The following is a 72,089-nucleotide window of genomic DNA, read 5'->3' as shown; positions in this document are numbered from 1 at the left end:
ATCACAGGTGCATTTCATGTAGCATGGCTTGCGATATGTGTTTAAATAACCTTGAATTAATTCTTTAAATAATTAAAAGCGGTTTCAAAGTTAAAAATGCACATAGGCTTAAAAGCGTTTTAAAATCAGATAATTAGGCCAATAATAACAGTTGAGCGACCGTGCTAGAACCACGAAACTTGGGAATGCCTAACACCTTCTCCCGGGTTAACAAAATTCCTTACCCGAATTTCTGTGTTCGCGGACTGTAAAATAGAGTTAATCTTTCCTCGATTAGGGATTTGAAACCTGTGACTTGGGACACCATAATTCATCCCAAATGGTGACTCTGAATTTAAAATAGATAATCCCATTTCGATTGTCACTTTAATTGGAAAAACTCCCTTATACCCTTCTTTAGGGTGTGGAAAAAGGAGGTGTGACACTGACTAATTAAACAATGAATAAAACTTTCTTGATAAGCGTTCTAAACTGTCATGCAAACAAAATCGATTGAGAAGATGAGAAAAATAGAAGAGAAAACAAAAATAAAATAAAAATAGAAACAATGAGTAGAGGTCGAGGATTTACCGATTGAATTTAGCAAAACGATCAAGAAAACGGTGGAAGACTGGTCAGGCCTCAAGATGCTTCGAAAGGGCTCGAAGTTGACCCAAATGACTACTCCGGTTAAGATTAACCTATTTGGACAAACTTCCAGCCAAAACGAGCAGAAACTTCAAGAAAATCTCAAAACGCAGAAACTAGTCAAACCATAGATCCGGGATTCGACGAGTTCCAAGGATTATTTAGGGAAATTGTTGGGGGTTTTGAGTTTGGGGAGGCCTGGTGAATATAGGGTGTGAACTTGGGATCGATTGGGGTTGTGTCGCCAGCCGGTGGGGTTTTGGAATTTGGGGGCGGCTAGGTTAACTAGGGTTTGTGAGAGATACGAAATGGGGGGAGGGGATCGGTTAGGACAATCTTATATCGAATGAAAGGTTAGTTCCAAACCGGTGGATCACTAGGATCCAACGTCTGTGATCAAAGACGGGCAAAACGGGGTCGTTTGGTTTAGATGGGGGCTGGATCGGGTAATTTTATTTTGGGCTTGGATTTGGGGCGGGTTTGGGGCAGATTTGTGGCAACATTTTTGGGCTTCAACATTAATTGGCCCAGTGAAATTAAAGATCAAACTTTCTTTTCTTTTTCCTTTTTAAATCCTTTTTCTTTATGTTTTTCTTTTCTTTTTCCTTAATTAATAAAAATCCTAAATTAAATCCTAAATTAATATGACTTGTAAAATCAAACTATTTATCAAATCATAAGATTAATAAAAATTAAATGATCCTAAATTAAAAGAGAAAAATTAATAATCCCAAGTTAAAATCTAAGAATGCAAAAATGAGCCATTTTTTGTGATTTTTATTTTTAAATAAAGTAATTAATTAATTAATTCTAAAAACATGGAAATAGAATCTAAATGCAATGCATGGTATTTTTGGTACTTTTTATAATGTAATAAAAGTAAACATGCACAGAAATACAAACAATTAACAAAAAATCCTATAAAAATCCTATAAAATTGCAAACAATTGGGAAAAATACATTTCTTTAATTTGTAGGAGTATTTCACATATGGCAAAAAGTACGTGCTCACAAGACCTACATAAGGCAACAACAACATCTGTAAGACCTCAAGCAAGGCATGACCAATACTTGTACCAAGTAGACAAAACTGTAAGACCTCAAAGGCATGAAAAACTTGTAAGACTTCACTAAAGGCATAAACCTGATCTTAAAGTTTCGGCTATATATCAAACTTGTAAGACCACTAAAAAGGTATACCCTCGATATAGATGCCGAAACTACTTCACTCGGGACTTAAAGGCTCCGGCCGAACACAAATGACTCTGATCACAAGGCTGTAATAGCCAAGCTAACGTGACTCTGGGACACCCGACCGTCGTTATAAATCACAGGCCTTCAATTACTACGAATATACTTCGGAAAGAACCGGTTAAATAGGCTACCCTCGATATAGGCAAAAGAGCTTCGACCATGTCAGCTCCTAAATACTGGCTTCGAGATACTCAGCCTCCGAGCCAAACCTCCTGAGGTGCTCGATTATCGCCATATAATGACTCACAATCGAGATTTTTTGTTAAACCGTCGAAGAGTCAGGCAAACACTATTTCAAAAAATCCTTATTGAGGGAAAACTAAAGCCTACATAAAAGGTCGCATCGACCCAAGGCGTAAGAGCCACTGTCACTAGCCCGCATATATAAAAGGTCGTACCGACCCAACACGTAAGAGCCTAAGGGCCATCTTGCAATTCAAAAACTTGAGGGTCAAATGAGCTCGAGTCCGATTGTGAGACCTTCTAGGGATGATTTGAAGGGTCAAATGAACTCCGATATTTGAGTTCTTTATATGTACGGACTCGTGAGATGATGAAGAACATTTTGGTATAAAGTTTGTCCAGTTCCGGAATACGGTCCAAGGAGTCGGGTTTTGTGTTTAAAATCGATATTTTTCAATTGGAATTCATCCATTTAGCATAATTTGATGATAAAAATCTAAACTTGGTAGATTTGGAGCACTCGGAAGTTGGGTCGAGAGGCAAGCGTGTTGCAGAGTAGCTTTTCGGGCTAGTTCGAGGTAAGTAATGATTGTAAATATTGTCCTGAGGGTATGAAACCCTGGATTTCACATCGTTGTGCTACTTTAAGGTGACACACACGCTAGATGACGAGCGTGGGGTCGTGTACCGTTGGGGATTGTAACTTAGTTTGTCTCGTATGACTATTAAACCACGTATTTAATTGAAAATTGTTTGATATCATTGTATTTTGGAAAGTATTATCATGTTATTTTGGGATGAATGCCATATTTGGGCCTCCTGCCAACTGTTTTGGACCCTTAGGGGATTTTTACTACTATTCCTCACTGTTTGGCTTCATATTTATACTCAGTCATGCTGTATTCTACTATTTTCATAACTCAGCCATATTTACTCTGTTTTGATATTTTAATTGATATTTTGGGTTGAGCATCATGTTTTACTGTTGCCCGAGTGGCATGAGAGATTTATGACTGAGTAAGGTCGAGGGCCTGTGTTGTGAGGATACTATGGGATCGGGCTGCATGCCGCAGTAGTGTTATACTAATTCATGATTTTGAGGCCGAGGGACTAATTTGTTACACCACTAGGTAACTTGTTGATATGAGGCCGAGAGCCTATTTGATTATGCCACGAGATGGCTTGTTATTGCGCTTGGGCCGTAAGGGGCCCCTCTAGGAGTTTGTACACCCCTAGTGAGCGCGGGTACCCAATGTGAGTGATATGATGTAGCCCAAGGGGCTGTTGTTGTTTCATATTATTGCCCGAGGGGCTGTTCTTGATCCATGTTTTTCTTGAGGGGCAGTTCTTTATTCATGTTATGCCCGAGGGGCTGATTACGAGTGATTGTGAGGTAACCCGAGGGGCTGTTTCTGTTAATATTATGCCCGAGGGGCAGTTTATGGTACATGTTTTGCCTGAGGGGTTGTTTACATTTCTATCATTTTTACTCACTGTTTTGTCACTCGTTTGAAACTATTGAAAGTTGTTTTAAAAGGTTTTACTGAAACTGAGCTTGATTTACGAAGCTTTGGCTTCTGTACTATTTTTTGACAAATATACGGTATTTGTTATAGTGTTATGACATGAAATTATGTGTTTTCTTACTGCTCAGCTTTCATTTACTTTTATTACTTACTGAGTTGGCATACTCACATTACTCTCTACACCCTGTGTGCAGATTCAGGTATTTCTGAACCCGATAGCGGGTGTTGATTGCTTAGTGGCAGATTCATCGGAGTTAGCAAGGTAGCTTCCCGACATTCGCAGCCCTTCTCTTCTCCCTCTTGTCTTCCTTAGACTGTTTTTAGTTAATTTTCAGACTCTTCATTGTATTCAGACCTTAGTAGATGCTCATGACTTGTGACACCCCAATATCGGGTTGTCTCTATTTTCGCACTTGTTCTATTTCGCTAAATTTATACTTGTTGGGGATTTATTCTTATAAATGACTTAAATTGGTTTATTAAATTGTTAAAAATGAATTTGGGAGTTGTGTCGGCTGACCTTGTCTTCACAAGAGGCGCCATCACGACCGGGTCTGGTTTGGGGTCGTGACAAGTTAGTATCAGAGCCTAGGTTACATAGGTCTCACGAGTTATGAGCAGGTTTAGTAGAGTCTCGCGGATTGGTACAGAGACGTTTGTACTTATCCTCGGGAGGCTACAGAACCTTTAGGAAAAATTTCACATTCTTGAATTCTTATCATGCGTCCTTGATTCATCTTGAGATGTAACTCTTTAAATTCCTTCCATGCATTTGTGTGCGCACATGAGTGCTCGGTATCTACTGTGCATCGACAGCTTGTGATTCCCTGAATGAGGTGCGAGATGTGATTTCTGTGTGTGATGTTGGGCTAGTCTGGAGGACTTGAGGCCGGGTTTTGTCTGTGGCTTGAGTACTAAGATTTCGATTGTGTGAGCACGTGCATTTGGTATATGTCCGTTTGTGTCCTCATTGGTGGGATTTGTGACTGGATAACTATGGGGCGAGTATGATTTGATTGCGAGATGTATTTAGATTGTTCGAATATGACAAGAAGAGTTTTCTGGAGATGTAGTAAGGACTATTGGGTGTTTGACTTCCGTCTTGAGTTGACGTATGACCTCGAGCTATGGGTATGTTGAAGGACCTCTCGTGTAGTTTAGTTGTGGAGTGGAGTAGATCTTCATGTTGTGTTATGAGTTAGATTGACTGTTACGAGGGTGAATGCGAGATTTGCAAATGGTTTGAGGAATTAGATGGGTTGTGTTGCATGAGCTTATGAAGGATTTAGCTTAATCTCATCCAGTTGGGGCAGTTCAACCAGTTATTGCGGCACAGGCCGATGACATGACGCCTTGTCTTTTGAGGCTTTGCTGAGATTGGATAAGTTTACCTAGCTATTTCTAGTCCATTTCAGTGGTACACCTTCTAAGGACCCACAGGATTTTCTGAACCGCTGCCATGAACTATTGCAGAATATGGGAATAGTTGAAAGAAATAGGGGTTTATTTTACAAATGATGGGTTCCGCCAAGAGGTGGTGGAAAGATTAGGTATTTACTAGACCCGTTATAGTTCCGTCTGAAGATGTGGACGTATTGAGAAGATCACCCAGTGAATCATGTAGGGGTTTAACGGACCTTGACGTTTGGTTGATTTATATGAGTTAAAAGGTCAACATTGTGGATTATCGGACGTTGTGACCCATGACTTCGTGCAAAATAGGGATGTCCACTATCAATGAATAGATCGAATGGTCATGTGTTATATCAGTTTTGACCTAAAATATATATATATATATATATATATATATATATATATATATAAGGCCTGAGACATGCATGGGATAAGGTTGGGACTTGCGGTATGTATGCCTCTTTAATTATCTAATACTTCAGTATCAAAGGAGTTAGAAAAACAACTATAAATTTATAGAAGGTCTGCTTAGTGTGGAAGTTAAGGTTGCAGATTTTGGGTGCTTCAAAGGAAGTCTAGTGGTTGACGATCTTCTGGAATATATAGTTCGTGCCAAGATTTATCTTGATGGAGCTATACTTTTTTGATCGTTGTGCATAATTGGGGGAAAGAGTTACCCCAAATAAGAATCAAAGAGTTTACGAATAAATATGTTAGCTCAGTAGTGTTGAGTCAACATAGCAAAAGAAGAAATTAGCCGCTGGTGTTTGTGGCAAGCCTATGAAGAGGGCAGACTAGCCAATGCAACACCACCTACTCAGCTCAGTTCTCATAAATGTTTTTGAAGGAGTTTGTCTCCCAAATTCCTGTAATATGTGGTCTGAACAGTTATGTCAGGTCACCATGACAGTGTCAGAATATGTCATCAGGTTCAATAAGTTAGCTGTCATACTCCTACTTTAGTTCCTAAGCCAGAGAGCGAGTCCACAAACTCATTAAAGGACTCAATTATGATCTTGAAATTTAGTAAAACCCGGAAAGCTACAGGTTGATGCTTCATTTCGGCTAGTGGTAGAAATTGCCAAAATGTTAGAATGTGTTCTGGATAAAAAAAAAGAAGCTAAGAAGACCAAGAGGTCTCGAGGTTTTTAAGGATTCAACGGATTCTACTCTAAAACTACAAATCATTATGACCAGGGCTTGGGCAGCCGGGCAGCCTAATCAATATATCTGATTACTTGGGGTACTCCAGTAAGTTCTTTTAATGCACTACCGACACGAGGTTCATATAATGGTTATTCTAGGTATCTAGCATAGACTCAGTATGAGCAGTTGAACCCTCAAAGGGATTGTTATGAATGTGGTAGTATTAGGCACGTCATGGGAAAAGTGTCCTAGACTTGGGAGAAACATATTTTGTAAAAGCACTCAGGCTACGTGCCCCATTACAGTTATTACTCCACTTACATGACCAACCAGAGGTAGGGGTCAGGATGTTAGAGGTAGAGGTGAGACTCCTAGAGGTAGAGACCGAGCCGTTGATATATTTTCTATGGTATGGCTGAGGTCGCAACACTAGATGGTATCATTACAAGTACGGTCTCAAATTATTATAAAGTAACAATTTTGTTAACTTGATTCGGTTCTGAGTATCGAGGCAAGTTCTCCTATTGTGCTCCACTTATGAGTGAGCTTCGTAATTCTGAAACCTACTTATGTGAATACTCCTGTTGGGAGATTCGATGGAGATAGCTATGTCTATCATTATGTGTTGTGATTTTGTTAAACGGAACATTATTCCAAAGAAGAAAATGGAATGTTCCAATTTGGCATGATGTGCATATTACTTGTGGTACAGAGTTGAGGACGAGATACTCGTGTTTTATATAATGTGAAATATTTAAACCGGGCTACAAGCTGCGGTAGATGTTATATAAGGACGAGGTCCTTGTGGTGAAAAAAATATTATGTGTTTAAATGTCCCCTTTGTGAAATTAAAATTTGTACTATAGTACTTATAGGGAGTCATGCCTATTAGACTTATCTGCAAAAAAAATCTTGTATGAATATCATTGTGATAATGTCGTGCTTGTAATGCGGAGATTAGTGTTATTGATATATACTTTGTGGTGCTTTGCTGGGTTGTGGACATGTTGTTAGGAGTTATTTTGGTGTTACTCTGACAGGTGGATAGGCTCAATTACAAGGGAGATTCTGCAGAAATTTCTAGAAAAAAAAATTGGGAGTTAGAAAATTTGGGATATTGAGATGTGCAAAGAAAGAGATAAGTTACATTATGTGTTTGAGGACGGACTCTACTTCTCATTCGATGACGAATGACCCTAAGTGGAGGAGAATGTAATACCTCATATTTGATGGGTGCGTAGGCATGAGTTGCTATAGCTCGAGACTAATATCATGTGTTGACGTGAAAATCGAACCTTTCTGGAAATGATTTGAGTATAAGAAATTTGGTCTTCAAGTTTATAAATATGGATAAAGGAAATAATCTCAATGGAAATGGTATTGTCAGACTTATGTTGAATGCGGTAATGTGGGATCAACCGCTAATATTTGTGTAAAAGTAAAATCGTCAATTTGGCAACCTGAGAATAATTCTTAGTACGTTCGAGGACGAACGTTTGTTTTAGAGGTGGAGAATGTGATGACCCAAAACATCATCTTTAAATTAAATAATCATATCGGTATTATAAGACCTTGAAAATCGGTATCAATAATTCCTCGACTTACGTGCGCAATCCGTATAATTTTTCGGAAGGTTTTTATGTGAAAAATGGATTAAATTGTGAATTAGAGCTTTAAAACTCAACTGAGTTGACTTCGGTCAACATTTTAAGCAAACGAACCCGGATCCAAGTTTTAACCATTCTGGTAGTTCCGTATCGTGATTTGGGACTTGGTCATATGCCCGAAATCGAATTCGGAGGTCCCTAGCTCAAATTATCGCCATTTAACGGAATCTAGAAATCTAAGGCTAAAGATTTCTTAAGTTTGATCGGAGATTTGAATTTTAAGCAAACGACCTCGGAATGGAATTTTAATGATTCCAATAGTTTCGTATGGTGTTTTGAACTTAGGAGCATGTTCGAATTTGGATTTGGAAGTCCGTAGGACAATTTGACGCATTTTGGCGAAAGTTTGAAATTTGAAGGTTTTTGAGAAGTTTGATTGAGAGTTGACTTTTTGATATCGGGGTCGAATTCCGATTACGGAAGTTGTAGTAGGTCTTTAATATTGAATATGACTTGTGTGCAAAATTTGAAGTCATTCCGTAATGATTTTGGTAAGGTTTGAGACACTTAGTCTCTTTTAAGGAAGTTTAAGTTGGAAAAAGTCAACCGGATGTTGACTTATGTGTTAGAGGGCTCGGATGTGAGTTACGATGGTTCGGTTAGCTCCGGGAGGTGATTTATGACTTAGGAACGTGATCAGAAGGAGTTTTGGAGGTTCGTAGTAGATTTAGGCTTGAATTGGCGAAGTTAATATTTTTGGCGTTTTCTGGTAGATAAGTGAGATTTTGATATAGGGGTTGGAGTGGAATTCCAAGAGTTGTAGTAGTTCCGTTGTGTCATTTGGGATGTGTGTGCAAAATTTCATGTCATTTGGACGTGGTTTGGTTGGGTGTTTGATCAAAAGAGTAATTTAGAAGATTTTGAAATTCTTAGGCTTGAATCCGATGCGAATTTGGTGTTGTGATGTTGTTTTGAGCGTTCCGAAGGTTGGAACAAGTTTGAATGATGTTATGGGATATGTTGGCATGTTTGGTTGAGGTCCCAGTGGCCTCGGGTGAGTTTCGGGTGGTTAAACGGACTATTTCATCTTTGGAAAAGTTGCAGATTTTTTTGAGCTTCAGCTGTGCACCAGAAAATTTCTGGTGCGAGTAGTCCAGTTTGGAAGCTCATATCTTGCAATCTATAAAGAATCAGAAAAATTACAAAACATGAAAGTTATATCCCTTGCATTCTAGTTTCCAGAAAGTTAAACCATTCATGATTTGGATATTCTATTAGAAAGTTATGATGGATCGAAGATGGCTGGTGGAGCAGTTTCGACAGAATTTTATGATACAATTTAAAAGCTCATATCTCGGAATATATAAAGAGTTATATGATGTACAACCTATCAAATGAATGATCTTCGAGTCTAGTTTCTAAATCTTTAAATTGTTGTCATTTGGATATTTACACAAGGAATTATGGGCATTTTAATAGAAGGTGTACAACAGGGGAAAATGGTAAGAGGATGTACAACCTGCACAACGCAAGGTACAACTCGATGAAGCCTGGGCAGATTGTTTTAAACACGAGTTTTAGCCCATTTCTTTCATTCCGTTCCTTTGGCTTGGATGATTTTGGAGAGCTCAAGGAGGGATTTTCACCAAGCAACACTAGGTAAGTGATTTCTTCCTATTTTTGAGTTAAATATGTGATCTTACATGGATTTAGACATCAAAATCAGTAGAAACAGGTGGAGTTAGGGCTTGAGATTATGAAACCTTCTAGGGATGATTTGAGGGGTATAACGAACTCCGATTTTTGAGTTCTTTATATGTACATCAAGGTTCAAATCCAAAGTCTGCATGAAGAACCATTCAAGACTCAGGATCAAGCTTCAGAAGACTTATAGATAGGAATCTTGTAACTCGTAGTTGACAGGCTTAGCTAGCCTTTTTAATTTATTCTGATTTTGATGTACTAACAGGACCGCGGACCGGAACCTCGGCGGAACGGCACCTCGAATGGCTCTCCACCTCGGCATACTCTATCATCTCATTCACTTCTGAACTACACGTGGCCTGATTCCTTTATAGCCAAGGATATGTAGGCAGCTCAGATACTAGGGCTCAGTCACATTCCCTTTTCCTCGTAGTTTTAGTCTCTCTAAATAAGGGTCGGGTCAAATAACCTGTCTAGTCGTTCTTTGTCTGAAAATACTTCGTCTTTCCAATCAAAGAGGGGCAGCTGTAGACATGTGATTTTTGACCCTCCCCAAGATTTTTCATATTTTAGCACGTAAATATTTAATTTAGGCCTAATATAGCTATTTCAACTCATTTTTACTCTTTTACTTTTATTTTATTACAAGAAAACGAAAATTACAAAAAATAGGTTCATTAAATGTTTTGTAATCATTTTTAATCTTGAAAAAATACCAAAAAAATAGTTTTGTTTTAATGGTCAGTCTTATTTTAATAATTATTTTTACTTAAGTAGAGCTAATTAATATTTTTGATAATGCTTTTAATTAATTAAGCTAATTTTAAACATAGCTAATCAAAAAGGCCCAAGTTCCTAGCTCATTCCTTAAGCTCAATATCCAATACCCATTGGAACAAAAAATAAATAAAAAGACCCTAAGGACTTAACACAAAAAGACCTAGGGACTAATTGGCAAAATACACAAAAAATACATATTAGACCTAGACTCTACAATAAAGAAGGGATATGGGTAACGCCTAAAAGGGGACAGACGGATACACTCTAATGAGAGATCCGCCGCAATTCTCAAAATCCAAGAACCCCACCCTTCTGAACTTGTCTTCCTCACCTCGCCCTAAACATTCTGCTTCTTCTTGAACAAAATGAAGAAAGCCTAAAAAACTTGAAGCTATCCGCCGAAAAACACAAAATTTCGGACCCCTACCCCTAAAATCCGTCTTCTACAGAAAAGTTTCTGCTTCTTTCTCTTTGATTTTGTTTTCGACTTTTGGTTTCAAGTGCATGGAGTTCACTTGAGTTCGAAACTGTGGTGTGACCGGGTTGCGCGGAGATCGCTGGTGAGGTTCGAGTCGGCGAATCTGTGTTCGGGTTTCCCGTTGTCGTTAGTTTCTGTCCGAGGTTCTGTTTTCCGGCCATGTAGCGCATCCAAATGTTCGTAGATCTAGAGGTCGATTTCTGCTTCTCTTAGTTCTATTTGATGTTGTTCTTATATGTTGTTTGGGATCATCTGTTGTTCATCGAACTCATTTGAAGTTAATTCAACAATTTTGGTTCCATGTTTTTCTGGGAGAAGTATCTATTAAGAGCAATCTTATGTTTTATGTTTGGGTCATTAAGTAAAGATGGATGCTTTCGTTTGATGGCTTGATTATTAGAAGATCAATTTCTATGTAAATTTTTCTTCTCTTAACTGTTGTTGCCCTACGTTTGTTAATAAGGATTAGTAAGGATCCTTCTTGTTTGTTATTAGCTAATAAAAAAAACGGTGCTCAAGTATGCTGAAGAAATTAGTTCTCGAGTGAAATGTAGTTTGGGTCTTTGGTGACGTTACTAGAGTGAAATGTAATTAGATGGGTTCAAAAGTGTTAAAATGTAGGTACAACAGCAACTATTTGGTGACATTACTGGAGTGAAATTTGTTGAAATGGTCTTTAATTTGTTTTATTAAAAAGAAAACCTATTATTTGAAATGTTGTGGGGTTTGGATCAAAAGAGCAAACAATATTGGGTTACAAGATTTGGATTTAAGAAACAGATTAGAAATGTCTTTTTAGTAATTTGAGGCGAGCCATGTTAGACGAGTCATAATTTATGGCCCTCTAAAACTAAGTTAGAAATACTTTGATAGAACAATTTGAGGTGTGCCATGCCAAGTAAAATCCCAAAATGCATGGCCCTTGCTTAATTAATACTTGAATCCTTAGAAATCGAGACGCACCATTTAGTTGAGTTTTCCATGGCTCTCGCAAAGTTGAAAGTGCGTAGTTGCTTTAGGCGCGCTATTTAAAAATTACCTTCCTAAACTCGGGTGTGCATTTCATGTGACCCAAATCCAAATCTTAACAACGTTAAATAAAATGTGTCTCGGACTGCGGGTGCATTTCATGTGGCGTGGTCCAAAGACGTGTTTTAGATGACGTTGAAATCTTCCTTAAAATAATTAAAAGCGGTTTAAAGTTAAAATTGAACCATAGGTTAAAACATGTATTAAAATCAGATAATAGTCCAATTATAACAGTTGAGCGACCGTGCTAAAACCACGGAATCCGGAAATGCCTAATACCTTCTCTGGGGTTAACAAAATTCCTTACCCGAATTTCTGCGTTCGCGGACTGTAATACAAAGTCAATCTTTTCCTCGATTCGGGATCTGAACCGGTGACTTTGGACACCATAATTATCCCAAGTGGTGACTCTGATTGTTTTTTAATAAAATGATCCCGTTTCGATTTTGTCACTTTAAATTGAAAAAAAACTCCCTTATATACTCCCTTTCGGGGGTGTAGGTAAAATGGAGGTGTGACACGGACTCGTGAGATGATGAAGAACATTTTGGTATAAAGTTTGTCCAGTTCCGGAATGCAGGTCCAGGAGTCGGGTTTTGACTGATTTCGGATTTTGTTTTTAAAAGTCGATATTTTTCAATTGGAATTCATTCATTTAGCATAATTTGATGATAAAAATCTGAACTTGGTAGATTTGGAGCACTCAGAAGTTGGGTCGAGAGGCAAGCGTGTTGCAGAGTAGCTTTTCGGGCTAGTCCGAGGTAAGTAATGATTGTAAATGTTGTCCTGAGGGTATGAAACCCCGGATTTCACATCGTTGTGCTACTTTGAGGTGACACACACACTAGATGACGAGCGTGGGGTCATGCACCGTTGGGGATTGTGACTTAGTCTGTCCCGCATGACTGTTAAACCGCGTATTTGATTGAAAATTGTTTGATATCATTGTGTTTTGGAAAGTATTATCATGTTTTTTTGGCTGAATGCCATATTTGGGCCTCGTGCCAACTATTTTGGACCCTTAGGGGATTTTTACTACTATTCCTCATTGTTTGGCTTCATATTTGTACCAGCCATGTTGTATTCTACTATTTTCATAACTCAGCCATATTTACTCTATTTTGATATTTTAAATAATATTTTGGGCTGAGCATCATGTTTTACTGTTGCCCGAGTGGCATGAGAGATTTCTGACTCAGTGAGGCCGAGGGCCTGTGTTGTGAGGATACTATGGGATCGGGCTGCGCGCCGCAATAGTGTTATACTAATTCATGATTTTTAGGCCGAGGGCCTAATTTGTTACACCACGAGGTGGCTTGTTGATATGATGCCGAGAGCCTATTTGATTATGCCACGAGATGGCTTGTTATTGCGCTTGGGACGTAAGGGGCCCCTCCAGGAGTCTGTACACCCCCAGTGAGCACGGCTGCCCAGTGTGAGTGATATGATGTAGCCCAAGGGGCTGTTGTTGTTTCATATTGTTGTCTGAGGGGCTGTTCTTGATACATGTTTTGCCTGAGGGGCAGTTCTTTATTCATGTTATGCCCGAGGGGCTGATTACGAGTGATTGTGAGGTAGCCCGAAGGGCTGGTTCTGTTGATATTATGCCCGAGGGGCAGTTTATGGTACATGTTTTGCCTGAGAGGCCGTTTATATTTCTATCATTTTTACTTACTGTTTTATCACTCCTTTGAAACTATTGAAAGTTGTTTTAAAAGGTTTTACTGAAACTGAGCTTGATTTACGAAGTTTTGGTTTCTGTACTATTTTTTGAGAAATATACGGTATTTGTTGTAGTGCTATGACGTGAAATTATGTGTTTTCTTACTGCTCAGCTTTTATTTATTTTTATTACTTACTGAGTTGGCGTACTCACATTACTCCCTGCACCTTATGTGCAGATTCAGGTATTTCTGAACCCGGTAGTGGGTGTTGATTGCTCAGTGGCAGAGTCATCGGAGTTAGCAAGGTAGCTGCCCGACGTTCGCAGCCCTGCTCTTCTCCTTCTTGTCTTCCTTAGACTGTTTTTAGTTAATTTCAGACTCTTCATTGTATTCAGACCTTAGTAGATGCTCGTGACTTGTGACACCCCGATGTCGGGCTGTATCTATTTCCACATTTGTTCTATTTTGCTAAATTTATACTTGTTGGGGATTTATTCTTATAAATGACTTAATTGACTTATTAAATTGTTAAAAATGAATTTGTGAATTGTGTCAGCTGGCCTTGTCTTCACGAAAGGCGCCATCACGACCGGGTCCGGTTTGGGGTCGTGACAATTTTATAAGAGATTTTTACATTCCTATACACTATATGAAACTATATTACCCTCCCTACTCAAGTTTTACTATAATTATATTTTATATACCCAGTTACCATTTATGTACATTTTAAAGGAATTAATGATAATAATTAGTGTCCTAAAATTACTCTAACATATCTTTCACTCCCCCACGTTTCTCTCTCCACATCCCCTCCCCCTCCCCCACGTATCTTGCACCCACCCACGATTGCACCATTGACAACCATTAAAAAGCTTTGAAACTTTGAATTCGAATTTGGGTTTTCAAAAAATATTATTTGTTTGAATTGGATGTTGTTGCAAAGAATTGAGAATTCTCTCTACGTCTCTCTCTATCTCTCAATCCCTAATTTCAGTAATGTAAAGCAAAGGAAAAGAGACCATCAATTCTACCATTAACAACCATTGAAAAGCTTTAAAGCTTTGAATTCGAATTTGGGTTTTCAAAAATCATTATTTATTTGGATTGGTTATTGTTGCAAACAATTGGGAATATAGTTTGGAGTTTATATCTCAATTTTGAGGGATTTTGGTGAAGATTAGACTTGATTTTGGCTTAATTTCAGATTGAAACAAGAAGAAGAAGAAGATGTGATATACATTATATTAACGAAATTGTAGTAAAATTGTAGAAAAATTGTATTATGTTGTTTATATATTTTTCTTTTATTTATTTAACTATTGTATGAAAGTTGAACAACATTGTATTAAAATTATATTTAAGTTGTATGATATTGTAGTTATATATAACTGAGTAGAAATAATGTATGAAAATTGTAGATAAGTTGTATAATATATAATTAGTTATATGAAATTTATTTTTACGATGTATAAATCGGATACAAAATATACAAAAGACATATTGTATAAATTTTATATAAAATTTGTATTTAAGTTGTATGTTATAAATGTGTAAATGTGTAAAAGTTGTAGATAAGCTCCTACCATCAGTTGTGCAATACTCTTTTGTCAGTTTTGTATTTGGTCAAATAGACATCTTTCTAGAGTCATTTCAATCATAATCTATTTATAGCATTGATGATATAAACTTTATGATTGATGCTATTTCTGATATCCTTTCACTGAATAAATGAATTCTTATATGTTGAAATCAAATGTTAATCCAAGTTCAGAGATGTTTGCTCCACACCTCAGAGATTTTTATTTTATGTTTCTGTATCTAGATACACTTGTATCAGAGTAGTATCCCAGAATATATCATGATTTCGGATATCTGAAACAAGAGTGGAAAATTGTGTTATTTGACCATGTTAAAGCAGTTGGCAAACAAAATAGTTGGTCGGGTTACATTTTGGACTAGTTTTCGAGGTCAACTCTTTTGGATTTCGGCACACAACAATGTACATGGGTTCCACTCCCTTGGGTATTCTTTCTTGATAATGTTTTGCTTTTGTTGCAAAAGTAAAAATAACATTATATATTGCTGAAAAAGCTGGGAAAGTTTCTGCTTTTAGGAATTTTTCAATGTTATCATCCACCCTAATATAGCCTAAGAGGTTTGAGAGAACTCTTACTTTATGTCTGTCTTTGCATAATACTTATTGATGTTGTCTCTCACTAAGTTGGTAATTTGCACCTACTTTGGATAGTTAAGAAGACTAATTATGTAGATATTTTTTTTGATTAGTAAGGTAAAATCTTATAAATGTGTCAGCATGAAGAATATGCTGGTAGGAACCCAAATTGTCTAATTTGTGATACTCGAACTTACGTTAGTGTATTTAGTAGTTTTGAGCGTATGGTCCTTTCTGAATGTGCTCAATTTCTGCTAATTATTGACAAAGTTATTCTCCATTGTTCAGCAAAGATTGGTGACTGCAATTAGGAGCTGATACTGCACAAAAGCAACTATCAAAGTCTATTTTTGGTATTGTAATTGGAAGTAATGATATAATTAAATTCACTTCTATGCAAGATCTATAACTTCTGCCGAAGCTATGGGGAGAAAGAGAGAATCTTGAGAGAAGAGGGGAGAGAGGAGAGCAAAAAAGAAAAAAAAGTGTAACTAAATCCCTTGATTGAAGGCACAAATAATGGATTGGGAGTCTTTTAAGGTGGATTGTATATATTTCGTAAATAAAACTTGTTTATGCCGGATAATTAATTAAACATGGACATTAAGAATAATAAAGTTTCAAATAGTGTATAGGAATGAAAAAAATCCCTTTTATAAAATATCTATTTTTTTTCTTTCCCGAGCTTGATCAATTTTTTTCATTTTCAAAAACGTAAAAACTATATAACAAATTTTTCATTGCAAATTACAATTCAAGCTACACATCTCATGGATGTATGGATCTCAAATAGCAAGTTTTCACTAAATTAGTTATTAGCACTTAAAGTGTTATAAAATAAGAGGGTAAATTATAGTACTAAATATTCTATAATATAACTCATATGTAGATATCCCCTATATTTTAAGATTAAATATTTACACCCAAATATTATAAAAATTCTATACACATATATATAATGGTGTTATCTCTATTTTTTTTAAATCAAAATTTTAAAACCTTCGTGTCATGAAAATCTTGCATAATATAACGCTCAATCTCACTAAATGAATTTGAAAATTCGAAGCGGAATAACAAAAATTCAAACTAGAATAAAAAGATGAGAATGTCTATTATTTAAAGTTAGAGGATGAATTTGATTTTCAAAATAAAGTTTGGGGATGTAAATAATTTTCACTCTTTAGGTGGGAGAGTACCTTCTTTTTATAGCATATATATCTAATGTATGTCATGAAATTAATTCCGACTATTCAAATTTCAAATTGAACATTCGATAATCAATTAAGGTAATGAATTGTAAAACCTAAAATTTCTTAACGTCAAATACTTATGGCTATTAATAGAACTATTTTAATGCTACAAATCTGGAAAAATCAAAGTAAATTGAACCAAACGCACCTAATTACATTGACACGTTTTTCATGGAAAATGTAAACAAAGAAGACATATCGCAAACACAAGCTAACATTCAATAAGGTAATCCCCAACAATTAAATATTCATATTTTTTATTTTATTTTTAGTTTGTTTATAAAATAATAAATTTTTATATTTAAAAATAATTAAATTTAAAACTTTTCATTTTAATTTTAATAAAATATAAGTATTTATGATTTATTTTATACTATAAGTTTTATAAATCTTTATTTTTTAAAATTTATACACGTCAAATAACATCACATAAATTTATACAATGAAGTAATATTTTGCTATATTGACATGCAAAAGGTAAGATTTTCGTTTCAATATTTTACTCCACGGAGTGGACTAAAAAAAATTCCTTTTTGTTTTTTTTGTTTTCCTTAAATAATGGAATCCGTGGAGTATGATTCCATGATTCTCTCCCAAATGTATTGAACTTTTCCCTTTCTCATTTTTAGTACAAACAAACAAATCCCCTAAATATTGAAGTCAATTTATTAGTCATAATAACTAACACGGATAAGGCTGACACATTCAGCTGATGATGTCAATTACACCCCCAACAAATCCCATAATCTTTCTTCTACTCAAATGCAAAGACTGAAGTTCCGTGTTCACTTTCATAGTTTTCTTTAAGAATTTCAACAGAAAACAAATTTGCAGAGAGAAAACAAAATGGGTACTGAGGAGTCCAAGAAACGCCCTCTTGTCTTTGCTTACTATGTTACTGGTCATGGTTTTGGCCATGCCACTCGAGTTGTTGAGGTCCCTTTATCTTTTTTTATTTAGTCTAAAAATGTTATCTTTAGAATATTTTTCTGTTTGTTTTGGTGGGTGACTCTTTCTCTAATATTTGATCACTTGGGTTGTTCTTGATCTTGTTGCTTCATCTGATCAATGATTTTTCTAGAATTGGAGTTGCATGTGATTTCATTACTTTGATTATCTACTTAGTTACTGAGATAGGGAGGTGAACCAGAAAAGAACTGTTCTTGATTGGTGACTTTCATTTGACTTTTTGTTGGAAGTGTTAGCAAGAACCAAAACATATGTATATTTTAGGTTTTAATAATTTCAATTGGCTTATTAGACAAGTTTGCAAGGTATTTCCTCTGTCCCAATTTATATGTAACTAGCCACGAAGTTTAAGAAAGAAAAGATTGTGAAACTTGACATTTGTGTGTCTATAAATCTATCTCGTAAGATGGAAAGTTCAATGTTAAATTGTTTCTAAATATAGAAACATGTCATACCTTTTGTGACAAACTAAAAAGGAAAGTGTGCCACATAAAATGGGACAAATGGAGTATGGCAAAGGGAAATGGGGAATGGTGCAATTGTTTAGTTAAGAGCAAAAACAACTTTTCATAACAATAAGGGCACTGTGAAAATGCAGTAATATATTTGTCCATTCTTAGCAAAATGAATGTAAGTGCACTGCTGTCCCCATGGTTGTGCTATTTCAATAAATGTCAGGGTCCCTCGAGTGTTATGATTTCATAGTATAATTCTGCTGATGATGGTGCATCAGAAGATAGTGCAATTGCCCTGCTTGTCGGTTGTGGCTTAAATCCTTATTCATTGTCTTGCATTAAAGAAATTGATTTCTATCTCAATGGTCTTGATCTTTTTGCTGCTTAGGTGGCTAGAAATCTCATCCTAGCTGGGCATGATGTTCATGTCGTCACTGGTGCACCTGACTTTGTCTTTACATCTGAGATACAATCTCCTCTGCTTTTTCTTCGCAAGGTCTGTTGTGCTCCCTTGTTGAAGAATTCCTAATTTACTTCTTTTTACTATTTTTAAAATTATATTATATTTACAGGTATTGTTAGATTGTGGAGCAGTTCAAGCTGATGCTTTGACAGTGGATCGTCTTGCCTCACTGGAGAAGGTATACCCGCTTCCATTATAGTTTTTCTTTGTTATATTGTTAGATGAGATATTATGCTTGCCTCTCTTAATTGTTGAAATGTTTAACTTTGTTGCTTTAGTATTCTGAGACCGCTGTTGTACCACGTGCATCCATTTTGGCAACGGAAGTGGAGTGGCTGAAATCCATCAAGGCAGATTTTGTGGTAAAAGAATTGCTTCTCTTATTTCATCAAGAACAAATTAAAAGTACTTTGCTGGCCTTCTTTTACTTCAATAAGTTGCCCGACTTTTAGACTGCTGTTACTAGTTACTGGTGTTAAATAGATACGGGAATGTAAAAGTGAATAGAATAAACGACTTTGTCTTAGCATATTTTTTTGTGAAGTGGTCTTTGTTTTGTATAATAAGAATGTAGGAAAGTATCATTTCTGTCTTTTGGAATCTTCGCTTAGGAGATAAACGACCTTGTCTTAGCACTACTTTTTTGTCCGCTGATCTCTGGGTTTCCACTATAAAGCTGCTTGTTCATAGTTATACCGGCAACAAAGAAGGGAAATATTTTCTCTTATTTCAAGAAAGCGATTTTTGTCTTTTCTTGTTTATGTCTCTCTAAGGGATTTGGAGGGCACTATATGATGTTTACACTATGTATTGTGGAAACAGGTATCAGATGTTGTTCCAGTTGCTTGCAGGGCAGCAGCTGATGCTGGAATTCCATCTGTTTGTATCACCAACTTCAGGTTTTCACTTCTATTCCCTTTTTACTTCATATCTTCCTTTTCCTTTTCTTTTTCTTTTTCTTCTTTTTTTTTTTGGGTGAAAAGGAAGTGTGAATAACGATACGACAATTATTCAGGTAATAAAACTCCAGGTGAGATACGCCTAGCATGCTTCTTTAGTTTGAGATTTAGAACGGGACAGCCATATTACATCCCACATACTTTTAAGTCATGAAAACTATTTTTATTAACCTTCATAAGCTGTTGATGCTGTTATATGTGATGTGGGATTCCTTTCAATTGGTGGACTATGTCCTTTTGTTGGTTGTCATTATGTCCGTCCACAAGATCAAAGTTCAATAAATACATCTTATATATCTGCCATTATTATTTCTTGTAGCTGGGACTTCATCTATGCTGAGTATGTAATGGCAGCTGGAAATCATCATAGGTCAATAGTGTGGCAGGTGAGATCTGAGAGCTTAACCATCTCCTGCTAATGTTCATTCTTTAGCTTGATAATCTTATGATAACTCTCCCACTGTTAACTTTGTCATGGTTCCTGATTAATTATGAGATGTGAACCTTGTCCAAGTTTTACCTACAGTTTATTTCAGTTTAATCATATTCTTCCAAAATGTTAATATCTCTTCTTTTTGGTGGCGTTATGTCTAATGCAGATTGCTGAAGACTATTCTCATTGTGAATTTCTTATTCGGCTGCCAGGATACTGTCCAAGTATGTTGGTGTGCCACATACCAAAATGTTGTTTTATTGGTTTTCCTGCTCTTCATCAACTATAGCTCATTACGTAATTGCTGCAGTGCCTGCTTTTCGTGATATAATTGACGTGCCATTGGTTGTAAGGAGATTGCACAAGTCTCGCAAAGAGGTCAGGAACAGAATGTTCACTCTTTATTTGAAAGAGCTAGAATAATTGTGAAAATTTGTAGCTAAAGATGTTAGTTTATTCTCATTATCATAGGTGCGGAAAGAACTTGGAATTGGGGAGGACGTGAAGGTTGTTATTCTGAACTTTGGTGGACAGGTGAGTTGACTAGGCCATCTAGTAAATATATCAACAGTGTATAAGGTTGTCAAAGAAACTTTGGCTGCGGAACTGAATTTGGTTGCTACCTTTGCTTCCCCTTTTTCCTTGAAAATTTGCCAAGATCGCTTATCATCATGTTCTTGTTCCTTAATCCGTTTGACTCTTGTGTTTAACTTCGATTTCGATATTGACAAGTGGTTTAACCATGTTTGGTTCAGTCCATGATCTTTTTTTGAGAAAGGGGGTTCAGTCCATGATCTTGGTGCTGTAAAGTACGCGATATTGATTTGCGAATTAGAAAGTTCAGTAATATAGTTTGATAAGGCAAACAAAGAGTAGTTTTCACTATTACCATTACTTACCTGTTCCAAAAAAAAGAAGAGTAAACTTGTCAATAACAAGATGAAGCTATAACATTTTCAGGTTGACGGAAAACATGATAGTAACATGTGAATGAAACATACTCCCTCCCTCCCTTCCTCCCATTTAGTTCTCGACTAGTTTTAGATATTAGTTTGACTCGGGTATTATAGAAGTGGTGCTGGAAGAAAATATTAAAACAAACATTTAAAAGTTAATTTGATCTAGGAAATATCACATTAACATTAATTTGATCAGTTAATTGTACTTGAGTTGTTGTGGAAGTTGTATAAAATGATATAATTAGTCAATGGTGTCAGCTAACTTCGGATGTCCCAAAACAGAAATTGTGTTGTATAAATTTTGAAAGTTTATCTTTGCCATAGCTTTCCAGACTCATTACCATTTACAATACGGAAAAGGGTCAAATATACCCCTCTACTATCGGAATTGTTTGAACTTACCCTCCAATTCACTATTTGGTCAATTTAGACCTTACCGTTATACTTTGGAGCGAATTTGCCTTATTATTAACGGAGTACCACGTGGAAGCTCCTTATTAAAAAACCCACCCCAATGTTATGTACCCGACTCACAAACTCACCAACCCGTAAACCGGACCCACTACCTTACCAATTTTTAAAACCACTTAAATAATCCCAAAAAGAACTCACCTAACCTGGTTATTGGGATAAGGTGTGAGGCTTTTGCTCACCTAACCGGGTTAACCATAGTTCTAATCCAAACCAAACTCTTGCTCCAGCTGTGATTTGTGGCTAACTAAATCAGTACTCGGTTGAAGTGAAAAATAAGCTAGAATTTATTTCGAGTCGATTCACAGCTTGCTCGGAGGCTGTCAAATCCAGGGAAAATGACATTCAAGAGGAGGAACGGGGGACGTAACAAGCATGAACGCGGACATACAAAGTTCATCCAATGCTCTAAGTGCGGCAAGTGCTGCCCCAAGGACAAAGCCATCAAGAGGTTCCTTTTCAACTCCTTCACCTCAATTCCATCCAAAACCAAAAAATCAAACAAACAATATGACAAGTTGAGTAATTAGGCTCAGAAATTTCACAAATAAAGAGACCGGAAATTCCAAATCCGTAGCTATTTTTTCAATTTGTAGCACAGTTTCAGCTTCAAACAAGAGTTTCAACATTAATTCAATTTCAAAAATGAATTTTAATGTTAGATCTGACATTTTCAGTAGCAAATTGAGTCACTCGCTTCTAAGCACAAATTTTTTTATTACCAAACAAACCCACCTTTAAAGTTTCATTGTTGTTCAACAACGGAGGACTACAAATTTCACCACTAGTTTCTTTCGAAAATCAAATGGGTATTATTCTGGGTACATTTAAATTTGGAAAATTTCACGTGAAATCAAAAGTTCTTTTTTCTTTTGTTTTAATTTTTGAATTGTTTATACTGAAAACCTTATTGTTTTAACTGATTAATATGCCAATGGCAAAAGAAAGAGAAAAAATGAGCGAAAAAGGGAATGCAGGAAAAAATTTAAAGAAGATGAAGAGAGGTTTCTCAGAAGTTCAGGGAAATATCGTAGGACTTTCGTAGGATGGAAGTAGCTGTTAATAGAGTTTCTATTTTGATGGTTGATTTTTCCTTTCTCCAGTTGAGGGTCTATCGGAAACAACTTCTCTACCCTTCCAGGGTAGGGGTGAGGCTGCGTACATCTTAGCCTCCCCAGACCCCACTTGTGGGAAATCACTGGGTTTGCTGCTGTTGTTTATTTTGATGGTTGATTTTGGTTTTGATGAAGAGGAAAGAGAAGGATGAAAAGAAAAAAAAGAAACATTATATAAAAAGAGTTTGAAGGGGAATGGGTCGGGTAATTAAGGGCAGGTTTTCGGGTAAATAAAATTAAGGTGGGTCTTTTAATAAGGAGCTACCACCAGAGGCGTATGTATGTATTGGAGCATGGGCACATGCACCCATGCTTATTTCTCCATATCATATATATTTATTTTATATTTTTTAAAATATGCTTAAATATACATGTGTGCACCCAAGCTCAAAGAGTTCTATAATGCAATAAATATTCAGTGCACCTTCTTGTGTTAGATGTTGAATTCTCAGTTTGTATGCATGTCTAGTGTCCCTTGTGTTATAATTAAGTTTTTTTTTCTTCTTTTTCCTTCTTTTTTTGTTTGATTTATTCATTCAAAATTTTCAAATTTAACACATTGAAATCCTTTATTTCCTTTTTGTCATCACAAAAATTTATATAATTAAAAGTAATAGCAGTGGATGATGTAGCATGGTACCATGATCCCAATATTTTTGATACAGAATATAGATATATAAGTTACAAATCACTAAAATTATAAGAAAAAAATTTAATTTTAATCTATAATTTCTAAATGGTAATGAATTCATGGTAAAAACTTAAAAGTTAAACCCGTCAAATATAAATTCTAAATTCACCTCGTGTGATGATCACAGAGTATGTTATAAACTCTGTGATGATCATTGAATATTTGGTACTTTCCAGTTCTTATTTTTTACATGCATGTTAGTAGGTGAGGCTATTTAAAGCCTCAATAGGAATAGTAAGGTAAGGTTTAGCCCAGTTTGTGTTACCTTGGTCCTATGCCTTTGGAAATTATCCACACGGCTATGAGATTATATGCCCTCGTGAGACTTTGCCGGCAGCTACCCCATGAATCCTCTACATGAGGCTGCCATCATAAGGCAATGTGAGGCGCAGATGAGTGATTATATAGCCAAGGCATATGGGTAACAAAACCGATGCTATTGTCCCTCTTATTTGTACATTTCCTAATTGATGTATTTTTCTTTTCTTTTATTAATAAAAACTAGCCCTAGGCGCTTGCCTAGCGGATTGCCAAAAAAAACAAAAAAAAAAAAAAAAGATTCACCTCCTTGTAATTGTGCATCTATCTCTTTGGAATCCTGGATTCGCCTCTGGCTACCACGTGGCACTACGTAAAAAATAAGGGCAAATTTGTTCCAAAGTATAACAGTGAGGTTTAAAATGACCAAATAGTGAAACGGATGGTAAGTTTAAACAATTTTCGGTAGTAGAGGAGTATAAGGAGTATATTCGACCCTTTTCCATTTACAATAAAGGAGGGGAGGGGGGGGGGTGTTAATTTTGGAGTAAAAGAGATCTTATTTTGGGCATCTCAAAATTGAAAGAGTGAAAGAAACAACATCCAGGACAGATTCAATTTTGTTGTTTCAATACTGTCTTATACATCTTCTTCTCACTCATAGAATATCCGATAATTAACATATGTGCTAGAATAATACTCCTATTTTCATTTGCAGCCTGCAGGTTGGAAGTTGAAGGAGGAGTACTTACCAACTGGATGGTTATGCCTGGTATATGATCTCTTGAACTTTCAAGCCCTGTAGTATTTCCTCGCGTGATTAATTTAAATTTTTCCTTATCTAAATTCAGGTTTGTGGTGCCTCTGAGAGCCAGCAACTACCTCCAAATTTCATTAAGCTGGCAAAAAATGCATATACTCCAGATATAATGGCAGCATCAGACTGCATGCTAGGTTAGTTGCATCACTGAAATGCTGGGTAAAAAGTTAAAGTTGTTCCAATAAAGCCTTCTGAATGGTCTTCTATTCCAGGAAAAATTGGATATGGTACCGTTAGCGAGGCCCTGGCTTACAAGTTACCATTTGTATTTGTGCGTAGAGACTACTTTAATGAAGAACCATTTCTCAGAAATATGCTTGAGGTAGAGTATATTGGCATGTTACAGATGTTTCTTTCTTTAGTTCTTTTTCTTTATTACCTCAAGGTTTTGTGAAGATATACTGGAAATAAAGCCTGTAATTTTAATTTAGTACTATCAAGGTGGTGTTGAGATGATCAGAAGGGATTTACTTACTGGACATTGGAGACCTTACCTTGAACGTGCAATGACTCTCAATCCATGCTACGAAGGAGGAACTAATGGTGGTGAAGTTGCAGCTCGTATTTTACAGGATACAGCTTATGGTAAAAACTATACATTAGACAAGGTAAAGTTGTTTTGTTACTAATCAAATAATTCCTCATTTTTGTCTATTTTGATTAAGAATAATCCATTAGCTAAACTAATAAATGTGTACCCAGTAGTTATATACTAAGTTTTGCTTTTATCTGACTTTTTAGCTGAGTGGGCCGAGGAGACTGCGTGATGCCATAGTTCTTGGATATCAGTTGCAAAGAGTTCCCGGTAGAGATCTCTGTATTCCAGATTGGTATGCAAATGCCGAAAATGAGCTTGGTCTTCGTACAGGATCACCTACTGCTGTAACAGCTGAAAATAACTCTCTAACAGACTCGTAATTCTCTTCCTACATCCCATTTGTTTGGCGTTTAACAGAATAATTGCTGAGTGTTAATAAGGGTTGATGTTGTTGATTTTCTTCTCTTTTAGATATCCTCAGGACTTTGAAATTCTCCATGGAGATATTCTTGGTCTGTCAGATACCTTGAGTTTCTTGAAGAGCTTGGCAGGATTGGATGCGTTGATTGATTCCCCAACTAAAACGGGAAAGCACAGCATTAGGGAGCGAAAAGCTGCCGCCGGTCTCTTCAATTGGGAGGTCTTTCTTCTTTCATGCCAAACTTTCTTGTGTAATTATATTTGGTTGACCTGCAATCTGTCACACCCACAACAATTCCTTCCCCCCCCCCCCCAAACACACACACAAAAAACAAGAATCAGACAAGAGAGGAGGAACTTGAAACTGCCATATAGAGGGGAAGCAGAACTCATAACACTGCTTTTTACATCCAACATTGAGTCATTTAATATTTTGATTACAAATATAAATGATGCATCATTCCCTTAAATCTACTGCATCTATCATACCTCAAACAGAAAGTGGTGTAACACCAAAGGGAGAAGGGGGAAAGTCAAGGAGAAGAAATGAGAAAGGGGATAAATAAACAAATAAAAATAGAGAGATGAGGGAGAGATAATAGAAGTTTAAGAGAGAGAAAAGAGAAAAAGAGAGACAAAGAAATAGAAAAAGGAAGAGAATGAGAGAGAGAGAAGGGAAGAGGAAGAAGAGAGAATGAGTGAGAGAGAAGAATAGGAGAAAGACGAAGAGAGAAATATGGGAGAGGGGTGGAGGAAGCAGGCTGTTAAAGAGGGATTGGAAATTGCAATACCAAATCAATTAATACAATTAGGGGTGTGCATTCGATTTATCGATTCGATTTTGACCCTTATCGATAATTACTTATCGATTATCGATTTGTATATATGCTTATCGTTATCGTTTCAATAAGGTTTCGATTTCGATTTATCGATTTTTGGGGCTTATCGATTCGGTTATCGATTACACCAATAAGACAATTTGCGGGATTCAACGGAAAGTATATCGTTATGATGACTACAGAAGAATACGCAAATAAAGAAAAATACCCGTTTCTACATCAAAGAAAAAAAGGTACCTGACTAAAATGTATAATTAGGCCAAAGTTTATATGGTAAGTAGACCTACAAGGATGAGTAGAAAACTGCCTTGACAAGAAGGCAATGGAGAAGAAATAATGTGCATCACTTGAATAATACATGGACACAAGCAACTTCCAAGGCTGCGTGATGAATGCAACTTCCAATAGTATAAAATAAAAGTAGTAGAAACATTAATTAGTTCCTTAAAAACCCAAAGAAAGTGACAGAAATGAACCAAGTATTGTGTATTGTTTCAATTAAGCCACAGAGGACAATGTTGAGGACAATATTGTCCAGGGAATAAGATAACTGCATCCACAAATACACAAAAAGGACAGCAATGACAAAGACACATGTGGCAATCCTTGAGAAAGTTAGTTTATGTCATAAACTGAATTCATAATCTGGGAAGCATTGTCATCAGGCCTTGTCTTTAATAAGACTATACTCGAACACATGGAAGCAGCTGAAGAAGAGCCATTGAGTCCATCTGCAAATGGGCAGCAAATCAATAATCAACCCTCAAGTTGTTAAAGAGAAAAATATTAAGAACTTTGTAATACATCACATTCTTTTACAAGTATATTATTTAAAATGGAGAACTTACATAGCAGCTAACAAACTCTAGCAAACATCGTCGGTGGAAGCTTCTTTGCCAAGATTAGTAAAATCTAATAAGAATATATATTAACAAGTCAAGCAATTAATATATTATTTAACTATCTTAAGCAATACAATAAAATTAATTAAAATATACATACCTTCCTCGAGTGTCTCGAGAAAATTTAAATCCTCCTCAACATTTACAGGAAGCGATTCACTCCGAAGCTAATCTTGAAGGCACACTAGAGTTTCAACCAATTTAGGAGTTAATGAACTCCTAAATTGGTCAAGAATACGCCCTCTAGTACTAAATGCACTTTCAGATGCCACACTTGAAATAGGAATAGCAAGCACATCTCGAGCCATCTTAGCAAGAATAGGAAATCTAGGTGAGTTCATCTTCCACTGAGCCAAGATATCAAAGTCTGGTCTTTCATTTTCAGGATCTTCTGCAAGATACTTTTCCAATTCTGTTTTAGAATCTACACCTCCACTTGCAGCTTTATGTTTCCTTATTTCATCTAAAAGTTCACCTAAACTAGGAGTTGAAGTTTCCATTGTGCTGAATGAAGAGCTTGGCAAAGAGGTAGAAACTTTACCACCAGTATCTTTTGAAACCGACTTAGAGACATACTCATTAAACAATGAACTCATATAAGTATGAACCTCTTTTCAATAATTGTCCCTTCATCTCCAAACATCTTCTTAAGTACAAAACTAACAGTAGTAAACTTGTAGCGAGGATCCAAAACACAAGCAATGAAAATCATTTTGTTCATTTTTGTTGGTTCACCCCGATACTTTTCAATTTTTTTCCACATACTTGATGCCATCTCACTCAAAAGTTCATCTTCAATTGTTATTAATCGATTTAAGTAAACAACAACTTGATCAATTTCAAGAAAATGGGCATTTGATGTTACATAAAGTGATCCGGACACCTTCAAAGTGAGATTATAAAATATTTCAAGAAATTGTGCAATTCTCTTTACGTCATCCCAATCAGTTCTTGTAAGCATACCTACAAGCTTTCCATCTGAAATAGCATCAAACATAAGATAACGTGACAAAGCCGGTATCACGATCAAAATATTCTTTAATTGCACGCTCATATTCAATAGCCCTGCTCAACATCAAGTAGGTGGAATTCCACCTTGTAGGAACATCTAAGCATAAAGACGACTTGACAATATTTTCACTTTCACAACATTCCTGAAACTTCCTCAACCTAGCAGGAGACTGTCTAATGTATCTGACTCTTTTAAACCATCTTTCACAATAAGATTTACAATATGAGCCATGCATCTCATGTGAAGGTGTTGACCATTCATGGAATTGGTTCCCCAATCATCTAATTTGTCGGACAACTTCTCCACGGTCACATCATTTGAACTAGCATTGTCAACTGTGACAGTGAATCTTTTGCAAACCCCACTCACACAAATAATCAATAATACACCTTGCCATATCTTCACCTTTATGACTAGTAATTGGAGAAAAGTTAATAATTCTTTTATACATAATCCATTTACTATCAATCCAATGGGCTGTGATGCACATATAGTTAATTTTTTGAATAGAAGTCCATGTATCAGTGGTAAGACTTACTCTTTGACTTGTTCCTTCAAGAAACTCCATTAATTTATTTTTTTCCACATTAAAAAGAGCAAAACAATCCCGTGTAACAGTAGTACGGGAAGGAATATGAAAACAAGGTTGGGCCACTTTCATAAAGTTTCTAAAGCCTTCCTTCTCAACAAAACTAAATGGAAGTTCATCAACAATCAACATACGACACAAAGCCATCCTACACTCTTCTTGATCAGATTTCGATGGAATAAGATCACCTTTATTACCCCCGGTACTGTTTGATATGGTAATAGTTTTTGACCTTTTTCAACTTTATAAGGATTCCTTGGACATTTACTGATATGACTATTCATGTGTGTCGTACTTTTGCCTTTTGTCTCAAAATATTCTTGTCCACAAAATCTACATGCATATTTATTATTTCCTTTAGCATCAACTTTTTCTTCAAAAAAATCCCATGCTCGAGATCGTTTTTTCCTTTGTTTTGTAACTGTCGAGTGAGTAGTTGCAGCAGTAGGCTCAGAACCTCTACTTTCATCAACCACTTGATCAAATTTATCATTTTCAGCCATATGAAGTGAATGAAGAATGTAACTTACAGTCTTAAACGAGTTGAATGAAGCAAAAGTGCAAAGCAAGACGAAGTAAGCACTCCTCGCTCTTAACCTAAAAATTATGGCGGGAAAGAAATCAATTTAAATAAGTTCCTTATCAAATTACTAGGAAAAAATAGCTTCAGTTCATTTACACATACTTGCGGTCAACATACATGAATACATTCCAAACTAAAGATTCAGGGCAGCTTAAAAATACATACTACTTTTAACAGTTGTCTCACCCTACGCTGGAATCTTTATCAGATTCATTAACCTGGCCAAGACATGGTCCCTTTTAAACTCACATTGTATGATTCATTTTTTTATGTGTGTGTAAAACCAAGAAAGCAGAGCTTTGCGTCGATTTTTGGCATTTGGTGTTAATCTTTTTTTTCGGGGTAGGACTTGAATCATGTGGTTATTATGGGGAATGAATGGTATCATCTATTTGTTGTTTTAATATAACTGATAATACTACCCTGTATTACCTGATATTGCTCGACTAAATGTCGCAATGAATTTTTTTGAGGATAGGAACTGATGTAGCTCGGTTGTAGCCTTGTAGCTTGTGTTGTTTTGCTCGAGCTATACACAGTTGGAAAATCCTAAAATTATATATATTTACAATAAGTAGATGTGTCTAACTAATTACTGACTAATGCCTAGACAGCTAGACACTAACTGCCTTGTGATTGATACGTTTATATTAAGTTGGTAAATGGCATTCACAATGCAAAGATTTACACAGAAAGTTAACGAAACAGATAATGAAAGATAATAACGAACGAAACAGATAACGAAAGATAACGAAACAGATTAGACTCTTTACTACCAATAATAACGAAACAGAAAGATTTACACAAAAAGCATTCCTTCAAATAGAAGAGAAAAGAAAAAGTTGAAGAAAGAAATTAGGAGTACCGGAAACGACGATAATCAACGGCGACTAACTTTCCGACAGAACAGATCTCGGTTTGACAGTGGCGAGTGGCGATAGAACACAGCTAGGTTTGTACTTTGAAAGAAAACGCTGAAGACTGAAGAGAAAGCGGCGCTGAAGAAGGGAGGAAATAATAGGGTTAGCCCGTTAGGGACTTAAGTGAAGGAAAGGGTAGTATTATAGAATAAGGGTTGTGAGAAGGCACGGGAGAAAATATGATATATTGATATTGTATGTGATGCAATACAAGAGGTGCTATTTATAGCTACTCTATACAAAGGGGATACTACTCCTATTCCAATGTGGGATAATTACATAGCTATCTCTAACACTCCCCCTCAAACTGGAGCATATAAATCATATGTACCGAGCTTGTTACATATATAATTAATGCGAGGACTAGTGAGGGACTTGGTGAAAATATCTGCAAGTTGATCATTCGATCTCACAAACTTCGTAGTAATATCTCCTGAGAGTATCTTTTCTCTGACGAAGTGACAATCAATCTCAATGTGTTTAGTTCTCTCATGAAACACCGGATTTGATGCAATATGAAGTGCAGCTTGATTATCGCACACAAGTTCCATCCGACTGATTTCACCAAATTTCAACTCCTTGAGCAATTGTTTGGTCCAGACTAGTTCACATGTTGCCATAGCCATTGCTCGGTATTCTGCTTCTGCACTAGACCGAGCAACTACATTTTGTTTCTTACTTTTCCAGGACACCAAATTTCCTCCTACTAAAACACAATATCCAGACGTAGAACGTCTATCAGAAGGTGATCCTGCCCAATCAGCATCCGAGTACCCAACGATCTGCTCATGACCTCGATCCTCAAACAGTAATCCTTTACCTGGAGCCGATTTTATATACCGGATAATGCGGACAACTGCATCCCAATGACTATCACAGGGAGAATTCATAAACTGACTTACAACACTCACAGGATAAGAAATGTCGGGCCTAGTCACTGTGAGATAATTTAATTTACCAACCAGCCGCCTATAGCTTGCAGGATCGCTAAGCGGCTCCCCCTGTCCAGGCAGAAGTTTAGAATTCGGATCCATCGGCGTGTCAACAGGTCTGCAACCTGTCATCCCTGTTTCCTCAAGAATGTCTAACACATATTTCCTTTGAGAAATAACAATACCTGAGCTAGATTGAGCAACCTCAATACCTAGAAAGTACTTCAATCTGCCTAGATCCTTAGTTTGAAAGTGCTGGAAGAGATGCTGCTTTAGATTAGTAATACCATCCTGATCATTGCCCGTAATAACAATATCATCAACATAGACTACCAGATAAATACATAGACTTGAAGCAGAGTGGCAATAAAACACAGAGTGATCAGCTTCACTACGAGTCATGCCAAACTCCTGGATAACCGTGCTGAACTTACCAAACCAGGCTCGAGGAGACTGCTTTAGACCATAAAGTGACCGACGCAAGCGACATACAAGGCCACGAGACTCCCCCTGAGCAATAAAACCAGGTGGTTGCTCCATATAAACCTCATCCTCAAGATCACCATGAAGAAAGGCATTCTTAATGTCCAACTGATAGAGGGGCCAATGACGAACTGCAGCCATGGATAGAAAAAGGCGAACTGATGCCACTTTAGCCACTGGAGAGAAGGTATCACTGTAATCTAGCCCAAATATTTGAGTGTATCCTTTGGCAACAAGACGTGCCTTAAGTCGATCAATCTGGCCATCGGGACCAACTTTGACTGCATAAACCCAACGACAACCAACGGTAGATTTACCTGAAGGAAGAGGAACAAGCTCCCATGTACCACTTGTATGTAAAGCAGACATCTCGTCACTCATAGCCTGTCGCCATCCTGGATGAGACAATGCTTCACTTGTAGACTTAGGGATGGAAACCGAGGACAATGAAGATATAAAAGCATAATGGGGAGATGATAGACGATGATAACTCAAACCAACATAATGAGGATTAGGGTTTAGTGTGGTCCGTATACCTTTTCGAAGTGCAATCGGTGTACTAGGAGCAGGATCCGCAGTAGGAGCCGTGTCAGGTGCAGGACGAGAACCAGATGGGCCTGATGTAGGGCGCGAACGACGATGATAAGTCAAGAGTGGTGTTCCTGTGGCTGGGGAACTAGGAGGGATAACACTGGACTCCTCAAAAGTTGGTATGGGTGAAACCTCTGTGGTTGAAGGTGGAGGAGGATTACTAAACTCCTCAAAAGTCGGTATAGGTAAGACCTCAGATATGTCATGGTGGTCAGCAGAAGTGACATCAGTTGTGAAGAAAGGTTTAGACTCGAAAAATGTGACGTCAGCTGACATAAGGTACCTATGAAGATCAGGTGAATAACAACGATATCCCTTCTGAACACGAGAATAACCAAGGAAGACACACTTGAGAGCACGAGGAGCTAACTTATCTTTCCCCGGGGCTAAGTTATGAACAAAACATGTGCTCCCAAAAACCCGAGGTGGAAGAGGGTATAAGGCTGACTGGGGAAACAATATTGAATGTGGAATCTGACCCTTGATGGGAGATGAAGGCATCCTATTAATCAAATAACAAGCTGTGAGAACTGCATCGCCCCAAAAACGCAGCGGAACACGAGACTCAATTAGAAGTGTGCGAGCAGTCTCAATAAGGTGCCTATTCTTTCTTTCTGCAACCCCATTTTGCTGAGGGGTATAAGGACAAGATGTCTGATGAATAATTCCATGAGAAGACATAAACTGCTGAAACTGAGAAGATACATATTCTAAGGCATTATCACTGCGAAAAATGCGGATAGAGACACCAAATTGGTTTTTGATTTCAGCACAAAAACTCTGGAATATAGAGAATAACTCAGAACGATCTTTCATTAAGAAAAGCCAAGTACATCTTGAGTAATCATCAATAAAGCTAACAAAATAACGAAATCCCAAGGTTGAACTGACTCTACTAGGACCCCATATATCAGAATGAACCAAGGAGAAAACAGACTCTGCATGACTCTCAACACTACGCGTAAAGGAAGCTCGGGTATGTTTCCCAAGCTGACACGACTCACAATCTAATCTAGACAAACTGGATAAACTAGGCACCATCTTTTGAAGTTTGGATAAACTCGGATGTCCTAAACGTCTGTGGATTAGATCTGGAGGATCTGTAACTAGACATGTTGTGGAAGGACTGAGCGAGTTAAGGTAGTAAAGACCTTCTGATTCACGACCTGTACCAATTGTCCGTCCCGTACTGCGGTCCTGCATAATAAAAGAATCATCAATAAAATATATACCACAATTGAGGGCACGAGTCAAACGACTAACAGATGCAAGACTAAAAGGACAACCAGGAACATAAAGAACGGAATCTAGGGTGATAGAAGACAATGGGTTGGCTTGTCCAACTCCTTGTGCCTTAGTTTGACATCCATTGGCTAAAGTAACAGTAGGAAGAGACTGTGAATATACAATATTCGACAAAAGTGATTTATTACCAGAGATATGATCAGAAGCGCCTGAGTCCATGACCCATGGTCCAAGAGTACTAGACTGGGAAACACAAGCAAAAGAATTACCAGCAATAGGAGTGTCAGTCTGGGCAACTGAGGCTACTTGTGGAGATGTTTGCTTACTTGCTCGATACTGAAGGAGCTCATTATATTCTTCTTTAGATACAGAAAAGCCCTGGTTACCTGTAGTCTCGCTCTGAGCAACGTAGGCATTTTTGGGTGGACGGCCATTTAAGGAATAACACATTTCGCGAGTGTGTCCAAGTTTGTGACAATAAGAACACTTGGGTCTAGATCTCCCAAAACGACCGCCTCCTCGTCTATTCTCCATAGCTTGAGATGCCCGAACATCCACTGTCTGGGATGCAATAATAGAGGAATCAAGTATCTGTGATTTCATCACTGGGTGACTTGGTGCTGCAGCAAGGCGAAGTAATCGAGAGAATAATTCATCAACTGTAGGGACAGTCGGACTCGCCAAAATCTGGTCTCGTGCTGAATCAAGATCTTGAGGAAGTCCAGCGAGTGTAAGAACTAGAAACATTTTCTGTCGCTGCTCTTGTTGTTTTGACACACTAGCAGAAACTGACATCAATGTCTCAAATTCCTCCATGACTGCCTGTACCTGACCCAAGTAAGTAGACATATCTAATTCTTGCTTCTTTAAGTTTGTCATCCGTGATATCACATCATAGAAGCGAGATATATCATTAGTGTATAACGTACGAGCCTTTGCCCAAACCAAATAACATGTCTGGAATGGCCGAAACAAAGGCATCAACTTAGAATCAATAGAACGCCACAAGATGCTACATAATTGAGCATCAATTTTTGCCCAAAGCGCTATCGCCTTTTCATCTCCTTCGCTAGACTGTTTAATCAGATGATCTTGCACACCTTGACCTTTACACCACAACTCGACAGATGAAGCCCAAGCTAAGTAGTTTGAACCTCCCATTAAAGGTTCCGAGGTAATCATAACATTAGAGTTTCCAGAACTCATGCTTTTAGACCCAAAAACATCAATTCCCAAAGACATCTTGTAAATTATTACCAAATAAGAGAAATAATCAACTGTAATCCACTGAAAATAGAGTAAGGAACACTGAACCAGAATAGTAAACTACTGTAGCAGTTGGAAAGTTACTGTTGCAGCCGGAAAATATTCAAAGTGGTCGGAATGAAATAAAAACAGTAGGGGTAGGATCGGAATTACCAGAAGACCCAACTGTTCTGAAGGAACTTTTTCAAAAAATGGCCGGAAGTCAACTTTTTGAAATCACTATTCACCCGTCGGAAAAATAAAAAAGTGGTCGGAATTTGGTGTAACCTGGATGGGTAGGCTCGGAATTGCAAGGGAAACAATCTGTCCTGAAGAGTCGTCGCCAAAAAATGGCCGGAAGGTGGCCCACGCAACGTTGGAACTTCGCCGGAAAATTTTCTTTGGACAGCTACAGTACCGCCGGAGATTTTCACTGGGATTTGGTCGCCGGACAATGACTACTCTTGTGGTAGTGTTGGATTTTGTGCACAACACTGACCGAGACAAAGCAGACGCAAAACAACTTTGAAAGTTGCCGGAAAAAAGGGTTCCGGTGACTGATTTTACTTCCCGGAATCGCTGGAATTTATGCACAGCGATAAATCTCTCACGATAGCTCTGATACCATGTGAGAAGGCACGGGAGAAAATATGATATATTGATATTGTATGTGATGCAATACAAGAGGTGCTATTTATAGCTACTCTATACAAAGGGGATACTACTCATATTCCAATGTGGGACAATTATATAGCTATCTCTAACAAGGGTATATTTGTCTTTTTAGTATATCTTATCGGTTTATCGATAAACCGATAACCGAAGAGGACAAAATTGAAATCGATAACTCGATAAGGAAAATTTCGAAATCGAAATCGATATCGATAAATCGATTCGATTTATCGATAAACCGATTCGAATGCACACCCCTAAATACAAACTTATTCAAGTCCTTAAACAAAATACATGAGAGTCTTGTTTATAGGGTGGGGAATTCTAAACTTAGAACTTTTAAAACTAGTACTTTAGAACTTTTAAAACTAGTACATCTCTATCTATAACCAAAAAGATAAAACCAACTGGTAAAGTTGCTGCCATCTGGTCACGGGTTCGAGCCGTGGAAATAGCCTCTTGCAGAAATGTAGGGTAAGGCTACGTGCAATAGACCCTGTGGTCCCCTTTCCCGGACCCCGCGCATACCGGGAGCTTAGTGCATTGGGCTGCCCTTTTTTATTTAACTAATAAAGAAGACTTTTTTTGTAAAAAGATTAAAAAATTCAAGATAGTGACAATTCTGTCTCCTTCGAGCTACTTCATTCTCCCTCAGTTGGGGAAACTGTACTCCAAGAAGTCAATTTGGCAGTGTAACTCTTGAAAGATCCAAATTACTAATATGAATCTCATCATTGCTGATCCACGCAGCATCATATAATGGTTTATTTGCATCCCTTGAATAAGGAACCTTTCCAGAGTCCAGACTACTAACTGAAGAGACAGAGAATGGGGAAATATGGGAGAAGGGAGTAGGCAGAAGGGATACAAAGAAGGATAAAGTTTCAATACCAAATCAATTCCTCCAAATTTTATCCAAGTCCTCAAACAAAATACATGAAAGTCCTAGTTGTAGGATAGGGACTTCCAAATTTAGAACTCTTGAAACTAGTTGAACCCTTTTCTCTTAACTAAAAATATAGGACTAATAAATCTCATCTCTAAGTAAAAGATAAGATTGTCTATTATTGGTAGAAAAGAATTTACTTTTAACAGAAAGATAGTGACAGTATAATCTCTACATCAGGAAGTTGAAAATGATTTTATTGAGAGTATCATGTTTCATTCTTGTTATTTGGAGAATAAATAAGCTAATGTAATTTGGTGTAGTGTCACTAGTAGATTCCTTTTAATACTGATGCATCCTTGGTTCACTAAAGTTGCTTCATCTCTAGAATCTCGAAGTTTGTTTCAACACATATTTATGGGGAGAGAGGGTCTTGTTAACACTGATATACAAGCGTCCATGATATAGGGTGTTCTCTTCAGAATTTGAAGTACCTCATTCATTTTTACCTTTTATTTCTTTTCAATCTTTAAAGGCGACTTTCCTAATCTTGTTGAAGATTTCTGTCATACTTGGCTTACTCGACTAAAATTTCTATATATAGGAAGACATTTTTGTGGCAAGAGCACCGGGAAGGCTAGACGTCATGGGTGGAATTGCTGACTATTCTGGAAGCCTTGTGTTACAGGTATCCTACGATTACTTCTTTTAAATCTTTGCATTATGATGCCTATTAATTTTTATTAGACTAACTGGTCTCAAGACATTCCAAACTTGTCTGAGGGCTAGGGTCTAGTTTTTAGCTTCTATTCATGGTCTCAGAAATGAGCCAATAGCTAAGCTTTCTTTTAGGTTGTATAATTCAGCTTTGCATTTGTGTGTGGTTGCTATTTCATTGGCGACTTAGTTGCTCCCTTAACGCCCTTTTTGCATTCCGAATATAATTCAAAACCAGCCTTTTAAATGTTAGTTATATTGTTGCTTCCATTTGTAGTAATAGGACATTCTACTTCAGTACTATTACTTTTCTCTTTTGTGTCATATACAATATTTAACAAATTTTTTGCATAACACATGCCAAAAATGGTCTACTGCTGTCTATGTACTATGCATCTGTCTGTTATCTTAATACAAATATGTTAAATGTACCTATTAATCCTCAGTGTCTTAATTTCTTCGACCTTGTTACTCCACAACTCCGACATTCCAATTTTCTTTGTTTGCCTAGCTGTTGTCTATTTAATGTTATCTCATTACTTTTTCCATATACATACTTATTTAAGCTTTGCTAGGCACTTATACATGATATGTATGCTTGCTGAAAAGGCTAATGGTTAAGGGTAGTTCACTGAACTTTAAAGAGTAAAACTTTCGTTGTTCACTTATTGTTGTTGCTCTCACTTCTCGGATTGCTGCAAAACGTCCTGCAGATGCCAATTAGGGAAGCCTGCCATGTTGCTGTTCAAAAGATTCACCCCAGCAAACAGAGGCTGTGGAAACATGCTTTGGCTCGGCAGCAAGCCAAAGGACAAGGCCCTACCCCTGTGCTTCAAATTGTATAAATTTCTTACTATTGGTTACTTCTTTTAAGTATAGACTAGTCTTATGATACGCGCGTTGTGCGTGTACGCTATCTCAATGGGTAAATTTTTTAAAAAACATACAATATTGACAAAAAGATGCTTGGTGGCTAATTTCGGTGGTCAATATTATTAACCTTTCTTTATTATACTATTTGTTACTTTTTTCATCCCAATTTGATTGTCTAATTTTAATTTTTCGATATTATAAGAAAAAAAGAATTCGAAATAATTATATTTCTCTCAAAAATAATCTTTGTTTTATGAAAACAAGGACGTTCAAAGAAGTCATGAACGTCCATTATGGTTCCTTCTTCTGCAGTATATTAAGGATATTGTAGTTAGTATATTAAGGATATTGTAGTTATGGAAAGATTTATACTCCTAAATATTAGTAGTTCTTACATAATTCAAATAAAGAAAGTTTTAATAGTTAAAATTTTAGTTAATTTAAAAGTCCTAAAAATTAGGAAAATAATAAGATGACAATGATTATTTTGTCCAGTGTGAACTTTATTTTAAAGGGGTAAAAAAGACGAACGACATTTTGCTAAGGGCCTTCGTGCTTTTAATATAGTATAGATTAGTTTTGAGGAGACTTGTTGCAGTTAGATTTTCTCGTTTATTTTAACTTCAATTGAAGGGACCAAGTCATATGTGCAATTTTAAAGTGGTACTAGAATTTCTCACCGCTTACCGTCACACATGAAGAAATTATGTCTTTATTTTTATTTTTTTGGAAATGTGATACAGATTTGGTAGAAGTGATAGTTTTTGCCTGTTTCTAGGTGGGATTGGGTAGCAAACAAGCTGTTTCAAGTTCTCAGTAGGAATATCAGATCACTTTTGAGAGCCCTTTTGTTAACTCTATAACTTTACGAGTGTAGCTGTTTTGACTGCAATCATTATCATTCTCTTGAAGCTTTACCAATTTCTGCCGCAACAGGTGTCATATGGGTCAGAATTGAGCAATCGTGGTCCAACGTTTGATATGGATTTATCAGATTTCTTGGAAGGGGATGAACCCATAACTTATGAGAAATCGAGGCAGTATTTTGCCCGAGATCCTTCTCAAAGGTTTTGCATTCTCCTATTCTGCGTTTTTCCTACTTGAATGTCTATCTTAATGTTGTACTAACTTCAATCCAATTTTAGGTGGGCAGCATATGTTGCCGGCACAGTTCTAGTTTTGATGAAGGAGCTTGGCATACGCTTTGAGAATAGTATTAGTTTGCTGGTCAGTCCAACTCCATTACTCATTGCCTTGCTGTCTTTTTGTTTAATCTGGTTTTGTTTTTCTTGCTTACTAGCAGGACATTGTTTGTTTTCCATCTATTACTTGACTAACTGAAATAACAGGTGACAGTTATATGTTTCTCCTCTATGCACTGCCATTCAATGGTGATACAATCTATTTACCTCGGTTTACTCGTTGTATTCCTTTTAATGTAGTATAATGTTTGTTTGATTTTTCCTATCACCTCGTTACAATAGTATGTGCCGCTTATGTACTTGTCTCCATTTCATGTGAATATTAATTCATTCTAAAATTAAACTTTTTTCTAGTTGAACTTTCTGGTAATTAAAAAATTATACCACTCCATAATATCCACTCATGTTAATAATCTCACAATTTCACACAATATGTTTTTCTGACCTATCAAACTTTCTGTTGTCATAGCCCTTGGCGATGTATAGGTTGGTCGACCACCCTAGTTACTAACTTAGGCAGTTTGTTCCTTTTCATTCCCTTTTACGTGGATAATGCTGACAGTCCTACACCTTTATGTCCAGGATAACATAAATTGAGGCAAATAATATACTCTCTGTCTCAAGACGTAATTATTTTGTTGCACAATAGAGTTGGAGATAATATAGGAGACCTACCCTTAGGTTCCGCTTCGTAACACTAACCTCCCTTGTGGATCCCTTGTTTTAATTTTGTTGTAACAATTCCTTTAATCCTATTTATCAGTAATGTAAAAATATTATATCCTGATTAATTAATGTAAAATATTATATCAGATGTCCCTTCGGGGACATCCAATAAAATTGGAACGATACACAAAAATATTATATCCGGACTAATTTTCCATTTCCATTATAATGTTTTATTTAATTAATTTTGTAAACATATTATTTTAAGAATTCAAAGAAAAAGAAATGGGTTTTAATTTAATAAACATCTAGCTCCACGTTTTAAATAATTTTCAGGACTGCCAAGTGCCTTTTTTATAAATTTAAAGGGAAAAATCATAAAAGAATTCTTAGACTTCTCCGGCAGCCGTAACTTGTAGTCATGTCGTCTCCTATCTATGGCCAATACAACAACAGCAGCAGACCTAATGTAGTCCCAAAAGTGGGGTCTGGGAGGGCAGTATGTACGCAGACCTTACCCTACCTTCAAGAAGGCAGAGAGGCTGTTTCCGAAAGACCCTCGGCGTAGGAAAGATAAAAGGAAGTGCAGCAGCAAGCACACCAATTTGAAAATCGAAGCAAAAATACAAAGATACTGAACTAAACTGAGTATTGTAATCAGAAGGCCGGAACGAAAGCAACGACAAGTAATCACAGAAGTCGAGGAATACGAAAATATATAAATAAAGCTAACTCATATAATAGGCGACTTATCCTAACCCTTTACCCTTATTCTCAACCTCCACGCCTTCCTATCTATGGTCATGTCCTCAATGAGGCGAAACGCCATATCTTTCCTAATCACCTCTGCCTAATACTTCTTCGGCCGACCTCTACCTCTCCTTAGGCTCTCCAAGGTCAACCCCTCACACCTCCTCACCGGTGCATCTGTGTCTTTCCTCTTCACATGCTCGAACCATCTAAGTCTCGCCTCCCGCATCTTGTCCTCCACAGGACCACGCTCACCTTGTCCCGAATAACTTCATTTCTAATTCTATCTAGCCTGGTATGCCCGCACATCCATCTCAACATCCTCATTTCAACCACCTTCATCTTTTGGACATGGGAGTTTTTGACTGGCAACACTCCACCCCATCTAACATAGTCGGTCTGACCACCGCTCTATAAAACTTACCTTTAAGTTTAGGTGGCACATTCTTATCACACAAAACACCTGAAGCGAGCCTCCATTTCATCCATCCTGCCCCAATATGATGTGTAACATCCTCGCCGATCTTTCCATTCCTTCATATAACTGACCCAAGGTGTTTAAAACTCTCTCCTAGGGATGACTTGAGTATTAAGCCTCACTTCTTCGTCCACAACCTGAGTCGTCCCACTGAACTTGCACTCCAAGTATTCTATCTTGATCCTACTCAACTTGAAACCTTTAGACTCCAGGGTCTGCTTCCAAATCTCTAACCTCCCATTAACATCGCCTCGTGTCTCGTCAATCATAGCAATGTCATCTGCAAATAACATGCACCATGACACCTCTCCTTGTATGTGGCGCGTCAACGCGTCGATCGCCAAGGCAAATAGAAATGGACTGAGGGATGACCCCTGATGCAACCCCATCATAACTCGGAAGTGTTCCGAGTCCCCTCCCACAATCCTCTCTCGAGTCTTAGCTCCATCATACATGTCCTTAATAGCCCTAATGTAAGCAACAGGAACACCACTAGCCTCCAATCATCTCCACAAAACCTCCCTTGACACTTTATCGTAAGGCTTCTCTCAGTCGATGAACACCATGTGTAATCCACCCCCCCCCCCTAAACTGCTCCATCAACCTCCTAACAGGATAAATAGCTTTCGTAGTCGAACGTCCTGGCATAAATCCGAACTGGTTTTCAGAAATATCCACCATCCTCCTCAACCTCAGCTCCACCACCCTCTCCAAGACTTTCATAGTATGGCTTCGTCTCCTATCTATGGCCAATTGCGCAGTATTTAAACTGCCTTTTGAAGTTTGTACCCACTGCGGGAATGCCATTAAAAATTTAGAAAGTGCTTAAGGGACGTATGAATCAAGCTGATTACTGCCGAAGTTGCTTGCCCTACTGCACATACCTTTCCGGCAGCGATTGAAGTAATTCATAGCAACCCTTAAAGGTTTTCCGAGTAAGAAGACAACCTGAAATGTCCAGTCACTTATTTGTAGAAGAGCCTATCTAGGGGGTGTAGTTGGATCTCTTTTGAATTCCTGTGTTGGGCTTCATAAGATTACCTAAGGAATTAGGTTTCTTATTCTTAAAGATTTGTTAAAGAAGAGATTCATAAAATAAATTAATAAGTAGAAGAGCTCAATATTACAGAAGGGCACATTAATCAGATTATAACTTTTTTTTATTAGTGATAATAGATAAAAATTGTTACATAAAAATCAAATAAGGGAGGTAAGTGTAATATCGTAAACCACAAGGAAGGTTAGTGTTATGAAATGAAACCCGGGGAAAGGTCTCTGAAATTATCCCATAGAATTATGGTTAAAATATTTGGTGTTTCTATTATCAGTTTCTATTATCAAATTTGAAGTTTTCAAATTGCACCAACTTGAACAAGCAAGGTGGAAATAATCTATGATGACTTGCAGGTTTCTTCTGCGGTGCCAGAAGGAAAAGGTGTGTCATCCTCTGCATCTGTGGAGGTTGCTAGCATGTCTGCCATTGCTGCTGCTCATGGTAGTTACTCTTTCCACCTGTACACTTCAATTTGTATAACTATGCAAATGTTATAATTAGATATGTACTTTTTTGTCGAGATGAAACATATAAACTTGACCATAGCAATACTAACTTGTACTAGGTAAGCGCGCGCACACACGCATGGCTGGTCTCTGAGCAATCTTCACTGTTATGTGTAGCTAACTGGTGTATATCCATTTAACAGAAACCCCATCGCACTCACCCCCTCCCCCTTGCTCTAAAAGCAAAATAAGAAAATTATAATGAAAGTAGGAGGAAAGTTGGAAAATGAAAGCAGCGAGAGAGAGAGGGAGATGCCTTATCTCAATTCTTTCTCCCGTTTTTTTTATTTCTCACAGCACTAATGACATGTTTATGCTGATGATTTTGCTCCGAAATTTCTTTCCTTATGCTTGATTCTGAATAACTAATTCCTTGTTTCTTTCATTTGCCTTAAAATTTATTCTGTAGACATAGCCTTTTAGATTTTCCTTGGAACTTATGATGGGCTCTCTCTTAAATCTTCATCAGTTCAAAATTTTATACCGACCAAGGGGTGTAGTTGTCAATAAAATTTAACACGAAAGTAAATGAAGAGAGAAGAAAATTGAAGTAAATACAAATCAAATAATGGTCCTAAGGACTAGAGTTGCAGTTTAAGCTTTAAAGAATGGTCCAACCAATTATTTCAAGCGAAACGTACAGAGTCATGAACTTAGTCATCAAAATTTGAACAACCTGGAAAAGAAAATTAGTTAAATCTAGTTTGCCCCTTCAGATTTATGTGCCACTGCCTTCCGAGTTTCATGACAAAATATCATGAGTTTGGTAATGGATCTCTAACCGCACCACCAGCACGCACAATAACCAGGGAAAAAACTATCATTAGGAAAAGGTGTGACTAGTACTGTATTAGTCTTTGCTTTATGCATGCCTTTCAATTAAGGTTTCGTCCAAAAAAAGAATAAGGTTTTCTTTGGTCCAACTATGTATAAGCTCAGTTTAACTGATCCTCAGCAATTTGAAGGCTTTCTTGATAATGCACCGTAATCTTGCTTTTCAGGGTTGAATATTAGCCCGAGGGAGCTTGCCTTACTGTGCCAAAAGGTATTATTTCTCTAGGGCTTCCAATGGATGATTTTTATCTTCCAAATGTTTGACGTTCAATAGTAGTTCAGCATTTGATTTGGCAGTCTTTCAATAATAGGTAGAAAATCATGTAGTTGGAGCGCCATGTGGTGTAATGGATCAGATGACTTCTGCATGTGGTGAAGCCAACAAACTTCTTGCAATGGTTTGTCAGGTACTGTCCCAATAATTGGACAAAATTTAACTGCATTGATGTTTAGCGAAAATGACTAAGATTGTTCCCATTTATTGCAGCCCGCCGAGGTGCTAGGTCTAGTGGATATTCCGGGTCATATAAGAGTATGGGGGATTGATTCAGGAATAAGGCACAGGTATCAGTTCTAATATTTTCTGTACCTTATTTTTCCTGTTTAGAAGAAAAATAACCCTGTTTATCTAGCTTCAGGGATCTGAGTTAATGGATGACCAGCTTACGTGCTTTGAACTTTTCTGCAGAAGCTGATTTAATTTGAGCTCATGCAGATCACTTGCGTTAAAGAAAGATGCATGCTCCATTCAACTTTATTGTCAAAATTTCTGAACTCCCCAAAATTGGTTCCGTGTATCTGTTTTGGTTAAAGCTCTTCATGATTATCATGATTGAGATGGGTGATAGTCATTAAGTTTCAGAAAGAAAACCAAATCAGTTGGAGAATAGAAGACCAGTTAGTCCAACTTTGTCGTCAAAACATTAGGAAAATGCTGCATCTGTGAACAATAAGAGGGAAAAGATGATGAAACAACTGGATTTGAACTGATATGAGAATTATAGTAGAAAGGAAAGAAAAATAAAATAAGCAATTCCTCCAGAGGATACCAACTCTCTCAATCTCACAGTACATTATTATCTCTTTTTTATATTTGAGAAAATTGAATCATCAAGCTGCCACAGCTCTAGAAAACTTTTACATCTTTAGGAGTGCCTTCAGAATACTGAATCAGTCCAAATGCAAGTCACATAAGCATAACATAAAATTAGTAGGAAAAGAAAAACAAATCTTCACTATGGCTGCTTTTGATGGTAAAAATTTTGAGGAAAATCTGTTCTGCTTCAAGAATAGCTACAAGAGAACATATAGATACTAAATGTAATGACTAGTTAGTAACTCTATCTTAAGCTTCATTGATTTTTATTCATTTGAGTCACTTTATGTTGTGTTGATGTACAAAACATAAATATACACTCTTCTCCTTCTCCGTCCGCTGTGCAGTGTTGGAGGTGCAGATTATGGATCAGTGAGGATTGGTGCCTTTATGGGCCGAGAAATTGTAAAGTCTATTGCATCAAAGCTATTGTCACAGTCCTTGTCTACCAACGGCAATCACCCTGATGAATCAGAGGAAGATGGTGTCGAATTACTTGAAGCTGAAGCTTCATTAGATTACTTATGCAACCTTTCACCTCATAGGTAAAAGCATGACATGAAGATTAAGTAGAGCATTTTTTCATTTTCATTCTGATTGTTATTGCTTCTTTCTCTATCAATGCATGTGATCTCTCCTCTTCTCCCTGTTTTCCTCTGCGCTGTTGGGTTTTTTTCACTTTTTTCTGTAAATGTCATCCCTCTGTAACTGTGAACAAAATTTTAGATTGTGGTATCATTCCCAGCACCCTTACACCCCCCCCCCCCCCACCGCGAACTTACTATACTTTGATCCCCTTTCTCCTCCCTGAGGTAATCATCCACTTTCCTTGCTTGGTCAAAAAGAAAAACATGTTTTCTCTGACCTCAGCAATGAATTAGTTCAGCCTTCAACTATGGTGAAAAAGAAAAGATAGATTATTGACACAAATAACAATAAGAACGTCACATATTGGGGCAAGCCTGCTTGGCTTGGTTGTGGCTGTTACAATCGTATCTATGGTTGTAATAATTCATAAATGGTATTGCTATTGTAGATACGAGGCTATGTACGCCAAGATGCTTCCTGAATCTATACTTGGTGAGTCATTTGCTGAAAAGTACACTGACCACCGTGACCCGGTAACGACAATTGACAAGGCGCGTAATTATGGGGTCAGAGCAGCTGCCAGACACCCTATTTACGAGAACTTCCGTGTGAAGGTTTGTTTTCTTGAAGTGATCAATTTTTAGTTCGCATATTTAAAACTAATTTTCTCCGTTATATCCTAATCTACAGTTTTACTATTTATTTCTTCTAATTGAATGTCTTTAGATGGTATCTGAGTGATGATTTGAAAAATTGATGACAGGCCTTTAAAGCACTGCTAACATCTGCGACTTCAGATGATCAACTGAATGCTCTTGGAGAATTATTGTATCAGGTATCTCGATGTATTTCCCTTTGTGAGTTTCAGTACTCCAGTTTCAACAGGGAATGGCAAGAAGTAGCTTTTCTCTACTACTGCTTTTCGCCTTGTAGTTTCGAAAAGAAGCAATTTCGAAGGAAAAATTAGTAACCAGCACAATGTTGAAGCATAGTATACCATTAAAGCTAGACATTTTCTCAATGTAACAAAGGCTAAATCTCACGAATCACGTTTCTCAATGTAAGAAAGATTAATCTCTTTGATTAATAAGAGTCTCATTTAAGGATTGCTTGAAGTTATTCTTGGCGACAATCTTATAGCCTTAATCTCTCGAGAACCCCAGATCCTCAAATAAGCCGACAAATTGAATCTAATACAAAAAGCTTGTTCAGAACACAACTTTTTTTTTGGTTTATTTATGATATAGAAAGACTTCCCTGTTTATTAATAGTCCCAATTTTAAAATGGGGCGAAGATGTTCTCAAAAGCTCAGATTTTTTGTACTAATCAGACGTATCTATTGTAAATTTATTTCTTACTATTGCACTTTATTTTGCAGTGCCACTACAGTTACAGTGATTGTGGACTAGGTTCGGATGGAACAAATAGGCTCGTCCAACTAGTGCAAGAAATGCAGCACAGTAAGGCATCAAAATCTGGAGAAGGGACATTGTATGGTGCTAAAATTACCGGCGGGGGTTCTGGTGGAACTGTATGTGTAATTGGTAGGAATTCACTTAAGAGCAGTGAACAAATTCTCGAGGTAATGTCCCTCTCGTTTAAAGGCTGTCGTTCTCCTATGTTGTGTTCCAAATTGCACTAACAATTAATCCATATTTTGGATCACACCTGCACTATTTCCCCAATTGAAAAGAAGTATATAATTTTCATGTTTGTTCCAGTATGGGCATTTTTAGGTATAGAACACTTGTGGTAAAGGATAGTTGGATCGCAAAAATGTATTCTATGAAAAGAAGTACTATATATTTTCATTTTTTTCCCATGGATTTAGCAGAATAATGAGGCTGTTTCCAACTCTTTTGAATGTGCAGATACAGCGCAGATACAAAGCGGCAACAGGATATTTGCCCATTCTTTTTGAGGGCTCATCTCCTGGGGCTGGCAAGTTTGGCTATCTAAGAATTCGCCGTCGCAACCCTCCAAAGCAGAATTAGATTCTGCATTATTAGATTTCAACACCATTAGTAAAATCATATAAGAGAATACAAGTCGCTTGTAGCAAAATCACTGTGAAAGTTTGACTATATTAAAACTTCTATTCTGGACTTTCACATATATGACATGAATTTCTATCATCTTCAATAAAATGCAAATATGGTGATAAAATGATCCCTCAGAAGTAATTGTAAATTTTTATAATCTGACCTTGAACAAATTGGAATTCTTTACTTTTCTAACTTTTTCTGTAGCTTTTTTCTCTTTTACCTCAAAGTTAAATCTTATAGCCTAATTGGCCAACTTTCGGAAAGATAAAGCACTTCTTTTTCAAAAAATAAAATCCACCTCTTCTTTTTTTATATATAAGACTTGAGGGGTTTCTGTTTTCACCATGAAATGAAAGCTAAAGCAACTGCAGAAGCAGTTTTGTTTTTCTGTTGTTTGAAACAAGCTATACATTGTAAATTCTTCCTAGAAGCAGAAGTTGTATTTTCTTATGCTTGGAGTTTTTATTATTACTTGTTTCTTTCGCTTTGGTTTTCGTATTGCCTTGTTAGTGTTGATGATTGTTGCTACTGCTTCAAACTAGAGAGGGGAAAAGAGAGAAAGAAACTCAATTATGTAGAATGATTCAAACTGATCTCATTCAAAATTACATCAAGGCTGGGTAATATATTTAAGATTAACCAAAGAAAAGAAAGCAAATGACAAGTTAGAAAAGCCAATAATTAGAACAGGAGAAATGCTACATGCGATCAATCACATGTTTATTACTATAGAATTGTGTACAGGCACGGATAACTTTTGAAATTTCTACATACATATGACAAAGGGCTATCACCCCTTACCCCACAATCAAAAGGAAAGGGCAATGGAAAACGCTACTTGTAGTACAACAGAAGCAATAGACTAAAAGTAGTTGTCCTGTCCAAATTGATTTCCTGTTTCTAAGCTTAATTATCCAGACGTTTCTTTCTTTTTTGGGGGTTGTCCGTGGGCACTCCAGGTTCATGACAAACATCAAACCGTGGACTTAGTAGGATTCATGTGCTGCCACTTTGATTAGGCTGCTCCAGTTCTTCCACAAACTCCATTGTCATTTTCAGGAAGCTTTTCTTGTGCAACTGTTCCCATTCCTTTCGAAGCATTTCCATAAGAACATAAAAGTATAAGGGCTAGCTTTTACAAAATCTTGGTTAAGAAAAGAAGCTACTGATACAAGATTTCCGATTACCTCAAAGTTCCATTCACCGTACAAATTCGGGTCACTCTGGTCAGCCCAAATATATGCTTCCACCAGTAATGTATCGGAGCTGTCCTGCAAAAAGCAAAGACATCTATAGTGAACCAGATAAGTACATTATAATTGGAAAACTGAAATCCATGCGCCTCACTAGTGTTGTGCCAAAGTGAAACTAGACATTGGAATTAAAACTGACGAGCAAAGATCCAGAAGTGCCAACAGCATCTGACATAGGCGGGAAAGCTGGATGAAGCAAACCCACTTCAGTACATTTATGCCAAGTTGCCAACCATAGCGTTCTTAATAACAACTAAAAAGCAATGGCAAAGATATCACTATGACTAGCTGGTCATCATACCTATGAAGTTGTATCATCTATAGTTAATAAATAGAAGACCTGCACATTAGGTTTTCTGCCTCCTAGTCAACCAAGAAAATTTTAGAAACAAAAAGATGACATGGATGAGGTAGAACTACTCAAAGGGCGCTCAACCATTCTGAGATTTCGAATAGGAAATTATACAATTGTGACTCATAAAAAACGCATGCGATGATCTTTAACACTTATATCCAAAACAAAAGAAATTGACAGCCTACTGTCAATGAAAACTCTGTAGCAAAAACACTACTTGATGGGGTGCTGGTGAGCACTTCAAGGGACAGTAAAGAGCATGGTATTTGTTCTAGGTGTTAGGACCTCAAGCATCTACATTTAGCTCCAAAAAGCACCCATCAATTGAATAGCTTGGTTGTTCCATTAAACCCAAAAATTTAGGAGCCATTTGGACAACATTTGGGAAAAACTTTTTGAGTAATTGTTTTATTTATTTTTTCCATAAAAATCATTTTGAGAAAAGAGTTTAAGAAAATTTTAAGCTCTACAAAAGTCTCATAATGCTCTGGCGATGTGTTACTGCAATAACAAGAATGCAAATAAAGGACTACAGAAACTCTGGAACTTTGTGTATCAATACCGTCAGGGATACATCAACAGTTCTCCTTTCGTACTCAACGTCCTCAAATTTATCCAAGATATCCAATTCAGGAACAGTGATGCCTGAAAGAACCTACATTTTGTCAAAACAAACATATCATTCAGAAGATCAGTAAGATGGTCGGATTTCATATTTTTTCGTTGAGGTCTCAATAACAAAGGATTGCAGGCAGCAGTCATTCTTTCTTCTACTTTTTAATTGCATAGTACATGCATTGGTCTGGAGTCCCTGGACCTCTATAATGGCGGTCACTCGTCAAATCTTCAATTTTAATGGACTTGGATGTATAAGCTATACTTGAGTGACCTTAAGCAGCTAGTCACTTGATGCAAATAATGCTTATACACAACGTTATTAAGAGAGCTAAATCAACAGGCTGACGATGATTCCACTTTTAACAAGAGAACTATGAAGAAAGTTGTGTCCCATAGTTCATTTCCAGAGTGAACTCGCTTTTGCTAAGCTTAAATTTCCCCAATAGCAATCAATCAATTCACTTTCGTTAACCTCAGTTGAAATTGTTACAACTATCAAACCATTGATTTCCCAGGTTATGACTGGAACCTTTGTAATAGATTTTTTTTGCAAGTCATGCATCAGATTATGTTAACATGATAGTTGAATAGCTAAGATGCTTGGAGGTAACTTTAAGAAGATAATTCAGTGATTTAGCATATCTGGAACAGCTTGCCCGTATGACAAAGTATGTACCAATATACATCGCTAATTCTGTAGGACAATAAGTGGAGAATGTCAAACAAACCTTGCCATTAACTTTCTTGTTTTCTACAGGTAGAATGGCAGGATAAACACACCCTCTGATGCTAAACCTATGGCTGAAGCAAAGCAACAGAATCAGTCCTACAAGATATTAGAAAAATCTCTCACTCTATGTAGGATGCATTAGATAAAATAATGCTTGCATTAGCTTTGTGTATTAATAATACCTTGTTTGGTAGACATTTTGAACTTATACATTAGTTATGCAAACATTAGTTATACATCTTATTTGGTATTATCCTATGCATAACTAATGCATTGAAAACCATGGTATTAGCAATGCAATGAGTTTTAACGCATGCATTAGCTTAGTTAAAGACAAAATTGTCCTTCAAAATTTATGCTGGATTAAAATATGCTAGTTATTATATTAATGCAAGTTTAAATAATTCAAATAGTGAGAAATAAAATTATATCTCTAGTAAATAAATAAATACTTAGCATATTTCCTTTTTTATAAATAAATATTTAGTTCTATATTACAATATAGGTAGACAAATCAAATAATTTTTTAAAACTTTTTCATATAAAAATATTTCTCTAACATATGTTTCTTTTAAAAAGTTTTAGAGTGATAGACCGGTTTTGATGGTATTTTTGTAAACAAGCAATTCTTTAAGAAATTGTGTAATGCTTTAATACATCAAGCCAAACAATGAATAAGAAATATGTCAGCATAACTAATACCAGCATAACTAATGCAAACATAACTAATATCAGCATTACTAATACACCATATTCAGCATTATTCTTATGCACCCTACCAAACGACCCCTATTAATTAAAGAAACAACGAAAGCAACGGGCAAATAGGACATTAACATACATACACAAAAATTAAAATTGAAAAATCCAAAATCCCAGTAACTAGCATTTGAAAAGCTACGCTATAAGTGTTTACGAACTCCCATAAAAGAACAAAAAACGATGTACGTAATAATCGTTGAAATCCACAACATGTTCAAGAATCGCAACTAAGAACATACACGTGTAGCCAGCGCTATCTTAAAGTATGACACAGTTCACATAATACGAAGCAGAATGAAACTGTGATTCTGAGACAGATGAAATTAACATTAAAAATTTAAAATCACAATCTTCCATTTAATTCATCTCAAAACTAGCACTATCCATATCTGAAGCATATAAACTTCATCCCATACTCCTATGTTTTTCACTCTATTAGGTTTTAATTTCTTAAGAAAAGCTAATCCCAAATATCCACTAAAAAACAATTTCAGCATCAATATTTCAATCATAAGCTAAAAGGGTATATAAAAATAAAAGGCAACATGCCACATCTATTGATGATTGTAGAACACTAACAAGTTGTGGAGAATGGCAGGACAAGAAGGTGGGACCCGTTTGAGGAGGGCACGAACGACGTCGTCAGCTAAAAGACTGCCGTAGACGAAAACATTGAACACTGATTGAGGATTAGTGGCAGACGCCATTAGCGGCTCCTCCCCTTTCCAGGGAATCAAATTTGTTTAATGGACTGTTGTTTTATGCACAACTATGTTCTCCTTACGAATGGGAGGTTTCTGATTCCCACAATGTTTGACTTTGGTTTGAATCTAGAACGTAGATAGATGTTTGATTTTTTTTCTTTTTCTGAGAGGGTCGGGGTGGGGTGATTGTTGCTGGACTGGTTCTTTGGTTTCAAGATTATTACTTCTAACATTGCGATTGGTAGTGCTATTAAAGATAGGCCAAATACATAACCAGCCCCTAAACTTGACGCCCAATTTCATTTAGGCATACTCTTGTTCCTATTAGACACTCCAACTCCAAAAAAAAATTATATCTATTGAGCACCTCATGCACATGTGGCACAAAAGTGACTCTCACTTTGGAGTTGGGCGCGTGAAAAGTTTTGAAAGTTAATTTTTTTTTCTTTCTTATTCCTCTTTCTTCTTCTTCTTCACAGAACTCCCTCTCAGACGGCTGAGCTTCTGTCCTCATCCCCATCCTCCATTTTCATTCTACTGATTTACTGTATTTTTCAGTGATTTTTCATAAATTTGTATGCATTGATTCGATGAGTGTATCTTAAATCTCTTTTACAAAAAAAACTGGAAAATATAGTGTAATGTACTCAATTGAAAAGTAGAATAGAAATAGAAATGGGCAACAATGGAGTTTTATTGATTGCTAAATGAATACAATGATAATTCTCAACTACAACATTAGTAACTCTCAATGACAAGCAGAATGTGACTCCATTGAAGATCTTCACTTGAACCTGTAATGGAGATTCACGAATTAGAAAAGGATTAGGCTATAGAAGAAGAGAGAAGGTAGAGAAAGAAAGTAGAGAGAGAAAGAGAGGGAAATAGGAAAATACCGGTCAAAAACTAACTCCTAATTCCAGCCCAATTGGTTGTAACAGATTGAGGCCCAATCTGTTACACAAGGATTAATCTGGGCCCTTCATTTCTATCAGCTAACTTGTAATGGTGGCCGTCTGATCCACTTAACATGTGCATGTCTAGTGTGCACGTGCCTTTCTCTATTTACCCTAATTCCTTACTTTCCTAAATCATTTTCTTCATCTTCTCCGACACTCAAACCTCAGCCTTCTCAAACATTACAATACCCCTCCCATGAAACAGACTTTGTCCTCAAGGTCGATACTGAGCTACGAACTCAGGAAATTGGCTTCGCATGTACCCCCAATCCTCCCATGTGGCTTCATTAGGGTTTAGATTAGCCCATTGAACCAGAACCTTAACCCCAACTCCATTATTGACCTTCACCATTTTCCTCTGAAGAATAGCAATCGGCTGGATCCTGACTCGTCCATCAACGTCACAAGTTGGAGGCTGCATCTGAGGGGTGATTGCTGGGCCTATTCTTCTCTTCAACTGAGAAATGTGGAACACCGGGTGAATCTGTGAGCCTAGAGGGTGTTCAATCCGGTAAGCTACTGCTCCTATACGTTGTAGAACTTTATAGGGTCCATAAAATCGAGCACTCAATTTCAAGTTTTTTCTGATAGCTACTGATGACTGTCTGTAAGGCTGTAGTTTGAGATAGGGGTGTTCATGGTTCGGTTTGGGTCGGTTGTTACCTAAAAAAAAACCAAACCAATTAAGTCGGTTATTCAAATTGTAAAACCAAACCAAATCAAATTAATAGAAATTTTTCGGTTTCGGTTTTTATCAAATTTTTATCGGTTTTTCGTTTTGTCGGTTTTTTTAAGGTATAAAAAATTTCATGAGAATCTAATGTTGAAACATAGAAAAAATAGACAAGCATGTCTACCATTGTTACTTTTCACTTATTCTGTTAGGAGAAAGAGGAGAGAGTAAAGACAACTTATGTTCATTTTAGAGATAAACTCCCAAACTATAGAAAAGAATACAGTAAAACTTCCCAAAAAATCCAAAATTCTGTCACTCACTACTCAACTTTATCCCATGATAAGAAATCCAGTCGTTTCTCCAATTTATGAACCAAAAACAGTTAAGTTTTCCCACCACACAGTCACTAAAAACAAACACATTCCTGAGCAAAATGAAATAAAACTTCATTACATCAAAAAATAGTTTTTCATAAAGTAAAATAGTAACAAGAATATGATTGAAGCCAGTTGCATCATCAGATCTAATCAATGCTCAAACCATTGTCGGGATATTCTGAAAGATAAAAAAATGAAAATATTAAGCATTAAGTAATTCACAAATATAAATATATTCATAATGAGTTAAATGTATAAAATTACCTTTTTCAACTAGTTCAAGTTTATGGATTTCTTCTAAATATCTTCAATGTTGAATTCTTTGGGAGTTGACCTGATCCATTGTTGAGTGCAAATTAGAGCTTCTACTGTCTTTGGTGATAAAGAACTTCGGTAGGAATCAAGAATCCTCCCACCAGTACTAAAAGCCGATTCAGATGCAACAGTAGAAATAGGAATTGCAAGAACATCTCTTGCAATCCTAGAAACAATTGGATACCTTTTACTTGCATCTTTCCACCAAGACAAGATATTAAAATCTTTGGCCAACTCCAAATCATCTGCCAAATACCTCTCAAGATCAGTCTTACTTCCTTCATTATCTTGCTCTTGCAAATATTTTTCCCATTGTGATTGCCATATCTCTCCAGTATCACCTTCACTCATCATACTAACTTGACCTCCCAAAATCTCATCAGAATTTTCAGCATAAGAATCTTTATAGCAATTATACAAGCGAGATAGAGTATCCATGACTTTCTCTGATCTCAAATTTCCCACAACAGAACCATAAGATTTAGCAAATATAAACTTCACATACCTCATCTTATACCGAGGATCCAACACAACAGCGACAAATAATAACATATTCATATTACCAAAGTCACCCCAATATTTATCAAACTTGAGTTTCATCTTAACAACCATATCAACCAGAACTAGATCATCACCTTGAGAATTTTTGGCAATAAAGTTAAGAAGATTAAAAAGCTCATGGAAGAAAGAATTTGAAGTAACATATAAAGTTCCTGAAAATTTCAAAGTCATCTGGTAGAAAATGTCAAGAAACTTTGTAAAATTTTTTACCTTCTTCCAATCATCCGCACTTGAGTGCGATATTTTTCCAATCATATCTAGACAATATTTTTGGTACTTGTGATCATCAATATACAATCTTGAAAAGGCCTTCTCAAATTTTATAGTTGTACTTAACATCATATAAGTTGAGTTCCACCTGGTTTCAACATCTAAACTCAAAAGGCCATGGCTATCAATCTTTACCTTTTCAACAATTGATTTAAAGGAAGCTAATCTTGCAGAAGAGGACTTGACATACTTCACAACATTTCTGACTCGAGAAATAGACTCAATATAATTACTTAATCCTTCTTTTACAATTAAATTCAAAATGTGAGCATTGCATCTAACATGTAGAAAGTCATTTTCCAAGACAATTCCTTTCCAATCCTCAATCCTCCCTTTCAAGTGTCTAATTGTTGTATCATTAGCAGTTGCATTATCTAGGGTCATAGTGAATAGATTTTCAATTCCCCAATCTAACAAACAAACCTCAATACCCTTTGCAATTGTTTCACCTTTATGATCTGGAACTTGAAAAAAGTTCAGAATTTTTTTTGCAAGTTCCAATTATCATCAATCCAGTGGATGGTTATAACCATGTAAGTTAGGTTTTGGAGAGATGTCCATGTATCACTAGTGAGGCATACATGCTGATTTTGAATCTGTTTTTTAAGCTTTTCTTTTTCCTCATGATAAATTTTTAAACATTGCCTAGCAACAGTCAAACGAGAGGGTAACTCAAAATTAGGCACAACAATTGACATTAATCTTTTAAAACCTTCCCCCTCGACGACTTTAAATGGTTGTTCATCAATGATCACAAATTCAGCAATAGCCCTTTTTACTTCATTGACATTATACATAACTCTTTCTAGTTTACATGTACCAACATTACCTCCTTGTCCGCTTCCTTTAATTGGGAAAGACCTGAGTGTCGGTTGTGTTCTGTCTATGAATCTAAAAGGGGATTTCTTACAAACAACATACAAATGGTTCCATAATGTAGTAGTCCCATTTTTCTTAGTATCGGAAGCAAAAATTTTAGTACAGAAACTACATTTTGACTTATGCTTACCATCTTTATCAATGAATTTGGTAAAGTATTTCCAAATGTCTGATGTTTCCCTCCCAAGGCCAGAATCATTTTCAGAAGGTGCTGCCCTTTTATGCTTTTTAGGAGGAGTAGGAACACTTGTATGAACAACTGGAGTACTATTTCCTTCAAGATGAGGAATTTCCTGAACCTCGACTTCCGGAGGTTGTATTTCCATCTGCTAAGAGAGACGAAACAAGCAAATAGTGGTCAAGAACAAAAAGAACTACAGAAATGATTCAAAAATACTTAGCTAACGTTTGAATATAAATTAGTTGAAATTTGAAAAAAAAAAGAATTTTCAAAATGATGTTGCTCTTCAAAATATGAAACTATGATATTAAAACCACTTATCTGTTTGATTATTTTGGTTGGATTTTGGTATCACTTTCTATTGTATGTTTGATTTTCTTTATTGGGTTTGGTTCATTTGTAGGTAAAAATGCAAACTTTACTATTGGAATTAACAGAAGTTCTAGCTAAAATTATCAGATCCTAACTTTAAGATATTGGACTTCTTTTTGCTAGAACTTTGAAAGTAAGTTTGAGGGCTGCTTGAACTAACCTGAGACGACTCTTTCCTTTCAACAGAACTGCTGTTGGACTCCATATAATTTGGAGCAACGAGATCGAGAAACCTCTAGCGTCTACAGTCTACTCTTGTTCTCCTGTACAATATCAAGAATTTTAGAGGGAGAGAGAGGAGAGTTGGCCTTGAAGCTGCGCTGCGTATCTGTTATGAAGGGGTGAAAGAAAAGCAAATAAACCCAAAGAAATTAAAGACCTTAACAGGCCAAATTGACTTGGGCCCATTGTAGTTAAAGTAATATTTCAAAGGTTAGACCCAAGACTGTAAAATATTAGCTACATTTTAAAAATAACACACACACACACACACACACACATATATATATATATATATATATAATAGGTATCTATATGATCGGTTTGGTTCGTTTTTTTTTCGTTTTTTTCTGTATAAAACCAAATCCAAACCAACTTTGTCGGTTTTTTAAAATTAGAAACCAAACCAAGTTAAACCAAAAAAATATCGGTTTTTTTCTCGGTTTGGTTTGATTTTCGGTTTGGATCGGTTTTTCGATTTTTTTGAACACCCCTAGTTTGAGATAAACATAGTCCCTCACTTCAAAATGTCTGTCTGTTCTTGCATGATCTGCATAGAATTTCATCCGGGCCTGTGCCTGTGTGAGATTCTCTTTTAGATGCTGCAATATGGTCTGCCTCTGAGCAATACATGCCCCAGCCTGTGTATTACTCCCTCTGTTCCAGTTTATGTGAACCTATTTCCTTTTTGGTCCGTTCCAAAAAGAATGAACCCTTTCTAAATTTGGTAACAATTTAGCTTAAAGTTACAATTCTACCCTTAATGAGAAGCTTTTATAACCACACAAATACTCTGGTCCCCATTTAGATTTGTTTAGGACCACAAATTCCAAAAGTCTTCATTTTTTCTTAAACTTCGTGTCCAGTCAAACAGGTTCACATAAATTGGAATGGAGGGAGTAGTTGGGTAAGGGAGAGACCCTAGGGAAACTTGTAGAGGTGGAAACCCATAGAAGGCCTGAAGAGGTGTTGATTTCAGGGCATTATAATAGTTGGTGTTATACCACCACTCTACCAGGGGAAGCCGCTTAAACCACTGCTTCTGATTAGTGAACACCATAGCTCTCAAATAGGACTCCAAACACTTGTTCAGTCTTTCAGTCTGACCATCAGTTTGTGGGTGGTAGGAAGTAGACATGTGTAGTTTAGTTCCCAATGATTTAAACAGGCTTTGCCAAAACTAGCTGGTGAAAATAACATCTCTGTCAGTGATAATGGTTTTAGGTAAACCATGCAGCTTGTAAACTTCCTTCAGGAATAAATCTGCCACATCATGTGCTGTATAAGGATGACTTAGAGCTAGGAAATGACCATACTTTGTAAACCAGTCCACAACAACTAGGACAGTATTCTTGTGATTTGAGGCTGGTAGACCCTCCACAAAATCCATGGCAATGTCTTGCCAAGAAAGGTCAGGAATAGGCAAGGGTTGCAATAGACCAGTTGGGTAGGTATTTTCAGTTTTTACCCTTTGACAAATATCACATTCTGAGACCCATTTGAATACCTCTATCTTCAGGTTAGGCCAATAGAATGTCATCCTTATTCTCTTATAAGTACCTTGTTTGCCAGAGTGCCCCCCAAAGGGAGATAAGTGTAAAGCCTCGAAAATCCTAACCCTTAGATCAAAACCTTTTCCCACATAAATTCTGTGATCATGCCTCAAGATGCCCTGAGATAGTGAAAAATTAGGCCTGCTATTAGGTGCAGTGATAAGTTCAGCAATCAATTGTAGAGCTTGGGAATCCTGTTCATAGCTTAACTCAATCTCTTCATCCAAGTAGGGTCTGCTGCAGTGATATCATTAAGAGTAGGGTCTTCTTCTTTTTTCCTTGACAAGGCATCAGCTACCTTGTTCTCTGCACCTTTCTTGTATTGCACCTCATAATCCAACCCCATTAGTTTGGCCAACCCTTTCTGTTGGAGTGCAGTAGTGACTCTTTGCTCAAGTAGATATTTAAGACTCTGATGGTCAGTTCTTATGATGAAATGGCCTCCCTACAAGTAATGTCCCCACTTATCTACAGCTGACAAAACAACCATATACTCCTTCTCATAAGTAGACATCCCCATGTGCCTAGGTGCCAATGCTTTACTGAAAAAAGCTATAGGCCTCCCTTGCTGCATTAGTACTGCCCCCATTCCACTAGAACATGCATTAGTTTCCACCACAAATTGTTTATTAAAATCAGCCAAGGCTAACATAGGAGCAGTAGTCATTGCCTTCTTAAGTGCTTGAAAAGCTGCTTCAAAATCAGCATCTCAATGGAACCCATTCTTTTTTAACAGGTTGGTCAATGGTCTGCTGATAACCCAATAAGACTTAATAAACCTTCTGTAATAACCTGTCAATCCTAGAAAACCCCTTAGAGCCTTAATAGATTTTGGTGTTGGCCAATTGGCCATAGCCTCAATTTTTGAGGGATCAGTAGAGACCCCTTCTCCAGATATAATGTGCCCTAGGTATTCTACCTTAGGCTGACCAAAGGAACATTTGGACCGCTTAGCAAACAACTGTTCTTTCCTCAATATACTCAACACCTTCCTAAGATGAAGCACATGATCCTCCATTGATGCACTGTAGACTAAAATGTCATCAAAGAAGACTAGAACAAACTTTCTTAAATGAGCTTGAAACATATGATTCATGAGGGACTGGAATGTAGCTGGTGCATTTGTTAGCCCAAAGGGCATAACCTTAAACTCATATTGCCCCAAATGTGTTCTAAATGCAGTTTTATATATGTCATTGTACCCCATTCTAATTTGATGGTAGCTAGCTCTAAGGTCTATCTTAGAATATATGCATGAACCATGTAATTCATCCATTAAGTCATCTACCAGGGAATTGGGAACTTGTCTTTTACAGTCATTTGGTTAAGGGCTCTATAATCAATACAAAATCTCTAACTACCATCGTTCTTTTTTACTAGTAAAACAGGTGAAGAAAATGGTGAATGGCTAGGTTGAATAATTCCATTCTGAAGCATTTCATTTACTTGTTTTTCTATTTCATTCTTCTGAAAGAAATTGTACCTGTAAGGTCTGATGCTAACTAGATTTGTTTCTGCTTTCAGAGGGATGAAGTGGTCATGGTTCCTCCTTGGTGGAAATGTCTTGGGCTCAGAGAAGACATCTGGAAACTCCTTCAGTACTTGTTGGATAGCTGCAGGTATATTTTCCTCTAACTGTGCTTCTTCTGCTGATATAGTGAACAAGTGAGCCCATATTGCCTGACCCTTCTTGAGTAAATGCTTCACCCCAGTAGCAGTCATGCTCTTTAGTTCCCATTGGTGATAAATGCCCCTAAGTTCCACCCTTTTCCCCTTGTGTGTAACCTGGACTTTGTATTCTATGAAGTCCAATAGGATAGGATTGTGTCCTTTCATCCAATCTCCCCCCAAAATCATGTCATTACCCCCAAGTTTCAGTAATCTTAGTGAATCCTCAAACTCTATTCCTTATATTTTCCACTTGAATTTGGGACAAGTGTACAAAGTGCACAAATGGTTCCCATTGGCTACTGTCACTCTCATAGGGACAGTTTCTTTGATAACACACCCCATTTTCCTTGCTGTCTCTAAATCCAGGAAGCTATGAGTGCTCCCCGAATCATGTAGGATTGTCATGGTGTTCTTCTTAGACTCTCCCTTGGGCCTAATGGTGTTTGGCATTTCAGTACCTGAAAGAGCATTCAAGCTAATGGCTTCATCCATCGTTTCCCCTTCCTGTACTTCTAAGAACTCCTCTCCCATGACTTTAATTTCTGGTTGAACCACATCTTCAGAAGGTACCATAGTCCCAGACATTGCATTTAGCTGTTTATTCTTACATTGATGACCAGGGTGATATTTCTCCCCACATTTATAACACTATCCTTGAGCTCTTCTGGTTTCAAATAGTTTGTTACCCTGATTTGGAAATCCTACATTTCTATGATTATTAGCTGAACTTGGTCCACTGATATTGGTGGGCATCAAACTCCTTCCCCCTATCATTTTCCCTTTCTTAGCCCAAGAATCTATGACTTTTTCCTGGTGTCTAGCCTTTTCTACTGCTTGACTTAGAGTAAAGGGATTGAGCATTTTGACTGTATGCCTTATTTCCTCCTTTAGACCTTCTACAAAAAATTCTAGAAAGAAATCTTCAGGGATTGTGGGGCTCCTAATCAACACCCAAGCCTTCAAATCCTCAAACCTCTCTAAGTAGTCATTAACACTACCCTTCTGCTCAATTTTTTTAAATTCTCCTATGAGGTTAAATTTACTATTTTCAGCATCTTGAAATCTTTTGCATAACTCCTCATAAAACTCTCGCTATATAACTTTTCCTCTGCTTATTTGAAAGGAAAAATACCAAGCTTCAGCCCTACCTTGAAGATGAAGAACTGCCTCCTCCAGTTTTTGCACTTGATCAGTGATGTGATTGTAATGGAAGTATCGCTCACACCTCCTCAACCATGAACATGGATCTGCTGCTCCTGCTCCATCGAAATATGGAAACTTCACTCTTGAATTGGAGTTGTGATGATAGCTTCTCTCCCTAAGGTCAGGAGTGAGTGGCTCTCCCCTGTGTTCACTCTTATGTTTGCCTTCAGAAGTTTCGCGAAAATGGCTCCCAGAAGGAGCACTTCCCAGAATACCTGCTTGATTCGGAATTAACTTCTCCACTAGCACATCAAGCTTCCTTGCCAACTTATCTATTTTGGCATATGTGGCTTCCGATTTCAGCTCTGTCTTCTCCATGTAACTATGTAGCTGGATTTCTAGTTTTTTAACATTTTCCTCCATAGACTTGGCTCTAGTTTCAGCGATCGTCATTTTTTTAAATAATGGGGCCAGGAATTACTCTGATATCAATTTGTAATGTACTCAATTGAAAGGTAGAATAGAAATAGAAATGGGCAACAATGGAGTTTTATTGATTGCTAAATGAATACAATGATAATTCTCAACTACAACATTAGTAACTCTCAATGACAAGCAGAATGTGAATCCATTGAAGATCTTCACTTGAACCTATAATGGAGATTCACGAATTAGAAAAGGATTAGGCTGTAGAAGAAGAGAGAAAGAGAGGGAAATAGGAAAATACCGGTAAAAAACTAACTCCTAATTCCAGCCCAATTGGTTATAACAGATTGAGGCCCAATCTGTTACACAAGGATTAATCTGGGCCCTTCATTTCTATCAGCTAACTTGTAATGGTGGCCGTCCGATCCACTTAACATGTGCCTGTCTAGTGTGCACGTGCCTTTCTCTATTTACCCTAATTCCTTACTTTCCCAAATCATTTTCTTCATCTTCTCCGACACTCAAACCTCAGCCTTCTCAAACATTACATATAGATTGGTCCCTGTAAGTTAAGAACATTTGGATATGTATTTGAAATCGTATACTCCATCAGAGAACATATAACAAAAACTGAAGAGTAATCTAATCTGTTTCTTTATTTTTTATATTTTATTACACCAAGATGGGTTCTAGCTAGATTCTTTCTTATAGTCTTCCAAATCCCCTTCCAAAAAAAAAGAAGAAGATAAAAGCAAGAAGGAAAAAGTACGCAGATATCTTTGGTTGCCGAAACTTTCCGGTAAGTCGTGGCTGACCAATTCTACCCTCTCTCGCCTGAACATGAGGAAGACAACGAAAGGGGAAAGGGATCATTAAGAATATAATTTTTTTTGTCTTTGAAGGTCTTTTAATTTCTTTTTATTTACACGTGTTGCCTATTTATTGGTCATGTTGTTCATGTCAGCGTGCTTGGTGGCTAGGCGCTTCGTTTTGAAGATAAATTGTGACTAATGGTATGTTTGGAAAGCCATCAAGTAACTGGAATTGGTGTAATTACTTGGGTAGTAATTACATAGCCTAGTAATTATACAACTTTGTAATTACGACGATCTATTTGTTTGTCCTAGTGTAATTACAGTGTAATTTCAAGTTTACTGTTTGGTAGTACAAGTGTAATTACACAGTTAGATTTATTTTTTAAATGAAGCAATTATCAAAACTTAAAAATTAATATAACAAACATATGCCTATAATTTTTTATATGTATAAATAATATTATATTTGATATTTAAGATGTATATGTTTTCGTGAATATGCGTTAATTAGTAATCATATATTTATAACTAATATTATATATATATATCTCAAATTTATATAGATACTTACAAAAACTAAAAATATACGTTTTATAAAAATATCATGGAATTCATGTTTGATAAAATAAATTAATATTTATAAATATAATGTCATAACATTATTCAAATGTTTGACCAAACTAATTTATCAATTCTAACTAAAAAATGAACAACATGCAACGTTAGTCAATACTTCCAAAACAAGTAAATTGGAACCATGAATATAACACAATCTCAAAATTCAAAAAAAGAAGAAGAAGTTTAACATATGTCATATTCCAACATAATAATAGTAAGTTCCACTACAACTTAAGATTGAGAAACATAATAACTTTATAACCACATTCAACAAGAAAATTTCACTTTAATTGCATCACTCATTATATGACAGGTTTGTTAATGATTCATTATTTGTAATATTAGGAGGTGTAGTTTCAAAAAATAGAATAATAAAATAAATAAAAAATTAAATATAGACAATTACACATGGAATCACAAGAAGTAAAGATAGAGAAATAAAAGATAAATAATGTACAAAGAAAAATATATTTTAAAATTTCAAAATAATTAAAAAGTAAAAAAAATTAAAAAAATAATAGAATAAAAAGTTATAAAAAATAAAATAAAATAAAAACAAAAAGGAAAGAAACTAAAAAGCAACCTTGTAATTACACAGTATAATTACCACCAATTCTCACTTCCCCTTGAGAATTGGAGAGTGTAATTACACCCCTGCAATTACACCCAATTCTATGCTGATCAAGTAATTACTTGGCCAAACAAACATGCCAAATTGTATAATTACACCCAATTACACCCAAATTCATTTCCTAAGTGACTTTCCAAACATGCTCTAAGTGTTCAATAGATACACTTTTGTGAGTGTTGGAGTGTCTAATAGGAACAAGAGTATGTTAAAGTGTCTAAATGAAATTAGGTGTCAAGTTTAGGGAGTTGGTTATGTATTTGGCCTTAAAGATATGTGTATGTACCAAGATAGTACCAAAAGATGCATTACATATGAAATAATTAAGCAAATTATAACACAGGGATTAATAATGCAAATACGTTAATAAGTAGTTTCGATCAATTTTATATTTTGCCCATTGTTAAGAGAAAATCTCATTTTATACCTATTAAGCCAAACTATTTACCCTTAAATATCCAAGCCTAAACTATTTACTTTTCCCACCTATGCAACCAAGACTATTAACCCGGCCCACACCTATTTACCTTTGCATTTGAAGTAGAGAATGTTAAAACAACTGACTTCATTTTTGCAAGCTAACTTGGTAGTGGACTTAAATGGATCTACTTCTCCTCTGCCAGATCGATCTTCATTAAGAGGGTCAATCCAAGCTATTGCTCTACCTCCTCTTCTTATGATTTTTATGTGTGTATGAAGACCCACCATTGTTGAGCTTGAAGCTCCAGAATTTGAAATTATATTTTGAAGATTTATTGTTTGATTCGATGTGGATGCTACAAAATATTGTTTATAGTATCTTCGAGTAAGCTTCCCAGATCTAAATTTTTATGTGTATTTGAATATCCACCATTGTTGGGCTTGAAGCTTAATTTTATTTTTGAAGATTTCTTGTTTGATTCAAAGTGGGTGCTATTAAATATTGCTTATAGTACCTTCTAGAAGTTCATACTAAAATTTGGTAGCATTTGGAGCTGATTTGAGGTGATTGAGATCGAAATTTTCAGCTGAAAATCAAAGAAGAACACAACTACCCAATAGTATACCGCTATGGTATAGAATATACTGTAGGAGTATATAGTTATGTTTAACAGCATACTATTATAGTTTACAATATACTGCAACATTATATTGTAATAATCGAAGAAGAACACAGTTACCTAACAGTATACCGCTATAGTATACAATATACTATAGGAGTATATAGTTATACTGCAACAATATACTATTATAGTATACAATATATTATTATAGTATACTGTAATAATATGCAATATACTGTAACTATATACTGTAATAGTATATAATATACCATCATAGGATACTTATTACCCGTAAATTCACTTGCCTTTTCCCTTTTAATTTGCTTTAAGCTTTTACCCAGCGTGAGGGGTAAATTGAAAATGCAAAAAAATAAAATAAAAATATATTATTCCATATAATGTAACGGTATACTCTTACAATTAGATCCTTTCAAGAATTTTTTGAAATTTTTATTGACAACTTATATTATTTTAGTTTAATAATTGAATTAATTTTTTTTTACTCTTTGCGTACAACCCTATTGGTATAACTATATACTATACTGGTATCATATGTTAGTTAATATATTTTGATTGTATTAGCTACATTTAATTGGTACATAATTTGATTTTTTATTTAATAATAGTATAAAAATAAGAATAATAAAAAATAATGAAAACAACAAATGAAATTAGATTATGAAGAGAAAAAGAATATAAAAAAAGAAGTTAAATGAAATTAGAAAATGAAAAAAGAAAAAAAAAGAAAACGAGAAAAACGAAAAGGAGAAAAGAAAAAAAGGAAAAAAAAAGAAAGAAAAGAAGCATAGAAAAAAAAAATGGAGAATAAAGAAAAAATTCCCCACAAAAACTACTATAGATAGAAAATGTAATTAGTTTATGGGTAGAAAAATAAATGGTTAGACAAAGATAAATAATTTTGTTTTTGTCGGTAACTGTGTCATTCTCTCCATTGTTAAACAACAAAATCTCATGAAAAAATGCATTGCCTACCATAAGGTCATCGGCGTATCCTCAGTTGGGAAAGTGTAGCTCGCAAGATGTCCTAGTGAAAAGGCCCAACATTAGAGGTTGGACATGTCATTGTCGCTGATTCATTATCCATAAATTATGTTTTTCCCTCTTATCTTTCCAGTTGATCAGATGATTGTATGGGCCAAAACTTACCATACTTATATGATCGATATTAAGAAAGTCTTTGGAGGCCGCCACATTATCGATTTGGTTTCAACGAAGGACGAAGGCGAGGTCGAGTATGTATGGGTCGAAATCTGATCAAGAGGAATTCCTCACGAAAAGGGGCGACAGAAGGATCAGGAAAGCAAAAGGAGTATTTAAGCGTACCTCGGCCATGACCGAGGACGTGCACTCGGAAGGCCTACACGGCGAAGTAAATGATATGGTGCTTCAGAGGGTTAATCTAAAGTATGGTCAAAAGACTGAGGTACCCTGGTTGAAAAGCGTTGGGTAAGTGAAAATATCTTAAAATACTAGATGAGAGAATGGTGAAAAGGGGGCTCTAAGATCTCAAAAATTATCACTCATAAAATGGAGAAACCTAAGAGCCTACTTTGTAAATGGGGGAGAGCTCAGAACCATGCGTTCGTTTGTAACCATTATCGTTCCATAAATGAAGATAAGTTTAGTTTACAAGTCGGTAAACTCCTTTCTTTTCTTCCTTTACTTTACTTTATACTATGAATTGATGCCGTTGAGTATCTTACTCCATTGTATATCAAAGGTGTCAAACATATTCATAATAAATCCTTGAGTCCAGCCATTTGGTTCCTTTGGCTTATCATTTTCTTATCTAGAGTTAATTATTTTTTGCTAGAAATTATCCTTCTTTTTATTATTCACATTAATTTACCAAAAGATTTGAAGATATTTTGGTCAAAAAATTTGGCGCCGTCTGTGGGAATTTTCTAGCCAAAGTATTAGTTTCCTTTAGATCTAAACTCGGTCTTTGCTCTATTACCCATTCGTGGTAGCTTCACCTTACCACATCGCACGCAGACTTGAAAAATTTACAAGCAAGCCCTCGAAATCAAACCAAACAAGATCATATCCTCACATAGGATCAGGGTTATGGCTGGTTTATGTGTGAAAACCACATCGTGCCGTGATAGTAGATCTGAGGCTTTATATCTTAAGCACACCGCATTCTTTCTCACAAACTATGCCTGTTATGCAATTCTTTGAAACGCTTGACGGGCAAGGTGATCCACCAACCCATGAAAGTGCCCAAATTCGACTTTTTACACCTCATTTTTACACCACCCGAAGGGGATATAAGGGAGTTTTTCCAATTAAAGTGACATTAATCGAAATGGAATTTTATTTATTTATCAGAGTCGCCACTTAGAATACTTTAAATGGTGTCCCAAGTCACCGATTTATTTTAAAATCCCAAATCGAGGAAAATTTTATTTTTTAAAGGTCTGCGAACCAGAATTCTAGATAAGGAATTTTGTTAACCCGGGAGAAGGTGTTAGGCATTCCCGGGTTCCGTGGTTCTAGCACGGTCGCTTAGCAATTTATACTTGGCTTAAATTTGTTTAATTACGTATTTTTAGGACCTACGTGCATTTAACTTTTTACCGCTTTTAATTGCTTGATTTATTCGTAATTAAAGAATTGAGTTACGCGTACGTATACTCTTTTCTTTTGGCGCGTCAAAATCATGTCACGCGAACATGTCCACAATTAATAACGCTTTGTTTATTTTATTAAGAAAAGTTTGGTTGAAGTTGTACGAACGCATCCCTCGAGTTACTTTTAGAATTAAATTCGCAATTATGTTACGCGAACGTATACATAATCGCAATACTAATCTAAATCGGGCCTAAAGCAAACTCTGATTATTTAGGATTATTTCAATACTAGGTTAATATTCATATGAGGGCCATAGATTATTTAATGGAAAATAGCACGCCTCAAACTATTTAAAGGATTACTTAAATAAGCCCTAGTATATTCTCATTTATAACTAATTTGGACTTAAACCAATGATTATGGGCAAAGAAAATGTGAACAGGCCTATAATCACTTTAGACAAAGAACTGGGCCAATTAACAGGCCCAGTATATTATTAAGTCGGCATAAGGAGAAATAGCAATGCCACCGATTGGGCTCCAAAATTGGACCCAGGCGCAGGACCAAAGGAGAATCTGAATTCACAAAGGTCTAGATTTTAACTAAGAATTACAATTTGGGCCATCAATAGGCCCAGATGCTTCAAAGATCGAGTTTTAAATACTAAAGGCATACCGAAATCACAACATGTTTTACACTAACATTTATATGGTTTAAACAAGATGCCTAACATGGTAGGTCTTAACTTATTAATCACGTATTTAATAATAACAAAACCATTTTTAAACATAGATGAACAATCTCTTTAAAATTGCTGGAATCAATAACAAACAACTGAACAAAACTCAGCAGCCAAATGTTGCCTTTTTAAACATAGCATACTAATCTACATTTAGAACATAGCTAAATAAACTACTGGAGCTGCATTAACTAGTCTATAAATTTATAAAGTCCAGTCCAATTTATTACAAAACCCAAAATTAAATAGGGTACAAAATATAAACTACATTAATGCCTTAAACTAAATTACAACAAAATGAAAAGAGGAGTTTCCTAAACTGCTACTGCTCCAGCTTTAAATGAGCCAAGATTCTCATGAGTTTGACCATGTGAAAGGGTCAGATTCACAAAGTATCTTCAAATGTAAGGACCTACAATGTTATCAAGTTAATCCTAATACAAAAATGAGTAAAGGAAAACAATGTTGTCCATAAGTCTAACCATGTCTTAAGGTTAGTGTCAAGACCCGGTTTTTCCACCCTCGGGAGTTGTGATGACACCTACTAATGTGAGCTAGGCAAGCCGACTATTTGAACAATTTACCTTTTTACCCATTTTATATTCTTTAGCAATTATGAAGCCATAATATTTAAACAACGGAATTTACAATAAGCGGAAGAAAAGCAATAACTATCTGAATATGAATCCAATACAACTGTTTGAACATCGACTACCCAGAACTAGTGTCATAGTTTCACAGATGGTCTATGAATACTACATACAAAGTCTGAAAGATAAAAGATGCAATGTTTCTGAAATAAGTAAGGAAACGGGATAAAGGGATAGAGGGAGACGCCAGGGCATGCGGACGCCTGCATGACTACCTTGGATTTCCAAATGGACTGAAGGCAGCCACCCAAGCTAAGGTCCAAAAGCTGCTGCTCCGGGATCTGCACATAGTGCAAAGTGTAGTATCAGCACAACCGATCCCATATGCTGGTAAGTGCCTAGCCTAACCTCGGCTAAGTAGTGATGTGGCTAGGAACAGACTACCAGTAGTTTAACGATATACAACGGAGAAGATGAACAGTAATGTACTATCAAGTATGGGAGGGGAAACATGCTGCGGGGAAACATCGATTAAGAATAGAAAGATAGTGGGTAAATAAGAGGAACGCCAAATCTCAACTAACAACAAGAATCAGAAATCAAACAAGTGCACGCATCACCCTTCGTGCTTTTACTCTCGTCCTCACCAAAACAATCAAGTAATGAAAATGTGCACGACATCAACCTTCGTGCTTTTACTCTCGTCCTCACCATATAATCAATATAATTGGCACGAAATTGTACATCGTGCGGTACGGTATCACCCTTCGTGCTTTACACTCTTCCTCACAAATCATACACGGCATCACACTTTGTGCTTTAACACTCTCTCACCAAAACAATACACGGCATCACCCTTCGTGCTTTAACACTCTTCCTCACCCAAACAACAATCACAAATAATAGGGCAAGGAGACAAATGAAATTACCATAAGAATCCCAGCAAGGGAACAATAATTCAACAATCAAATCCCGGCAAGAGAACAACATCGAAAGAACATCAACATCCCGACAAGGGAGATAACAGTTAAAAGCAATAATATCCTGGCAAAGGAGGCAAAATAATGATTCTCTTCTCTTTTTCACTTTTACTTCACCATTCACTTCATAACTTGAGCCAATGCTCTAAAATATTCGATTATCACTTATACTTTCACCTCATTATACAACTTGAGTCAATGCTCCTCAAAGTTCAAATGTCACAATTACTTCCACAAACTTTGCCCAACAATAGAAATTATCAATCAAGGTGTGAATAATACAACAAAGTCATAATAATCGCAATATAAGACTCACAGGCATGCTCGACACCAACGTATAGATACTCATCACTATGCCTATACGTCGTACTCAACAAATATCACATGGCAAATAGGACTCGACTCCTAATCCCTCAAGCTAAGGTTATACCAAACACTTACCTCGAACTTGCACAGCCAACTCAAGCCTCAAACACCACTTTTCCTTTTGAATTTGGCTCCAAATCAATTGTATCTAGACTTAATCGACTTAATAGCATCAATAAAAGCTAAACAATTCAATTCCAAATGCTTATTTATAGATTTCCTATCATTCTTTCCAAAAAGTCAAAGGTCGACCTCGGGCCCGCTTGGTCAAAATATGAGGTTTGGACCAAAACCCGATCACCCATTCACCCACGAGCCCGAATATGTAATTAGTTTCGAAATCCGACCCCAAAACGAGGTCTAAATTCTATTTATACAAAAAGCCTTAACTCTACCCAAATCCCTAATTTTCTACCCTTAAGAACATGATTTAAGCCTAGAAATCTAATGGGTGTTAATGGAAATTGAAGAAAATGAGTCTAGGATTACATACCTATGAATTTGTGGTGAAATTCTCTTTCAAAAATCGCCCAATTTGGAGTTTGGAAGAAGAAGTTATGAAATTTTGGTTTAATCCCGTATGTGTTCTGTTCTGTTTAAATGACTGGGCAAAATTGGTCTCTGCGATTGCGGAAAAAGGTATGTGATCGCATAGGGTAAGAGGGATTGGTCACTGCGATCACAGACATGGCAGTGCGATCGCATAGAAGAAAATGATTCCCTTCCCAGGCTTGTGCGATAGCGGAAGAAACAATGCAATCGTATAGAACAATTGGTGACCTCCCAGAATTTACTCTACGCGATCGCGGAAGGACCTATGCGATCGTATAGCATAAAACGGACCCCCTGAAATTTACACTATGCAATCACGAACCTTCCTATGCGATCGCATAGCACAAGGACCTGGACACCAGCAGACAACAGTTTTCTGCAATTTTCCTAAGTTCAAAAACCTTCCGAGACCTATCCGAAGCTCACCCGAGCCCTTGGGGCTCCAAACCAAACATGTAAACTACCTCAAAAACACCCTACGGACTTACTCGTGCATTCAAATCACCAATATAACATCAACAACTATGAATTTAGCATCAAACTCATGAAAACACTTAAGAACTTTAAGTTTTTCATTTTTCTCAAATGCGGTCCGATTCACGTCATTACAAGTCCGATTCTTACCAAATTTCACAGACTCGACTTAAATAACATATAAGACCTGTACTGGGCTCCGAAACCATAATACGGGCCCGATACCATCAAATTTAAAGCACATTTCATTTCCAAAACTCATAAATAATTTCAGAAAATAATTTTCTTTAAAAATTCACTTCTCGGGCTTGGGACCTCGGAATTCAATTCTGGGCATATGCCCAAGTCCCATATTTTCCTACGGACCCTTCGGGACCGTCAAATCATGGCTCCGGGTCCGTTTACCCAAAATGTTGACCGAAGTCAACTTAAATTCATTTTAAAGTCAAAATTCATCATTTTTCACATATTTTCACATAATGGCTTTCCGGCTACGTGCCCAGCGTATTCACGCAAATCGAGGTGATGCTAAATGAGGTTTTTAAGGCCTCAGAACGTAGAATTTATTTTTAAAACAAGTGATGACCTTTTGGGTCATCACATTCTCCACCTCTAAAATAATTGTTCGTCCTCGAACGAGCATAAGAAGGAAGTACCTGAGTCGGGGAAAAGATGGAGATAACGGCTCCGTATATCGGACTTGACTCCTAGGTCGATGCCTCAACAGGCTGACCTCTCCACTAAACATGAACGGAGGGAAACCTCTTCGATCTCAACTAACGAACCTACCGATCTAGAATAGCTACCGGCTCCTCCTCATAAGATAAGTCCTTGTCCAACTAGACAGTGCTGAAATCTAACATGTGGATGGATCGCCGTGATACTTCTAAAGCATGGACACATGAAACACTGGATGCACGACTGATAAGCTCGGCGACAACGCAAGTCTGTAAGCCATCTCTCCCACTCGATCAATAATCTCAAACGGGCCAATGAACCTAGGGCTAAGCTTGCCCTTCTTCCCAAATCTCATCACGCCCTTCATAGGCAACACTCGAAGCAATACCCGCTCACCGACCATGAATGCCAAATCACGAACCTTATGGTCGGCATAACCTTTTTGCTTGGACTGAGCTGCATGAAGCCTATCCTGAATAATCCTGACCTTGTCCAAGGCATCCTGAACCAGATCCGCATCCAACAACCGAGCCTCCCCCGGCTTGAACTATCTAACCGGCGACCAACAACGCCTACCATACAAAGCCTCGTAAGGAGCTATCTGGATACTCGACTGGTCGCTGTTGTTGTAGGCAAACTCTGCTAAAGGCAAAAACTGATCCCACGAGCCTCCAAAGTCAATAACACAAGCTCAGAGCATATCCTCCAAAATCTGAATAGTCCACTCGGACTGCCCGTCCGTCTGTGGATGAAATGCTATGCTCAACTCAACCCGTGTGCCCAACTTATGCTGAACTGCTCTCTAGAAATGTGAGGTAAACTGCGTAACTCGGTCCTAAATGATAGACACGGGCACACCATGAAGGCGAACAATCTCTCGGATATAGATCTCT

At 36.7% G+C, this 72,089-nt stretch overlaps 2 protein-coding genes across 2 annotated transcripts; one reads left to right on the top strand and one right to left on the bottom strand.

The window, feature by feature from the left end:
• Positions 1 to 17,504: 17,504 nt before the first annotated feature.
• On the top strand, positions 17,505 to 47,215 carry LOC104236499 (L-arabinokinase-like). Its single transcript, XM_009790424.2, has 28 exons — positions 17,505 to 17,770; positions 18,647 to 18,754; positions 18,831 to 18,899; positions 19,000 to 19,083; positions 19,544 to 19,620; positions 20,000 to 20,066; positions 20,280 to 20,337; positions 20,424 to 20,491; positions 20,585 to 20,647; positions 24,326 to 24,379; positions 24,459 to 24,561; positions 24,640 to 24,749; positions 24,859 to 25,035; positions 25,169 to 25,341; positions 25,437 to 25,605; positions 36,889 to 36,972; positions 37,715 to 37,840; positions 38,811 to 38,941; positions 39,020 to 39,101; positions 42,378 to 42,465; positions 43,532 to 43,575; positions 43,676 to 43,771; positions 43,852 to 43,928; positions 44,808 to 45,005; positions 45,497 to 45,662; positions 45,812 to 45,883; positions 46,428 to 46,631; positions 46,921 to 47,215. Exons 1-28 carry the CDS (start codon positions 17,681 to 17,683, stop codon positions 47,041 to 47,043), a joined length of 2,961 nt encoding a protein of 986 aa, XP_009788726.1. The 5' UTR covers positions 17,505 to 17,680; the 3' UTR covers positions 47,044 to 47,215.
• Positions 47,216 to 47,797: 582 nt separating this feature from the next.
• Positions 47,798 to 51,831, bottom strand: LOC104236500 (AIG2-like protein D). Its single transcript, XM_009790425.2, has 5 exons — positions 51,392 to 51,831; positions 50,049 to 50,121; positions 49,265 to 49,357; positions 48,282 to 48,365; positions 47,798 to 48,183 (listed from the first exon to the last, which is right to left on the bottom strand). Exons 1-5 carry the CDS (start codon positions 51,517 to 51,519, stop codon positions 48,091 to 48,093), a joined length of 471 nt encoding a protein of 156 aa, XP_009788727.1. The 5' UTR covers positions 51,520 to 51,831; the 3' UTR covers positions 47,798 to 48,090.
• Between the last annotated feature and the right edge of the window lie 20,258 nt (positions 51,832 to 72,089).

This window comes from Nicotiana sylvestris, chromosome 8, assembly GCF_000393655.2.
Source record: "Nicotiana sylvestris chromosome 8, ASM39365v2, whole genome shotgun sequence".
Taxonomy (NCBI): Eukaryota; Viridiplantae; Streptophyta; class Magnoliopsida; order Solanales; family Solanaceae; genus Nicotiana; species Nicotiana sylvestris.
The sequence above is the reverse complement of the archived record's forward strand: the minus strand, read 5'-3'. Positions and strand labels throughout refer to the sequence as shown.

Excerpts from the sequence above, each read along its gene's own strand:
- LOC104236499 (XM_009790424.2), top strand. The coding sequence starts at position 17,681 with ATGGGTACTGAGGAGTCCAAGAAACGCCCTCTTGTCTTTGCTTACTAT. Across the intron at positions 20,648-24,325 it reads TTCTGAACTTTGGTGGACAG|CCTGCAGGTTGGAAGTTGAA; the intron begins GTGAGTTGACTA and ends TTTCATTTGCAG. Across the intron at positions 24,750-24,858 it reads TTCTCAGAAATATGCTTGAG|TACTATCAAGGTGGTGTTGA; the intron begins GTAGAGTATATT and ends ATTTTAATTTAG.
- LOC104236500 (XM_009790425.2), bottom strand. The coding sequence starts at position 51,519 with ATGGCGTCTGCCACTAATCCTCAATCAGTGTTCAATGTTTTCGTCTAC. Across the intron at positions 48,366-49,264 it reads CTGTTGATGTATCCCTGACG|GACAGCTCCGATACATTACT; the intron begins GTATTGATACAC and ends TGCTTTTTGCAG. Across the intron at positions 48,184-48,281 it reads ACGGTGAATGGAACTTTGAG|GAATGGGAACAGTTGCACAA; the intron begins GTAATCGGAAAT and ends ATGCTTCGAAAG.